The following is a 72089-nucleotide window of genomic DNA, read 5'->3' on the forward strand; positions in this document are numbered from 1 at the left end:
AAGTATTTAGTGCTAAATGTGACTGTTAACTACTAATATGTATCATTTGGGCATTCCCTGAACTATGTAAGGTATTTTTGGCTGCTCATTAACCATCCCCATCTGCATGTTTCATAAGTGCTTGAAACTTCAAAATCTGAAACTAGAAATTGTATCTATTTCCGTTTTCTAGTATGTCTCTATATCCTTTTCCAAAACTGTAGTGAGTCAAACGCACATACCTGGATGTGCAGAATAATAGTCATGTAAAATATTCTTTTATCCATTGAGCACGACATCCGCTCAGCAGAAAGCAGTATTATTTCTATCTTCAAGATAACTCTCAAATCTATTTGCCTTTCAGAACAATAAGATTGCTTGCCCTGAGTCATTTATCATGTAAGTCCAGTCACTCAACACCCCCCAAAAGTTGTATCACACATTTTCTAGTCATCATAAGAAATAGCTCCCAATCCTGAACCCAAGGTCTATGAAATCTATCATCCTAGCATGCTGGTTCAGAAACCTCGAGATGGAGAAAATGAAAGAGTAAATAGTAATGCTGTGGATTCTGACACTGAGAGTGCTGCATGGTTTCTTTTCATTTGTTCATGCTGTCTTTGTCATCGCTATTGTTTTAGTTTTTGCTCATGTCTATGAGTTGTTTTATGCACAGCAATAGTTTTCCTGATCTTCAGTTCCCCTGGTAACAATTTTAAGCAATATTTGGAGGTAGATAACAGAATTGTGAAATCCCAAATACATAATTCAGGTTGGTACGACTTTGGACCTCTGCAGGAAAGCGAAAATGATAATTTTCCATCAAGAAATCATGTTAGTATCTAGTTCTCAGAATTCTCTAGCAAGTCTTAAGTGGTTAGAAATGCACCACACTCAGTTATGTTCTTTCCCTTAAGTCTGGGCATGTTTATAATAAATACACATTATCTATGCATAATAGTGCAAATGTACAGAAACACTATATTTATAGGGGAAACCTGCAAGCTGGGAACTTATCATGAGTTGGCTGATGCTACAATCTTGAGACAGAAATTCCTTCACTAGACAACCTCAGTTTGGAATTTTAAGCTCTTTATCTGACTAAATGAGGCTCACTCACACTGCGAAAGGCAATACAACTTAAATATCACACACAGAAAGAAAATGGAAAGAAATAAATGAAAATATTTTCTTTAGTGTGATAATGGCTGTATCAGTTTTTTAAAAAACTCTCAAACTATGTCACTGACCTAGCATATATCAAGCCACTGAATTCAATCCCTAGCATTACAGAAGTAAACAAATAAACTATAAAAATTATTGTAGACATTAATCACACCTGCATAGCATTATCCAAGCACCTGTATTAGTATTTGATTATCCACTGGACACTATTTACTAGCTAAAGCAATATATAAAAAAATAATTCTCGCAACCATATGACAAGTTCTTCTGATTTTTCCCCTCTGGGCATAATTAATATGACCCATGTAAAAGCCAAGATAAAAATCTGTCAAAGGGGCCCCCAACTGGATCAGGCCCTCTGAATAGGTGAGACAGTTGATTGGCTTGTTCTGTTTGGGAGGCATCCAGGCAGTGGAACCGGGTTCTGTGCTTAGTGCATAAGTTGGCTGTTTGAAACCTGGGGCTTATGCAGGGAAGCTTGGCTCAGCCTGGGAGGAGAGGACTGGACCTGCCTGGACTGAGTCTACCAGGTTGATCTTAATCCTTGGGGGAGGCTTTGCCCTGGAGGAGGTGGGAATGGGGGGTGGGCTGGGGGAAGGGGATGAGGCCAGGAGTGGGGAGAACAAGGGAATCCGTGGCCAATATGTAGAACTAAATTATATTGTAAAATTAAATTAAATTAAATTAAAAAAAGAACAAACAAAAAATCTGTCAAAAGGGGAAGCATTTTAGAGAAGAACTTCTTGAATTGAAGAGTATATAATTATTTTTAAGTTTTCATTCATATGCTGTTGAGGATGGAAACACTAGCATTTCACAGTCCCAGAAATGTGCTTTGTTATGCCAGTTCAATTATGAGAAGTTGGTATCACAAAGAACTCCTCAGATGATCTGTGAGGTAGTATTGTGTTTCCCAAAATATTGTGCACCCAAATAAACTTCTCTGGGGTCAGAGACAGAACAGCCACAATATTAAACGTGAGGATAGGCAGTGGTAGCACACGCCTTTAATCCTAGCATTCCAGAGGCAGAAATCCATGTGTTCAAGGATACAGCCAAGCATGGTGTGACTCACACCCTTAATCCCAGAAAGCCAGCCTTTAATTCCAAGGAGTGATAGTAAAAAGCAGAAAGGTATATAAGGTGTGAGGACCAGAAACTAGAAGCATTTGGCTGGTTAAGCATTTGGCCTGGTTAAGCATTCAAGCTTTTGAGCAGCAGTTCAGCTGAGACCCATTCTGGATGAGGACTCAGAGGCCTCCAGTCTGAGGAAGCAAGACCAGCTGAGGATCCAGCGAGGTGAGGTAGCTGTGGCTTGTTCTGGCTCTCTGATCTTCCAGTGTTCACCCCAATAACTGGCCTCAGGTTTGATTTTATTAATAAGAACTTTTAAGATTCATGCTACAGATCTGGGAATAATACCTGGAGATGTAAGCCATGATCATACATATGGAACTGAGTCACACTATTAGGTAAGTTCACCAAAGAGGTGAATGTAGATATAGAAAAGAAGAGACACTAGAACAGATCCCCTGTATTCTCTAGGATTCGGGAACTCAGAGATGATGAGAAACACCAAAGCTACTTAAGTATCACCCACCCAGTTAGAGGGGGGAAACATTCTAGAAGCAAAGGGAACATAAATTAAAGAAGAGATCATATCAAATGCAAATAATCTGCTGTAATAGGTGAAGCTATCAGGCTAAATAAAAGGAGCATGGGACCTTTCACATGCATTTTACTGGAAACTGATTGTGTCAGGCTTTGCTCACAATGCAGACTAGTAAGTGAAGTCATAGCTAGAATGTAGAGCCATGGAAGGATTATTTATCTACTTGTGTAAGAAGAATAAAAATAAGTGTGTAGGAAAGCTAATGAGGGACCTTGAAAATTGTAATGGGAAATGATGATAAATAAAATCAGAGAGCTGAAAAACTTCTGTCTTCAAAAAGGCAAAAAAGGATAGGATGGAGTCTCTGTGGAGGAGTCAGCTTTGATAGGAGCGGAAGTATATTGGTAATGGTCATCCAGGTACAGCTCTGTGAAGACAGACACTGACATCAGTGAGTAGCTGTGGAAATGCTGGCTAAGCTGGCTGAGTCTCACAGGATAAACAGGACCACGTGAGTTAGAGACAGTGGATGAGCAGGAGCCCACCAGGTAAGAAGACAAAACCTTTAACTCCCAGCACCATGACATTCAGCTCTCTTGTCCAACTCTGCTAAGTCCAACTATAAATGCTTCTCTACAGCAAGAGACAACTAAGAGAGAACTCAGAAAGGCAGAGAGCGGACGCTGAAGTGCTCAGGGACACAAGAACCAGAGAAATAGCCAAATAGCATGAACAGCCCTCCCCAATCCATAAAAGCTGGTTCTGGCAACTGTTTGCCAGTTTTCAGCCTATCAAGGGAGGGCAGTCCAGGTAAGTTTCTTCCTTCCACTGAACATCAAAGATGTCCCATCATGAAGAGCAGGGAATTTTCTCCACAGATGAACTTGAATAATTGTTAACAAGAGCCAAAGGAAGACCTCTCAACCCCTGCTGCCACTTTGTCCCCATTTACAGACACTGGTGGCACTGAGAGAAGGAATTCTGCAATAATACTTTACCCAGAAGTCCCTTGTTCCTAAGGATATGAGACTCAGTTTTTTCCTGATAAAATATTGGGTAACTGCAAAATCCAAGTACCTGACAACAGTAAGAGGTTCTGACTGCAAAATGACCAAAAGCAAATTCAGAATCAATGGTGTGATGAATCTGAGGTGTTTCCAACAAAGCTTACGCATGTTGTGTCATGAGACTTCATCACAGCGTTGGTTCTGAATACATAAAAGACATTGCACTGTGCAAGACACCATATCACATGACACCTTGACCACTGAAATGGTTTAAGATTATTAAATGTCATGAACTGAAGTGCTTTACTCTCTGTAAAAAAAGTTTTCTGCTTTTACAGAAAAATATATAATTATGAAAAACAAAGACATTTTATATTTTCCTTCCATTACTCTTCAGAATTTTGATATCAAATTAGGATATGGCTGGCTTCTATTGTTAGAATATTTGACCTGAAAAAAATGTTTGAGTTGCTACAATGAATTTCATTTTTTAAAACTTAGCTGAGTGGGGTATGATGGCACATGCCCTTGATCTCTGTACTTGGGAGACAGAGGCAGGTGGATCTCTGTGTATTCAAGGCCAGCCTGGTCAACATTGCAAGTTCTAGGACAGTCAAGACTCTATAGTGAGACCCTGCCTCATAAATAAGTAAGTAAATAAATAAATAAATAAATCTATTTTAAAAATTGACTGGATTTTTACTTTGAAACAGGAGATAATGCCCTATATTGCTACTGCCATTTTGTACTATGTGTTTATTGAAAGTGGTGTTTTCAGCATTGACAATGAAATCAAAATATTGATCAACTAGGAAAAATATTGAACATGCTCTATGTCCTTCAGTACCCCAGATTGAGGTGAGATTTAATTCTTTATGTAAAAATAAACAAGCACACCTGCCTCATTAGCTTGTAAAGTTGCTTTTTTTCTTCTAGAAACAGTAAAATTATATGTATACCACAGAATTTTTTAAAGAATTTATTCATGGTTTGCTATCAATAAATGATTGACTTGTATACCTGTTTTATATGTCTACATACCCAGGTCACATAAAATACTTCTTAGATTTTGAGGGGATCAGGAGTAGAAAAGGTTAAGAAGTCCTGATCTAGAGTCTCCATGCCTGGGGTGGAGGGTGGAATACTCTTATTAAGAAGCAGTTGCTGACCCAGGGTAAATGAATCAAAACAAAATAGCATCACAAAGACTTTGAAAGTTAAATTTTATTGAAACTGTGACCCACAAAAATAGTTCAGGGCTAAAAGCTGAAGAAAGGGTTTCTGAGTCCCAAAATAAAAGATTTAAATAAGACTCTGTCTCCTAACATAACAGCAAAATGATGGACTGAGATTGTCTAAACTATGTGCCATGGAGTGGGAAGAGGGAAGTTTGGAAATTATGTAAATATAGTACATTTGCATGAAATTCTCAAAAAAATAATGAAAAACTACCTCTGGAAATAAGAAATTAGGAAAAGAAAATTAGGAAGGCAGAAAATGTCCATAGTAAACAAAAAAAAAGCAGTATCCAGGATTCAGAATACAGGTGATAGTGCCACTGAGAAAGCAGTTACTAGATGTAAACAGGTTTTTCGAAAGACAACTTTGAGATATTTCTATAGCCAACTGCAAATTATCAAAGTATATGAGCACATGATGCTGCATGGCTGTATTCCCAGCACTAGAGAAGATGAAACAGGAGGATTAGAAATGTGAAAGTCAATCAAGAAAGTAAATGACCAAATCAGTACCCTAGAGTTCCATACAATATATATAATTTAACAGGAGGAAATAAATGATAAAGATCAAAAAAATCAATGAACCATGGGGGTTGGGGGTCTCAATGAAACCTAAAGCTAGTTCTCTGGCAAGATCAATAAAACTAATCACAAGACATATGGCTTGAGAAGTAAGGAAAAGAATAAAGTACACATATATATGTGTGTATGTATGTATGTGTGTATATATACATATATACATACATACATATACATATATACACACATATATATATATATATATGTATAATGTGTTAATAATTATACCAAAGGTAGAGAGAAACCTGTAGTAGAATATTATTTTAAGGTGTGTTACTTTTGCTTATGTTGCATTTGTTTAACTCTGTGAAGCTGTGTTACTGTGCCTGTGTAAAACACCTGATGGTCTAATAAAGAACTGGTCAATAGCAAGACAGGAGAAAGAACAGGCAGGGCCACCAGGCAGAGAGTATAAATAGAAGGAGAAATCTGGGAAGAGGGATCTAAGATCTAGCAGACAGATGAGGAGGAGGACATCAGGGGTGAGCCACCCAGCTACACAACCTGAAAACCATGGAGTAAGAGTAAGACTTACAGAAGTAAGAGAACAGGAAAAGCCCATAGACAAAAGACAGACAGAATAAGTTAAAGAGCTGGCAAGAAAGAAGCCAAGCTAAGGCCAGATATTCATAAGTATAAACCTCTGTGTGTGATTTATTTGGGAGCTGGGTTGTCCCCCCTGCCCCAGAAAAGAGCAAAAACAACAATAGAAACCATTATAGACCATGTGGTCATAGAAGGGATTAAATTACATGACAGGAATACAAAAAGCCTTATCTATATTTAGGAAACAGAACACTTCTTTTAAAACTTTCCCTGAAACAAAAGTCTAAGCCTAGGTAACATCACTGGTGAAGTCTATAAAACACAATGGTAAAACTATTGTCATTATGAAACAATATCCTTTAGGAAAATAAAATTCATCATATGAGGCTCCATTACACAAATACCAAACCAGACAAAAACATGAGAAAAAAATTACTATTGGTTTTCTATCTCATAAAACTCAGTTGTCAAAATTATTAGTAATTCATTGATCAATAGGTGTTAAGTTAGAGTTAGATAACTATGAGCATCCTTAGCTATCAAGTAAGTGAAAATTGAAACCACTTTGACATCCCATATCATGTTGGTTTTGACCAAGAAAACAAATGACACAAAATGCAGGCAAGGATGTGGAGAGACTGGAACAAGCTACTCATTACTGGTAGGAATGCAAACTAGGATAGCTGTTTTGGAAATCTTATGGAGGTTCCTCAAAACATTGAATTCTCTCCCCCCTCACACACACACACAACTGATCTGTTTTACTCAGGAGACAGAGGCTAGTGGATCTCTGTAGGTTTGAGGCCAACTTGGTCAACATAGTATATCCCAGGAAAACCAGAGCTATATAGAGAGACCCTGTCTCAATAATAATAATAATAATAATAATAATAATAATAATAATAATAATACAAGTACAATATTACCCAGCTATGCCACACCTCACAGATACTCAAAGGATTCTACAGCCTGCCACAGCTAGATAATTTACACATCCCTGGGTTGTTTTTTTTTTTTTGCTGCATTATTCATAATAGCAAGAAAATGGAACTAGCCTAGATGTCTCAACAAAAGAATGGATAATTAATGTGTAGTGTATGCCCATAAAGGAATTTTACTCAGCTGTAAAGAAAATAAATTTGTGGAGTCTTCTGAAAAAGGAAAACAGATGAATCTAGAAACTGTTATGTTAAGTGGCAAACTCAGAAGACAAAAATTACATCTTCTCATGTATGGATCCCAACTTTTAATGTTTGTGTAAATGTACATAAAGAGCTATCTGTCAGCAGCTAACAGTTAAAGCCCTGTGAGTCCCTCCTTGATCCATAATTCACTATGATAGGCCAGTCTTTTATAGGATCATTATAGGCAGCTGATACAAGTTCAGGACTGCGGTGGCTGTGCCATACCCAAGAGACAGCGATTCACAGCTCCAACACCTGATTTCCAGCTCTTAGATTCTTTCCGCTTCCTTCTCCACAATATCCCTGAGCCATAAAGGAGGTAGCACAAATGTCCTTGTTAGGAGCAGTGATTGTCTTCTGCTGTGTATCCACTGAGACACACACTAGGATAGTTCCAAGTCCATGTTATTAAATATAGATGATCCTGGTTAAATGCAATGATTCTAAATAAATAAAAAAAACCATAAATATGGGGAAGGGACATGTGGAGGATTTTATAGGAGTGAGAGGGAGATAAAAAATAGTTGGAGATTGAATATAGTCATAAAAACGTACTTTCTACATTACGAAATTATAAAAAGAGCAAATTCAATCAATTTATTTCAATTCAATAGAGGGGTGTGATAGTGAGTTAGGCTATGAAACTAGGTATAAGACCATGTGAGCAAGAGTTCTTCTGGGAAATGTAAAGAACAGAGGTGACGTGAAAGTAGAAGGGAGGGGACTGGGGGTGGGACAAGGGGAAAGGGAAATTTGAGAGAAACGGAGAGACATGAAACAAAAACAAATTTCATTTGAGATTGCCATAATGAAATTTAATTCTTTGCATTACAATAAAATTTGTACTAAAATAAAAATTTTCAAAAGTTGCAGTCAAATAAGAAAAATGCAATGGTGTATTATACAGCAGAGGGAGTAGACATTTACTTCCCCTAAAATATCTGGGAGAAAGGACTTTGACTATGTAAACCATAAGTGGTGAATCTTTGAGGAGCTAGAAATGTTTGCCCTGATTTGACCAGTTCACAATATACTTGAATCAAAAACACACATAGTACCCCATATCATGAATAATTTTATGACTCTTATTTTCAAAATTAGCACTTTGAATTTATAAGCATATAAAGGAAGAGTATATCTTGACCAAATAAGGATGTTTAAGGATATGAAGTGTTGGTTTAATGTGTGAAAATCATAGAGGACAGAGAGATAGCTCAGTGGTTAAGAGTGTTTGTTGCTCTTCCAAAGGACCTGAGCTGTTTCAATGCTCACATCAAGTTGCATCCAGCTACCTCCAACTCCAGTTCCAATATATCTGACATTATTCTCACACAGAGACAAACCCAAAATCATATAAAATAAAAATAAAACGTTAACATTTGAAAACTAGCCAAAAAGCCTCACCATGCTAGCACATCAAAAATGATACATGTATCAATCATCTCAGTAGATGAGAAAACCTGGCAGTGAGAAAACTGCCAAGGAGCTAGAAATGGAAATTGACTTTCTAAATCAGAAAAAAAAAAATCATCCATGGAAAACCCACAGCAAGTCTCATATTTAATAGTAGAATTCAGAACTATTTCCCATACAGTTGGGAATATGGATAGTATGTTCGCTCATGCATTTTTACTAAAAAAAAAAAATCTACCTAGTGCATTCTTTAAAAAGTATTCATTTTTAGATTAAAACATAATTACATCATTTTCCCCTTCCCTTTCTCCCCTCCAAAACCTCTCATATATCTATCTCTCCTTGCTTTCTTTGGTCCCTTTTTTATAATTAACTGTTTACATACATATAAATATATATTTCTAAATGCATAAATACAACCTATTTGTCTCTATATTACTTGTATTTATGGTTTCCCTGATGGCCATTTAGTACTGGATAACCAATCGGTGTGCTCTTCTCTGTGGAAGACTATATCTACTTCTCTCAGTATTCCTCGGTTGCCTGTAGTTCTTTGCCTAGGGCTGAGGCCTCCTGGGCATTCCTTCATTCACGATTACCATGTTTATTGATGTCTTCCTTTTTCATCTCATGGTTAGGTAGCCATGTTCATGGGTGTACATTCTAGCATTCCTAGGAGATACAGTCTCATAGAAAACTGCCTGTTCCACTAGCTAGTACAGTCTTTCCACCCCCTCTTGTGAAATGGCCCAGGAGACTCAGGTGCAGCATTGTATTGTGGAAGTGTCATGTGGGGCTAGGCTCTGTAACTCTGCATTGTGATTGGTTGTCCTTTTCTGTAGTGGTGTCAGTCTTTTGCAAAGAAAAAATTCCTTGATGAGGAGTAAGGACTATACTTTTCTATGAGTCTGAAGACAAATATTGAGAAGGTCTTTAAGGACTGTGATGGTTTAGTAAAGTAGTGGTTGTATGCTCTCCTCCAAGACCTATGACTTCACTAGCCCTAGATAGTTAAGGGCAATTTAGGCAATTAATCTTAAGGGCAATTAGAGAGCTGTTGGTTACTGCCGAAGTATGTATATCACTTCTGCAGCCCCCTGTTGTGCTCATCATTGTTTTAGTTCATAGGTGACGTAGCTGGGCAGGATTGTTGGTTGCTTCCCTCATTTGGAAATATCATGGCTATGAAAGCTAGTCTTTAAGAGAGAAGTTTTGAGATCATTTCCAGCCCAGGGTTCTGTCTCTGGGTTTTGTGTCTGAATTGTGTGGTATCCTCACAATAGGAACGTACCTTTCACCTCTAGGGGGCAACCAAGGGCAATAGCAATAACATAGCCTGTATGTTCGGGCAGTCTCTTGGACAACCCTATCCAACAATTGAAAAGAAGGAGGTTTCTCATACCTGGTGTTGGGGTCTTTTGGCTCTTGGAGGGAGCATCGTCAGCCCAGACAGAAAAATTTCATTTATACATCAATTTACATGTATTATAGAAATTTGTAGTTTGTATAGTAAATAGTACGGTTCTTTATGATTTTTTTCAGACATACTGTTATTTTACCTTCCTTATGCCTTCTTTTGTATATATTTCTCTCCCACCCATTAATTAAAATCCCTTTTTTTCAATCTGATCTATAAATTACTTTTACCCTTCTATTTTCCTCTGTATTTTTCCACACTCCCTCCCCCTACAATATCCATTTATACTTTCATGGTTTCTATAGTTACTCTAAGTTATGTACTCATAGCTGAAGATTTCCATCTAGATGCCTCAGCTGAGAGAAAGGATGAGACATTTGGCTCTCTGGGTTTGAGTTACCTCATTCACTATGATCTTTTCTCATTCTATTTAACTGCACATTTCATAATTTCATTTTTCTTCACAGCTGAATAGTATTCCATAGTGTATATGAATCATATTTTCATTATCCATTCATCAGTTGAAGGACATTTAGGTTGTTTTCATTTTTATTTATTGTGAGTCAAGTACCAATGAATATGGCTGGCAAAGTATATGTAGAGTAGGATGTTGAGTCCTTCGAGCATATGCCAAAAAGTGATATGCCTGAGTAAAATTTATTTTTATCTTTCTGAAAATTATCCACACTGATTTCCACAACAGCTGTATCAGGAAAGCAATGCTTGTCTCAGAAGGAGTCAATGGAAAGAGAATAAAAGATAGGATGAATCATAACCAGAGAAAAGAACATCATGTAAGTTTAAATGTGCATATAAAACTCAAGGAATCGAAAGCTGGTGACAGCTTCAAGGAAGAAACTGTCATTTCTCCTGCTTATCACGAAAAGGAACAGAGGGGGAAAGAGCTTCAGAACAAACTACTGTTGTCCATAGATTTACTATATAAAGTGTATTTTAAGTAATAATGATAACCATAAATTCACTTCATTTCAAAATAGTTATTTTCCATGCTATAGATTTGAGTGAAAATAACACAAGGGACTTTGAACTGCGATGGCTTTTATTCATTGTCCAACCTGCATGCTCAGTCTCTTGGGATCCTTTTCCTTTAATCTGCTCATGAAAGTTCTTCCAGGTAGCGTCTCATTTTCTAAAGACTGCACTTCTAGAATCTCCTAGCGTATAGTTGCAAGCTTAAGTTAGGACCTGGCTATAGCTCAGGAGGAGGGGTTTTTTAACTCTATTTTAATGGTACCTTCTATTTTGAAAGTGGAGATCGGCTCCTCCTTGCTCCTAGACACATCGGCAGGAACAGGATCTGCTCCTTCAGAGTTTCTATCACCTGTCAAAGAAGACTCTAATTCTTTCTCTGAGACATTTGCTACTGGGTACAACTGATGTTCTTTTAGTAGAGCCTTATCTTCAGGGGTTTGTTCAGAAGATGGAAGTGGAGCTTCAGCTGGTGTCTCTTCCGTGGGCAACTCTTGAATAGGAACCGCGTCAGTTTTGGAAGGCTGTTTAACAACAGGAGACTCTTCTGCAGGGGTCTCAGGTGGTGGGAGCTGAACTTCAACCGAAGCCTTTTCAAGGCTCTCCTTAACTGATGTCAACTGGGCTTCCTTAGTAGTTTCTTCTATAGGATCCCCTTCAGATGAAGGAAACCCAATTTCAGCTGCAGGGCCCTCTTCAACGGGGACCACTTTGGTAAAGACCTCCTCAACTGGTAGAGATTGAACTTCAACAGGATCCCCTTCTAGAGGAGTCTCTTCAGTTTGTGGAATTCGAACCTGTGCAGGGTCCCCATCTACAGGAGCCAATGATAGAGGCTGAACTTCAGAAGCCTCTTCTGCAGGAACCACTTCAGCTGCTGAAAGCTGAACATCAGCGGGGGCTTCTTCTATTGGAGCACCCTCAAATGATGAAGGCTGGACTTCACCAGTGGCCTCTCTTGCAGGGACCCCTTCTGCAACATCCTCCTCAGCTGGCAGTGGCTGCATTTCAACAGGTAAATATTCTAGAGGGGTCTCTTCAGCTTGTGGAATCACAACTTCTTCTTCTAGAGGAAGACCTTCAAGAGGAGCCCTCTCAAGGGAAGGAGGCTGAACTTCTGTAGGAGCCATTTCTGCAGGAGCCCCATCAGCTGGTGGAAGTGGAACTTCTGTGGGACCCTCCTCAGTTGGTGGAGGTGGAACTTCTTCTGCAGGGGCCTCCTCAGTTGGTGGGGGTGGAACTTCTTCTGCAGGGGCCTCCTCAGTTGGTGGGGGTGGAACTTCTTCTGCAGGGGCCTCCTCAGTTGGTGGGGGTGGAACTTCTTCTGCAGGTGCCTCCTCAGTTAGTAGAGGTGGAACTTCTTCTGCAGGGGCCTCCTCAGTTGGTGGAGGTGGAACTTCTTCTGCAGGGGCCTCCTCAGTTGGTGGGGGTGGAACTTCTTCTGCAGGGGCCTCCTCAGTTGGTGGGGGTGGAGCTTCTTCTGCAGGGGCTTCCTCAGATGGTGGAGGTGGAACTTCTTCTGCAGGGGCCTCCTCAGTTGGTGGAGGTGGAATTTCTTCAGGGGCCTCCTCAGTTGGTAGAGGTAGAACTTCTTCTGCAGGGGCTTCCTCAGTTGGTGGAGGTGAAACTTCCTCTGCAGGGGCCTCCTCAGTTGGTGGAGGTGGAACTTCTTCTGCAGGGGCCTCCTCAGTTAGTGAAGGTGGAACTTCTTCTGCAGGTGCCTCCTCAGTTGGTGGAGGTGGAACTTCCTCTGCAGGTGCCTCCTCAGTTGGTGGAGGTGGAACTTCTTCTACAGGGGCCTCCTCAGTTAGTAGAGGTGGAACTTCTTCTGCAGGGGCCTCCTCAGTTGGTGGGGGTGGAACTTCCTCTGCAGGGGCCTCCTCAGTTGATGGAGGTGGAACTTCTTCTACAAGGGCCTCCTTAGTTGGTGGAGGTGGAACTTCTTCTGCAGGGGCCTCCTCAGTTGGTGGAGGTGGAACTTCTTCTGCAGGGGCTTCCTCAATTGGTGGAGGTGGAACTTCTTCTGCAGGTGCCTCCTCAGTTGGTGGGGGTGGAACTTCTTCTGCAGGGGCCTCCTCAGTTAGTGGAGGTGAAATTTCTGCAGGGATGTCTTCTACAAGGGCCTCCTCAGTTGGTGGGGGTGGAGCTTCTTCTACAGGGGCCTCCTCAGTTGGTGGGGGTGGAGCTTCTTCTGCAGGGGCCTCCTCAGTTGGTGGGGGTGGAGCTTCTTCTGCAGGGGCCTCCTCAGTTGGTGGAGGTGTTACTTCTGCAGGGGCCTCCTCAGTTGGTGGAGGTGGAACTTCTTCTTCAGGGGCCTCCTCAGTTGGTGGGGGTGGAACTTCTTCTGCAGGGGCCTCCTCAGATGGTGGAGGTGGAATTTCTGCAGGGGCCTCCTCAGATGGTGGAGGTGGAATTTCTGCAGGGATGTCTTCTACAAGGGTGTCTTCAGTTGGTGGAGGTGGAACTTCTGCAGAAGTCTCTTCCCCAGGGGCTTCCTCAGCTGGTGGAGGCGTAACTTCTGCAGGAGCCTTCTCTGCAGGGACTTCCTCGGTAGATGGAGGCTGACCTCCTTCAAAGACCTCTTCTGCAGGAAATTTCTCATCTAGTACAAGAACAATTTCTGCAGGCACCGCTTCTATTGCTTGCTCATCTAATGGTGGCTGAACTTCCACAGGTATTTCTTTAGAAGCCTCTTCAGATGGTAGAGATTGAACTCCATCAGTGGACTCTTCAGCAACAGCAGGCTCTACCTTGCCTGAGCTTTCAAGGAAAGCCTCAGTTGCTAAATTTTGAACTTTTGCAAGCACTTCTTGTGAGAGTGCAACCAGAATTTCAGTAGGAAGTTCTGAAGGAGCCACTTCAGCTCCTTGGGATTTCTGTTGATCATCAGACTTGCCTGAAAGAGCTTCTTGCACTGACAGATGGCTGATGTCAACAGGAGCTTCTACAGAAGGAAGCTCATCAGCTGGTAGAGCCTGGATCTTGCCAGAAAACTCCCCTTCAGTGAAAGGCATTATGGCATCTGGGATTTTTTCAGTTGACAGTACCTCTATTTCAAGACAACCATTTACTTCCAACAAGGAACCCTCTTGGGCAACAGGTACTGTTTCCTCCTTTGACTTAATCAGGGAACTGTCTGGCATAGACATGATAGTAATTTCTAACTCACTAAAGTATGTCTGCTGTTCTTTATCCACTTTATCTATAGAGCAAATGTTCAACAAATTCCAGTCACCAGTACAGCTGGTCTGCTGAGATCTGTCTATTAAGTGAGTTATAGGTCTGTTTGTTGGGATCTCTACTTCTGGAACACTCTGTGGTAATTCAGAAGCTGTTTCTCCAACACTGGCTGGAGGTTCTTCAAGGGTAAGGGTTTTATCAATGAATAGGACTTTTTCTTCCATAGGAACATCTGTCTGTAGAGATTTATCAGTCATTTCCATGCCTCGCTTTCTCTTTGTCCAAGTTTGCTGAAGTTGAGAAGAAAGTCTAAGAGACTCATATTCTTTACTAGAGGGGTTGCCTTTGCTTCCAGAAATACTACCAATACTGAGGGTAGCTTTAGGGGCAGGAGGTTGTACTACAGCCACAGGTTTCTTTTTTTCTGTCACATCTGTCTGCTGGGACTTGTCTACCATCGGTTGGCTGGGTCGTCTTCTCCTTCTAAATTCCTGCCTCCCTAAGGAGATAGGCTGTTCAGGTTCATCACTTTCTTCCATTTCTATGACCAATGATATCCAAATTTCTCAGTCTTCAAATTATTAATCATTAAGAATCGTAAATGTACCCAGTGGTTAAGTCTTTGCCCTCCTTCATTGAGTTTTTCTATTGAGCTCAGGAAAAAAATAATTCATAAGTTATTTCATTCTTCACTACCCTCTTGTTGGATCCCACCTTATTCATTCATCATCTTTCTTGGTTAGTCTCTATGAGGATAATCTCACTTTTAGAAGTTTCCCTCAAGGGTCTGTGACATCACAGCCACTTCTCCTTATAAGGTTCCGGAAGTTATATTCTCAGCAGTCTTAAGCTTGGTGTATTCACATAAGCAATGACTAAAAGTGAGGTGTCTAGCTTTAAAAAAAAGAAAACAGGTTGAAAGAAACATTTCTTTCCCAAATGAACAAGAATTTAACTCCAAGAATACCACTAATTGTTAAAGGTGATGCTTTTTAGCTTGCAACTTCTTTTCCTCTTACTAACAAATCATAATACAGAACTCAGTATGCTGGAGAAGGTTGTCAATTATTAGAGTTAACATATGTGTAGAAATGTCTGCTAAATGGATGTTTATAGGACTTGAAAAAAGCTGCTACTTTTTAGAAGACTCGTGATTTGAAAGTCAATATCCACGGAAGATCCATTTCTTTGTTTTTAACCTTCAGTGACCACAGCCATGTACTACCAAAAGATAATTCATGTTTTCAGTCTCAAACAACTTAAGGTATTTCTAATTTTATTTCTAGTTATTGTAGAAAGTAGTTTTACCCAAAGATTTAAAGATGTGAAGCTACTGAACCTAAATATATGCCAAGGTGAAAAAAATGTTTTTAAAGCAGTCTCTATAGATTGTGCTGAACAACCACATGAAATGAATGCTACAAGTGGAAAAAAAAATCATCTTTCTAGTAATGAATGGGACTGGTTTTATTGAGGGGTTTGATAGGGACAAAAGGAGAATGAGGGAGGCTGAGAGGGGAGGGCATTCAGAATATATTGTATACAATTTATGAAACTATCAAATAACAAATTAACTGATAAAAATTTGTATTGAATTGGAAAAGAGAAAACCCACAGAGGCATATCATAGGTGGCAAGTTCAGATTTTATCACATTCAATATATATATGTGTGTGTGTGTGTGTGTGTGTGTGTGTGTGTGTTATTATATATATAACCTATTACTCATATATAACACAAGAACACTACAAGATATAGATTGATCAAAAGACATGCAAAAATACTATTTAGCTGACAAAAGCAGGCAAGACAAGAATAAAGTTTTAAAATGCACTCACAAGGGTCAAAATAATGAATGTTTGCTAAATAATAGCATTAATCCAAAAATATTTCAAAATTTTCTTTATTGCTTCTAGACAACATGAAAGCAAATTGAACAATGCCTGTTGACACACAGTGGTGCTATGGATGATATATACAAGGGTGCTATCCCTTGTATCTTCCTCCAAATTCATAAATTGAAACCTAAGCCCAGAGGTTCTTCTAGAACCTTCTAAAATAAAACCATCTACAAAGTAGAAACACAGATCAACTGACACACTGATTACCTTAGACTTTCAGGTCTCCAGAACTCTGAAAATACATACTTGACAACTGACTTTAAATTCAAAATAATCAATGAATATTCCCAATACAAAAATATATTTATTTATGATATGATGTCATATCATATGACAAATACCTGTGATGATAGATATGCCAGTTATTCTAATCATTACACATTGAATTCATACATTGAAAGTCAACATATGATTGAATCTTAACCCATGTGTTACAATTACTATGTCAATTAAAAATAAAAATACATTAAATGAGTAAGAACTTTATCTTACCTAATTATGACTGAATTCTTTTAGTATATTCTTTGTTTCTACTAGTAATAGTGAGCTCATAGCCACGACTGATCATGCCTATACAATCAATTAATGATTCTACCTAAGATTCTAAACAGGCTTGTGAGGCACTTCATGGAACATTTTCTCATGCTAATTTTTTTCTTCTTTTTTTTTTTACTGAAAATATATTCTTTTCTCAAACAATATATCCTGATTACAGTTTCCCCTCCCTCTACTCTTCCCAGCTCCTCCACCACCTCCTCTCCTCTACATATCTACTCCCTTTCTGTCTCTCCTTAGAAAACAGCTGGCTTCTAAGAAGAGGTAGCAGCCAAACATGACAAAATAAAATATAATAAGATAAAACAAAAACCATCACATCGTGGTTGGACAAGCAACTCAATAGAAGGAAAAGAGCCTCAAGAACAGGCACAGAAGTCAGAGACATGCTCATCCACACACTCAGTAGTCCCATAAAAATACTAAGCCGAAAGCACATGTATGCAGAGGACATGGTGTAGACCAGGTTAGGCTCTGTACTTGCTGCTTCAGTATCTTTAAGTTCGTATAAGCCTTGCTCAATTGATTCAGGGGGCCTTATTCTCCCGGTGTCCTCCATACCCTCTGACGTGGACACTCTTTCTTCTCTGTGGTCCCCTGAGCTTTGAGGGGAGGGATTTGATGGAGATATCCCATTTAGACCAATGTGTTTCCAAGAACTGTCTCTTGCTGTGGATCTCAGCATCTGTTTCTGTCCACACCAGGAAAAGCTTCTCTGATAATCTCATACTTTTTCTTAAGGCCTACAGATGCTTTCACAGATGGTTCAAGTGGTGATCTCATTACTCTCTGTTTAAGGTTTGGAATTTAACCCTTTTTCTTGGTAATCTCACATGACTTAGAACTTCTCACTTGATTCACATCTATTGATTTTTAAACTATGATTCCCAAATGAAATTGAAATTCTAATTTTATTACCTGTAGATGTGACATTATTTAAGAATAGGGTGTTGACGGGGGGGGGGGGCATGAAGATATACTCCTTTAATCTCAGCACTTAAGAGACAGAGGCAGAGCCGGGCGTTGGTGGCGCACGCCTTTAATCCCAGCACTCGGGAGGCAGAGCCAGGTGGATCTCTGTGAGTTCGAGGCCAGCCTGGGCTACCAAGTGAGCTCCAGGAAAGGCACAAAGCTACACAGAGAAACCCTGTCTCGAAAAACAAAAAACAAAAAACAAACAAAAAAAAAAAAGAGAGAGAGAGAGGCAGGCAGATCTCTGTTGAAAGCCAACCTGGTCTACAAACAGGTTCTAGGGCCAGACAGAGCTATACAGGGAGACCTGGTCTTTTTTTTTTTTTTTTTTTTTTTAAGTCTCTGCATATGTAATCACATTAAAATGCTAGTCTTATGGGAAGAAGAATATTTAGACACAAAGACAGAGAAGATGGGGGTAGAAAGAGGAGTTTGCAACACAAGGTGGGAGGTGTCTAAAGTTACCAGAACACATGAGGGATAATGAAGAATGAACCCCAGGAGAGTGCCTACCTCTGCCACCAACTTTATTCGGGATTTGTAGCCTTCAGGAATGTGAGAAAATGTATGTCTGTTGTTGTAACCCACTTTTGGGAACTTCCTTGTAGAAGCACTAGGAACTATTGTAGCATGGTTTCCCAGCTCCACACTCATGACTTCTGCCTTGCTGGCACTTCAGGCTGAATAACTGGGGCATTTATATTCAGACTCAGAACTGACAAGTATTTTGATATTGTACATGACATATTACCATAATCAAAGAACCAGAGGGGTTTTCTAAAAGGCTTCTGCCAGTTAATTTGCATTTAATTTTACCAAAAATAAATTTTCTGAATAGCACTTAATTTCATTTAGAATTTTAATGAATTTGAAAGCCATAATTTAGAGGTATCAGACATGCTTCAAATTAATATGGACCTAATATATAAACTGTGACCTATAATGCTTTGTTCCTAACTGACTAGATCAGATAAGATAAAGCCTGGAATATGTTCTTAAATCAATGGATGATAAGGGCAGCAGGTATAAAATGTAAATCTCTGTGTGCCTAAAAGTAAATTAAATTAATGTCAGGAGAAACCATAAAATTATGCCAAAATATCACATAAAGATCCTTAATGTCCAAAACACTTTAGGAATCAATATGAAGATAGAGACAATAGAAGACCAAAGACCACTAGTAAAAACAAAATTATAGATGAAAACAGATGACCAAAAAAATACATGAGAAAGATTACCAACAATTATATTTTCAAGAAACTTGAATATTGGAAATAATAGCTACCTCAAGAAATATTTTTCACATGTATATATTCCAAAGATATTTCAGATGTTAGGAAAAAACAAACAAAACAAGATGGCATGGTTTCCTGCCCTCATGGACCTTACTTTTCTATAGGAAAACTTAGTGTACACAACCTTAACCAGACATCTGCAATGAAACCATATGTGCTGGTGGGTCTGCAGGAATCATTGTGTATATGAACTCATTGCAGCTCTGTAGTGGGTAGCCATTCCAGCTTGAATCTGGAAGTTCCAACCCTCATTGAGACTATGGCAACTGTCACACCTAGGAGGCAGGCTGGATGGGCCAGCGCTCTCTCTCTCTGTGCACTCTCTCTGTGTTGGGACGCTGAACAGTGGAGGTTGAAACTTCCAGATCCAAGCTGGAATGGCTACCCACTACTGTAGCTAGAGTTTTCCTGCCTTGCCCACAGTCAGGACAAATCTTTGTCACCCACCAGTCCCACAGCTGCTCAGACCCAACCAAGTAAACACAGAGACTTACATTGCTTACAAACTGTATGGCTGTGGCAGGCTTCTTGCTAACTGTTCTTATAGCTTAAATTAATCCATTTCCATAAATCTATACCTTGCCATGTGGCTGGTGGCTTACCGGCGTCTTCACATGCTGCTGGTCATGGCGGTGGCTGGCAGTGTCTCTCTGCCTCAGCCTTCTGCTTCCCAGAATTCTCCTCTCTCCTTGTCCCACCTACTTCCTGCCTGGCCACTGGCGAATCAGTGTTTTATTTATTGAACAATCAGAGCAATTTGACATACAGACCATCCCACAGCACACTACATCTGGTGTCAGAAGTGGGATGGGCCAGCGCTCTCTCTGTGCGCTTTCTCTGTGCCGGGACGCTGAAAGGTGGAGGTTGAAACTTCCAGATCCAAGCTGGAATGGCTACCCACTACACAGCTCTGACTGTATGCATAAGATCCGCACAAGATCATGTCAGTGAAAGCTCTCAGCAGGAATCGGGCAGGGGCTTATGAAATCCCACCTCTAGCTGAAGAGCTATTGGTACTTGGTGGCTTCTGGGAGGAGAAAATTCAGTATTCTGTGGGGATATGGCCCCCAAAAGACTCCCCATGCTCCAGCCGAGTGTCCTACACCTATAGGTAGCCCTAAGTGAACTCTATAGATGGTTTTAAATAAGAGCACATGAAGCTGGTACGTAAAAGTATGTGGGGAGAGGAGAGAAACTGGAGGGGAAGGAATAGGGGCTAGACTTGATCAAAACCTATGTGTGAAATACTCAAACAAAAATGTGAATTGTTAAAAGTACTTTTAGAGGATGAGGAGAGAAGGATTTGTAGGAAAGAGTATGGAATTGAGAAACAATAAAAAGTGGGGATTGTGTTAAGAAGCAATGTCCACATTCTTGGGAATTATGAAAGGAAGGAGGCCAGGAGTGGTGTGGTGGTACATAAAATGTGCTGGAAGAAGTTAATAAGGGGCACCGTGACTTATAGAATATATCAAGAAATACTGTTTTGTTTTAAACCCTAGAAAATTATTTCTGTCCTCTGTATTCAGATAGTTATGGGAAGAGGGAGATGAGAATTCATTTGTACTGCTGCATTGTAAATGGCCACAAATGTAGCATCTTTTTTTATCATGCAATAGCAAACTTTATTCAGGGCATCAGACAATTTATAGTCTCTGTGTTAGAAGAGTCACTTGAGTAAAGTGTAACATCTTAAACCAATACAGATGTACTATCTCACAGTTTCAATAAGAGCCAAGGCTAAGAGCAGAGGCAATCAACTGAATGTACCAGGCTTTGCTGACTCCCCATGGGAGGCCGGACCTTTTCAGAGCAGGGAATGGTGGGTGGGTTGGAAGTGGGGGGAAGCTGGGGAGTGGGAAGAGAGGTGAAAGGAGGATCTGTGGTTGGTATGTAAAATGAAAAAAAAAATCTTAATAAAAAATATACAAAAAACGAGCTGAGGCAAAGATGAGCAGAATTGTCTGTTATGAATCCCAGCAGGCTAAATTGTATCATTTGGGGGAGAAATTGTGATCTGTGTTCAGAGCCTCTTTCTGGCTCACTGAGCACCAGCAGAATGCTTCAGAATGCCTCTAGCCCTGTTTTTCTTGCTGGCAGACAACTGGATCAGCTTTCAACTGCTATCACGTCCTGGTCAAAATAGTCACCTTACAACATGGAAGGTTACAAGGACAATCTCTTTTCAGTGTGCTAGAGGAGAACCTTGCACTTTGCCATACAGCAAAACCTAAGTAGGAAAGTGAATAGTCCATGTGATTTAGAGACTCCATGCACACACATGTTGTATAACGGCAGGGTGTGGGGTAGGGATCTTGGAGGTCATCATAGAGGTTTATGTGTCATGAAGGTAAGAATAAAATTCCAACAAGCAGGTACAATGCTAACAAGAAAGGAAAACCCATAGCAAAGCCCTTACCAGCATGCTTTTAAAAGCCAGGTAGAATTGGGACTGGAAAATATGACTGCAAGTAAATAATGAATGGACAGCAGTGTGGATAGAAACGAGAAGAGCGGATATATTGGTCCATGTTGTAATTAACAAGAATTGGATTAGAACTAGGGGACAAAGGAAATGCAGGCTTCTGGGGAAGAGAGAGTCGGTTTTCTTCAGGCATCTACAGAGGGATGGGTAGGATCAAAATGCATTAAATAAGTGTATGAAATCCTCAATAAACAAAGATATTTTTAAAGGGATGATTATCTAGCTAGTGGCTTCTAAAGCTGTGTGAATGGAAATACCATTTACTGAAATGGTGAGAGAGTGAGAAACAAGGATCAGCTCGTAAAAACAATATCCAGGTTTAAATTTGAACATTTTTATTTTGAGATGCCTATGGAAAGAAAAATGGAGGTGTTAGGAGATTTACTGGATGAACAACTCCAGATATCATAGGGACGGCATGAGATACACTTGCGACATCATTGGAAATACAGGCAATACTGACAGTCATGAGTTGGATGTTCTGACCTAACAAAGTCCAAAAAGATAACTACGATTGAGCCTGCTAACCAATAGAGTAGTTAATGTAAGACAGGAAAAGAAGCCAGCAAAAAACATAACTGAAGGTGAACATTCATAAATAGAAAACTGGGAAGCTGTGCTGTAGACACTACAGCAGAAAATGGTTGAACATAGTGGTTACTCTTGTTGGATGATGTGAGGGGTCTGATCTCTATCTGTCAGTGTGGTTGTTAACTGAATGGACCTAAGGTATTCTCATCGAAAAGTTTAGCTTGGAGCTATGTGGCATATACTGAAAGAAGGAATCTGCTCACAGGTAGACAACTCTCAAAAAGCTTTAAGCTAAAGATGAAGGGAAAAAATATTTGTCATACCAAAAATTGGATGCTTCCAATTTTAATCATAAGGGAATAGCAAATAGCATACTTTTATTTTTAAATATTGTGTAACCATTAAGAACTATGCTACTAAAAATAGTAGACAGATAATAACCATGAATACATACTAATTTTAAAAGAAAGACACAAATTTTAATAAGCTTATTTTCACAAGATAAATATATTACACATATATATGCATATGTTTGTGTATACATGTTATATACACAAAGTTCTCACTGAAAGAAATAAAATGATACAGTTATAGGCTATATCATAAAGGATACATAAGTTATTTTGTTTTTTATCTTTTCTATGTTTCCATATGTTTCACAGTAAATAGTGTTTTCATTTTCATTGGAAAAGGTAAGGACTATTATGATATAGTAAAGTTCTGAAGCAATTAAAATATATACTGTAAAAAAATAGTAGAACTGATCAGCATTAACAGAACGTTGTCATTGAAGCATAAGTAAAAACCATCTAATCAGTTGAATCTTCAAGCCTTACAATTGTTTTTTCCTACTGTGGTCAGAAAACCCGTCTACAAATTCATAGAATCACAATAATTACATTGCTTCGCATTTTGGATGTTTTCCAGGGTAATGGAGCAGAGAAGTACAAAGGAACTGGAGACTAAATACAACCTAAAGCCATGTAGGATGTAAGACAAGTGCAAAGTGAAATTCAGAAAGAAAATGAGAAAGAGGAAGTAAAGCTCAATGGAGAGAACTGGTAAGTCATGGAAATAACAAATAAGGAGGGCAGTCACAGTACTACGTGACTTGGGATAAAGTCAAGAGTGTACTTGAAATGAAATTGAAGTGTTAATTTGAAGAATTCAAAGACATTTTAAAATTAGATGTTGAGATAATCAAAGACAATTGACTGAGAATAGTGACTCCCCACTCAGTCTGAAAACTATCATTTCAGTACATATGCAGAAAAAGCCAAGAAACTCTGCTACAGAGATAAGAGGAGACAGAGACTGAGACAGACTGAGCTGCAGCAGGGAGAAATTCAGTGGTCCCTTCATGTCTATATTTTCTCTGTCTATGGAGTCAATCAAAAACATTCATAAAGTGGGATAGAGAGTTGGCTCTGTGGTTAAGAGTACTTGTTGCTCATGCAGAGAACCTAGATTTGGTTCCCACCAACTACATGGTGGGTCATAACCATCTGCAACTCCAGTTTTAAGGGGTTCGTTGCCCTTTACTGACCTCTAAGGGCACCAGTCATGTATACATGCAGGCAAAACTCATACATACAAAACAAAGCAAAACAAAAAAACCTAACAAAAATTATTTTTATGTTTCATGAAAAAATGTGACAGACATGTATGGTCTTTTTTTATGTCATTATTTCCTAAACAATTATCTATACAACATTTACATTGTATTAGGTAGTATAAGTAGTTTAGAGATGACTTAAAATTTATGGGATGATGTGCATAAATTATATAAAAATATTGGGCCTCTTTTTCTTTTATTATTATTATTATTGTTATTGTTATATATGTGCATGTGTATGCATATATATATATATATATATATATATATATATATATATATAGTCACCTACTGTTAAAGTTCACATGAGCTACCATCTTGGGGTAAAAGAGAATTAAAAAGAGGGAAGAAAAGATCTGTAATGGTAGATAGAATACATCAGAATAATACATAATTTAACATTTAAAACACACACACACACACACACATATATATATATACACACACAGTATATATACACTACTGAGTCCATTTTATTGTCGTACATAAAAGATTTTAAGGCTGACAATTCTGATGAACAACCAATAAGGGGCTCATCACCAGGAGAGTGTAATTCTTCTTCTCTCATTACTTGCCTGTAGTTCTTTGTCCAGGTGTGAGGTCCTGAAAATTTCCCCCTCTTCCATGCTAATATGTCCATCGATATTGCCACCTTCCAGTCTTGTTCGTGGAATCATTTTTAGAAGAAACTGTTTCACTACAGACTCCTTGGTATTGTGGCTCTGACGGTCTTTTGGCCTCCCCCTTCCACAATGTTCCATGTGCCATAGATTCAGGAGCAGTGATGTAGATGTATAGGTTGGGGCTTGATTCCTTCTTTCCACTGATCTCTGCATTGTACCTCACCAGCTTCCCAGGGCTAGTGGGGACATGGAATGTAGAAAACAATCTACTACCACCATTTCACTAGACCAGCATAATCCCTTGCAACATTTTAAATCTTATTTATCCTTACACCCACAGAGAAGTATAGCTACCACTCACTTCCTCTGAGAGTTAATATTTTAAAAAATAATTTCATAAAACATCATTCAAGGAGAATCAGTATTCATATTAACAATTCGCAAATATTCAGAAATCATTTACCACCTACTTAAAATTTTAAATTACATATTATTCTGATGTATTCTATCTACCATTACAGATCATCTCTTCCCTCTTTTAAATATCTTTTACCCCAAGATTGCAGATCATGTGAACTATAACAATCGATGACTTTACTTTTTTGGACTTTGGTTATATTCAGCAAATTAAGGGCATTTGGTAAAAGGCCTGATGGAGACTCAATAGCAAGGATCCTTGGCTCCTGAACTGAAGAGTTGCTTGGAAAAGGCCTAGTGAGGTATTTTCTCAGCCAAATGTCACAGCTTCTATAAGATCTCACATACCCCGATGCATAAAGTGAATGTGTGTGTGTGTGTGTGTGTGTGTGTGTGTGGTGTGTCTCCGTTTGTCTTTCATGTATTTATCCTTCCTTACCCATTCCATCTTTCTCTTAATTTTATTTTTACTTTCCACATGGATAGTGATATTACTGATTTCAGTTAACTGTCCTATTACTCTGGAAAGATATATATATAAATTTGGCCACTTATTTATGGTAAATTGGCCGAATGGATTATTTCCCTATGAAACCATTGAACAACAGATCCTTTATAAATTTAATGGTCTGAAGATCTTTTAATGTCATAACCTTTGATGTGATTATATGGCATATAGTTTAAATTATAACTTCCAATTGAAAAGAATAAGCAGGCACCAAAATTCTTCTTCCTCTAACTTTAGAAAATGGTGCTGTTTTCTTAGAGTTCAGAATGTTCACAACCTGCTCTAACCAGACAAAGAAGCTGAAAAGGCAGTTTATAACAATTTTTTAAAAAAAAAGCTCACATAAGAAAATGAAATGAAATATTAATTTTATTATACCAGGCCCTTAATAAACAAGACACATTCTAGGGGCCAGAGGAGGACCTAGGAGAATGGTTAGCCTAGTTCCTCTCCAATGATGCAGGAATTCCCCTTCAGAATGGAGAGAACTTGGCAATGAAGACAAAGTAACCACGATGCAAGGAAAACGATGTGAAGAAACAAGACACACAAACTGGGAGTCCCAGCCTCTGATCAGAACTCAACTGCTTACAGAATAATGTCTCTTCCTTGGCCCAACCCCAAAATTAGCAACTCTAGCTGCTTTAATTTATTCAGAAAATGTTCTAACACAAAGGACTGAGACAACTTTTCTAGGGCACAGTCATTTACCATTGAAAGATTCTTTTTTTTTTTTTAAAGAGATTTTCTATTCATTTTACATACCAACCACAGATTCCCCTGTCCTCCCTCCTCCCACCTCCCTAGCCTTCTCCCTCCAACCCATCCCCCCATTCTCACCTCCTCCAAGGCAAGGTCTCTCATGGCGAGTCAGCAGAGCTTGGTACTTTCAGATGAAGCAGGTCCAAGCCCCTCCTTCCTGCACCAAGGCTTCGCAAAGTGTCTCACCATAGGCACTAGGCTCCAAAAAGCCAGCTCATGCACGAGGGACAGGTCCCGATCCCACTGCCTGGGGGCCCCCTAAACAGTTCAAGCTAAACAACTGTCTTGCTTATCCAGAGGGCTTAGTCAGTACCAAGAGGGCTCCTCAGCTATTGGTTCACAGTTCATGTGTTTCCACTAGTTTGGCTAGTTGTCCCTGTACTTTTTCCAGTCATGGTCTTGATATCTCTTGCTCATAAAATCCCTCCTCTCTCTTGTCGATGGGACTCCTGGAGCTCCACCTGGGACCTGGCCATAAATCTCTGCATCTGCTTCCATCAGTCACTGGATGAGGATTCTATGATGACAGTTAGGGTATTGAGCCATCCGATCACCAGAGTAGGTCAGCTTAGGCACCCTCTTGACCATTGCCAGTAGTCTATGGTAGAGTCTTTGTAGATTCTTGGGAACCTCCCTAGTACACTGCTTCTCCCTATTCCCATGGTGCCATCATTTATCATGGTATCTCTTTCCTTGTTCTCCCACTCTGTTCCCACTCCAGCTCGAACTTCCCACTCCCCTAAGCTCTCATTCCCCTGTCCCTTGCCCTCCATTATGCCCCCCCACCCCTAGTTTGCTCATGTAGATCTCATCCATTTCTCTATCACTGGGTGATCCGTGTGTCTTTCCTAGGTTCCTCCTTACTAGCTAGCCTCCCTGGAGTTGTGGTTTGCAGTCTGGTTATCATTTGCTTTACATCTAGTATCCACTTATGAGTGAGTACATACCATGTTTGTCCTTCTGAATCTGGGTTACCTCACTCAGGATGATATTTTCTAGTTCCATCCATTTGCCTGCAAATCTCATGATATCTCTGCTGAGTAGTACTCCATTGTGTATATACACCACATTTTCTTTATCCATTCTTCAGTGGAGGGGCATCTAGGTTGTTTCCAGGTTCTGGTTATTACAAATAATGCTGTTATGAACATGGTTGAGCATGTATCCTTGTGGTGTGATTGAGCATTCCTTGGGTATATGCCCGAGTGGTGTAGCTGGGTCTTGAGGAAGACTGATTCTCAATTTTCTGAGAAACCGCCCTACTGATTTCCAAAGTGGTTGTACAAGTTTGCATTCACACCAACAGTGTAGGAGAGTTCACCTTGCTACTCATCCTTTCCAACATAAACTGTCTTCAGTGTTTTTGATCTTAGCCATTCTGACGGGTGTAAGATGGTATCTCAGGTTGTTTTGATTTGCATTTCCCTGATGACTAAGGATGTTGAGCAGGTGATAATGATAGTATACATAAGTGACCCCAAAAATTCGACCAAGAAATATCTTTTTCTTCACCCAAGGATGTAGGATCCCTACATGGATTTAACATTTGTTCCCAATTCCTATTTCTTGAAAAGCTAACAGCAAAGAGAAATTTTTGTTTGTTTGTTTTTGTTTTTGTTTTTCAAGACAGGCTTTCTCTGTGTAGTTTTGGTACCTGTCCTGGGTCTTGCTCTGTAGACCAGGCTGGCCTCACAGAGATCTGCCTGGCTCTGCTTCCCGAGTGCTGGGAATAAAGGCATGTGCCACCACTGCCCAGCTGCAAAGAGAAATTTTTTAAAAGCCCATTTTTAGATTATAAACTATACATATATAAAATATTATATTTTTCTTCCAGACAATTTATAAGTACAGAGCATTACTTCTCCCAATATGGAAAATATAGAAGTTAAAATCTTATTAATGTGTTTGTAGAATGTGGCTACTTGCAGGACTCCTGTAAGTTCAGTCTTTTCCTGAACTACTAATATATGACCCTGTTTGAGGAAATAATTATTCCATGTATAGCAATATGAATGAATTCCTTGAATGAAAATTGTGTTATTCCATCAATACTTTTTAAAACTTTTTATTTCAAATTATATAGATGGGGCATCATGTAAACATGAAAATGCCTAAGCTCTTCTTGGACTTTTTCTAATTATAACAGAAGCAGGAATGCTCAGACAGAAAAGAAACTATTGAAAATGCAAATTCAGCTATTTGAAAGGCTATTAAAAATTCTTTATTATAAAAAGAAACCTAAAGATTTTAAACATGCCAAGGAAAAATGTTCTTAGAATAATCCTCTAGGGACAAATTATAAACTTGCTGAGAAAGAACTTCAGCGGGATGTAAGCATCCCTGCTACCCATTCTGACTTGAAATCGTGGAAGACTTGCAGATCGTTTGCACAAACATAAGCCCCAGCAGTTTCTATAGAAAGAACATCAGACTTCAGTTTTACTCAGAGAAAATCTGAGTGGAAATCATCCACTTATAACTTCCCTTCTAGCCCTCTTCCCTCTGTGACATTTCACTTGATGATAGACTGACATATTTTAGAAAGAAAAAAAAAGCTTTTGCAATAGGGTTGTAGGGTTTAAGCTATAGCTTAATTTTATCTAAGTAGCAGAGGAACTCAAAAACTTGAGTGAACCTTGACTGTTTTTCTCACAGGGACAGAACATCCCAATTGTCACCCAACACTTGTTTGCTTTATACAGCTCTGTATTACCAAATTTTTTTATCTTCACATCTACTATTTCTGAAAGCATAAAGCCCAACATACATATCACAAGAAACCATTACAACAATTGAGAAAAATATAAGACAATTAACTTATTTTATGGAAATTTCATGTATGAACACTGTATTTAAATCATCTCCACCCATCCTCTCAGCTCCTCCTGTGTCACCCCCCATCACTCTCAAATTCGTATGCTTGAGACCCCCTCTTGTATATAAATATGTATTTTACACACACATATGACCTACTGAGTCCATTTAGTGTTGCTCAAAATCATATGTGTTTAGGGCTGAGCACTTGGTATTGAATAACCTATCAGGGTGTTTGTCGGTGGAGAAGACTGATTCTCCCTTTCTCAGTGGTTCATTGATTACTTGTAACTCTTCACCTAGGGGATGAGGCCTTGCAAGATTTCCTACATCCATGCTGGTATGTCATCTGGTGTTGTCCTTAAGTATGTCTTGTTTAGGCAACCATACTGTTGAGATTTCGTGGGTAAAGCCTCTTGTCATATATAGAAGACACTATCACGGGGTACCTACATGGGCCCTCTGGTCTGACATTCTTTCATGCTGTCTTCTACAATGTTCCCTAGTATGTACGTGTAGAAATTTTGTTGGAAATGTATCATCTGGAGTTGGGCACCCCATGGTTTGTTGTTCTCTGCATATTAACCAGTGGTAGATTCCTGATTGCTGTTCACAGGGAGTCCAAGAGATTCCTAGAACAGTAGGCTCATTTCCTCTAAGGACATAAAGGAAAAGCCCTATAGCTCAAGACACAGCGTACTTAGGACACAGTACTTGGAAGAATCCTGCTAGAAACAAAACAGAACGCCTTCTACCTAAGGACTAGCTTTCCTAGAATCTAAAGCTGTTATTCAAAATGCAGAAGGAGGAAAGCAATATTCCTACCAAAGTGTAATTCCCATGGTAATTCCTACCACAGACCATCGTGGAAAGATATCCACAAGGGTGAAATAGCAGCACTTTTATCTTGGTGGTAACGAACAGATATCTAACCAGACTTATGGCCCACTTATGGCCTGGTATCATAAACCTAGCCAACTACCTGGGGCTGGTGAAGTAATATACTCTAAAGAGCCTACTATTGCAATTTCATTAAATGCTTATAATTTCTGTGTTCTAAATAGTTATCCTTATACCCACAGAGAAGTATAGCTACCACCTCTCATCAAAGGAGTTTCCTTTTGCAGCAGAAGGGGACCATTACTAAAATATTCTTGTCTACTGGATTGAATGCATAAAAAGACTAAAGCTCTAACTCAGCATAATCAAGCAAGTCCTTATACTAGATGTGCCCAGCCCGTGCTAAAAGGCCAAAGCTCTCTAGAGACAATAGAGGCGATTTGCACACACAAATGGAGCACAGCACATGACTCTGGAGATTCGCTCTAAAAGTCTGACTTGTCAGCTCTAGCATTACAAAGCACTAAACCCAAACACTGTTCTCCAATGATAACATTGTTCCTAACTACTTGGCACCAAGAGTCAGGCTGGAAACCACTGACAGCAATAAAAAGCAAACCGAGGAAATGGGATCCCTTTTCTCTCACATTTTGACATGGCATTACACTGTATGTGTTCAGCACACAGCTAAATCCTTTTAGCTAAGCATGAAGCCCTCAGGGCTTGAAAGAAAAGTTTGATGATGCATTTAGAAACTCTGGAACATATTAACTCAGTATAAGTTTTTCTGCTTCAGTTACGCAAACAAGCCACTATACACCACCCTCCTATTTCGCGATCAGTTATAAGAGAGCTGTGTAGAACAATCCTAATGGCACCTTCAGAGTAAATGCCAAATCAATTAACAGAGATCAAATCAAAATTGGCTCAACCTGCAGCAATAAATTCAAGAAGGCATGAACTGAAATTGGGTATATTTGACACACCCTGAATACTGATGTTGCATCAAACAAGAAGAGGAATTTCTAAATTTTGAATAATGCAACTGGATCCAGGTTACACGAGTCACACAGTACATCTGGATCTGTAGAGTGGTTATTCTACACAGACATTTATGCAATTGTGAACAAAGGTCTAATTCTAATGCTGAAATTTCCCATAATAAGATGCAAAATGACTGCATAAGACATCTAGTCTAAAAACAAAGGTCTTTCTGAGAAGAAAAGTATTGATTCAATTTTCTAGTTAGCTTGTAAATATGTGTGGTTTTTTCCTTTCATCAGCTCAGACTTTGATAGTGAAAAGAAGAAAAAAACGAATAGATCCTAGCAATCTTTTAAAGAGTACCATAGGTGATATGAGTAGAAAAGGCAGAAGATTCTGCCAGTAAATGTAAGTTATTTCAAAATATTCTCAAAGTTTGGCTTCATTGTGGAAAACCATTTCGAAATGCACTAATATATCAAAGCCCCTATTCCTCTCTGTGTTCAAGCATATCATTTAAAATTGTCAACCTGCACAATGAGAACACCAGTTGACAGGCAGACATGGATAAAGGGAATTCCCACAAGGCCTCATCTCCAGGTGAAGAGCTACAGACAACTGACCACTGCTGAGAAAGGAAAACCGGAGTTCCTCACTCATGAGCCCCCTAATTATTTACTCAATATCAAGTTGTCGGCCCTAAAATCATAGACATACCAAAAAGATAAAACAGACTCAGGAAATTGTCCTTATATATTGGTATATACATTTACATGTCACAATAATATAGAAAAAAGTAGTAAGCTAGTGCAGGGTTCTAGGTCTATCCCTACCATGGACAAGGCCCTGGGTTTGATCCTCATAACTGAGAAGAAAGAAAGAAGGAAAAGAAAGAAAGAAAAAGCAAACCAAACAATTAAATCAAATATAACTTTCCAGTGTGTAACAATAACATATAGGCAAAAGTAATTCCCAGATCAGTTTGTGCTTCTGTTGAGGAGAAATTTTCTTTTTTTATTAATAAAATTTATTTATTCTATGTGTTTTTCACATCATGTATCTTGATCCCATTCATTTCCCCATCCCTTCACATCCACCCTCCACCCCCTGCATGCCCCTCCAAAAAAATAAACAAAATTCAAGAGAAAAAAAATGAAAATAAAATGAGAAAAAATTTAAAGGGAAGGAATTAAAAATCTCGCCATGGAAGCTGCAGTGTAACCCAACAAGTCATGCCCTATGCCTCTTCGTCCATACATCTCTACTTGCAAGTGTGTTCATTGAAAGAGTCCTTGGTCTGATTCAAGGCTCCTGATCTACATTACACGTTCGATGCTGGGCCCCTAATGGGACTCTTCCTGGAGATCCTGCTCTTGCCCTGTGTTGTGGAGATCTTGCAGATCTGGGTCTGCAGGTCAGGTCCCTTCATGTGCCCCAGCAGATCATAGATGGGGTGGATGTTGGGGCAGGCCAAGTCATAACACTGAGTCTGGGCCTGGGCAGCCATAGAGCTGGTCCACCAGATGGGGAATGGGAACAGCTGTCCCATGCTCCTGATTTCGGGTGTGACTCACCCACACCTCCACTAACAGGGTTGGATCTGCTGTGCTTCCCTGGCAGGGTACAGAGCCTGTTCTCCTGAGTGTTGCAGCTGGTGGGGATCGGAGACAGCTCTCCCACTCTTGAACCAGCTCTCCCACCTGCCACAGGCACTGGTGGGCAGTGGGGAAGGCTTCTTGGCCCCGTCCATACCACCACAAGACAGACGAAAAATGGGCATCTCTCTTAACAGCGTTGACTATCATTTGGCTTTGTTGAGGTTCAGGGCTGGCTTGAGGAGCAATTTTCAATACTGAGCAGATAAAATCTCAAGAACACTGAGCTACCAAATAAAAAAATATTACCAATTTTTCCTGAGTGATTATGAATGACCCTGAAATAAATGATTTACATATATTCAGTTAATTGAATAATACCAATGTCAGAACACCTGGTGGAATTTTAAATAATGGTGGCATACTTATAATAAAAGGACACAAATTTGGGGCACAAATTTCCACAATAGAAAATTCAGATAAAGCCTAAAGAATAAAGATGAACCAAGACCATAGGGATATATGGAGGTGGACATGCTCCTTTTCCCCAGCCAAAAATGGTCTATACACACAATGTTTACCTAAATTCTTCAGAGTGATTTATTCTTTTTTGATCAACTAAGATGTTTGGATGACTTTGGGGGATGCTGAAAAATAGAATTTGATAATGGCCTACTGCATGTCAAGGAGAATGCTAAGCATTTCATCTGAATTATTTACTTAGTAAATATCTATTGAATATAGTAGGAATACTAATAGCCTGCCCCAAGAAGTCTATGTGCTAATATCCAGAACATGTAAACATACTTGTTTACATGGCAAGGGAGAATGGAAGTTGCATACAGAATTAACATTGTTAATCAGCTCAACTTGAAATGAGGAATTATCATGGGTTATCTTGGAAACCAAAATGCAACCATGGAAATCTTATAAGTCAGAAATACTGGCGTAAGTGATTTATAAAGGCTGTACAGGTAGAGTGAGGGGTAGAAAAAGCCACGAGCCAAGGAATAGAGAAGCCAGTAGAAGCTGACAAAGGCATGAAATACCCACGTAATACTGTGCTGCACTTCTTACACAGCTTGACTTGTCCAGAAACTCAGTACTCCAACTCCCTGCCATGCATTTATTTTAGTAAAAGTGTCCATCAAATCCAAGAAGGTTTGGAGAGAAACTAGGAGAAATAAGTCCTGTTGTTCAATTTTATACAGGGGTGAGTACAGTTAACAGTAACAAACTGCTTGTTTTTTTTAAGGCTAGAAAAGAACTTAATTACTTTTATGCTTTCATGCATCTGTCAAAACAAGTTTAATTTAGGGGTTCAGGAGATGGTTCAATGGGTAAGATGCTCATTCTCCAAGCACAAGGACCTGAATTCAAACTCCAATGCCCACTTTAAAAAGCAGACATGGCTGTACATGCCAACAGTTCTAGCATGTGAGGACAAAGATGGGTGAATCCTGAAAGCACCCTGGCTAGCATAGCTGAAAAGTCAGGCTCCCCACTCAGTGACAGTCTCTGTCTTGAGGCAACAAGGTAGAGAGCAAAAGAGAAAAACCAGTGCCCTGCTGTGGTCTCTACTTGGGTTCACAAGCATGCACATCCACACACTAATGCGCAAGCATCACACACAACATGCACCATGCATAGCTGCACGCACACCACACACATAAAAATAGATGCATTTAATTTTTAAAGGTAAAAAAATAAGCTTTAAACTTAACAAAGAAAGTGATAACTCTAAGGTCTTGCTGTGTATCAGCGCATGCAACACTGGTGCAGAATGGGACGCTCTGAACCCAGACTGGATGGGAGCATGGTTTAAAACAGTGGGACAGTGACTGAGAGCAGGAGGGCTAGCCACGTCCTGGTGAGCAATGAGGCAAGGAGGCAGCTGACAGCTGCTGATGACAAGCAGATTGGTTCCTGCAACCCATCAGACTCCATCAATGACAACAGGACTCTCAGTAATGGCTCCTACCAGGAAAGACAACCGATACCATTTCTCAGTGTTGACAGACGTAAAACAAACATTCCTATTTCTGGTGACTTGTCGAACAGAGGCAGTATAATGTATGGACTGACACCCCCTGGACATAGATTCCTCTGTTGAAGAACATTAATGTGCCTCACACTCTATATCATTTGAAGTGTGATTTTTTCCCCTTTCTGGTTTTTGTTATTTTTCATGGAAATAGGCTTTGAATGATGTCTCACACTAAGCATGAATCCACTCAGATGCCCCCATTCCAGGTCTTCCAATTCTCTCACACATAACCAAACCAGATAAATTGTAACTTGTATAGTTACAATCTCAACAAGTAAATTGTGTATCTAGTTGCCAGGAAAGTCCCTTGGATAAGAGATCCCTTTAAAATTCTCTCAGGATCTCCAGGACAGGTTTCAGTTGTATGTAAGGGCTTAGCATGAATGTCTTCTGAGCACACCCCCAACCCCAATGTAATTTAAGGAAGTCACCGCATGCCCAAGTGCATTCAGTCATCATTACTGTCATCCTGGCCCGCAGCTACAGATGCTGCCTCTGTGATTAGGCACATGCACAGGAACACATGAAAACCCGATTATCTTGGTAACGCCACATACCACGGATTACTGATATCCTTTTACACATGTGCTCAGAGCTGAGCACTGCATTCACACTCAAGGACAACACAAGGCCAATCCCCCAAGTCTCATCTCCGAAAGATCAATAAACTCTCATCTGAAAGATACTCAGGAGACAACAACGATGCCAAGTCGGGGCATAAAAATTCTAATATGGAAAAATATTAAACACCTATTAGAAAATTGAAAAGACAAAAGGGAATATTAATAAGCCAGAGAAATAGTCATGCAGCAGCTAACACTCATGGCAGTTAGAGGAACAAAGAAAATGTAATGAGAAAAAATGTAGACGCTTAGAGGAGAGATCCATAGAGCTGGAGATGCAAAGGCCCACAATCCTTGGTGCTGAGGGATGGGGGGGGGGCTGCTTGTGTCTCAGCAACCGTTCAGAACAGAACAGCAAGCTGGTGACAGTCACCGCCATGGGACTTCTAGAAAGAAACTGCTTAGCTGAGGTGAGACAGTTGTTCTGGGGAACTACTGAATAAAGTAGGCACTGGAGAAGGAGTGGTTCTCCGCACCTGCTCCTCTAGCCTTACAGAATTCTAGAGCTCCCTAACCCAGCCCTAACAGGAGCCAGCCTGCCTGCAGCAGGAAGCATCTTGCGGTGCCCGGACTCAGACTCAGCAGCGAGGCAGCTGCTAAGGTACCAGCATGTGGTGTCCTGTTCGCTTGTTTGTCCATTTGTTAACTCATTCATTCGGATGTCTTTTAAATGTCTAGCATATTCTAGGCATTTCTAAGCACTAAACAGAAGAACAAAGTCTCCGTTTTTCATGGAGCTGACATTCTGATAGGGAGACAATAATAAGCAATATGCAGATATTTACTATTTGGGGTGTTAAAATGCTTTGAGGACAGGTACACTGAGGTGAAGGGGTATACAGAAACAGAGACAGAAGGAGTACGGACAAAGGCAGTGTTGTGGCCTGAATGGGAAATCGCCCCCCATTGCTACTGTGTTTGAATACTGGTTATCCAGCAAGCTGTGCTGTTTGGGAAAGTTCTAGAACCTTTACAGATGGAACCTCGCAGAGGCCATGACAGGGGGATGGGTCTTGGTAGATTTTATAGCGAGGTCCCAATCGCTGTCCAGGTTCTACTTCCTGACTACAGATGCAGTGTGGCCTGCTGGCCTCCCGGTCCTGTTCCCATCCTTCTCTGACTGTTGTTGCATCTGTCCCCATCATGATAGACTCCACCTCCAAACTGCAAACCTTTTGTAAACACTTCCTCTGTAAGTCACTTCTCTCAGGGTAACTTGTCACTGAGGCCAGAAAAGTAACCAATGCAGGCAATGGTGGCGAGAAAAGCCATGCCACCTGGATGGGACTCCTAGCTCATGACCTTAGGCAAGCTCCTTAACCCCTCCCTTCTACCTCATTTGCTTTGTCTCACAGAACAATAATTATGGCCATAAAATATCAGCTTCATTAACTGCTGTGAGCATTAAATGTGCAGGTACCTAGAAAGAATTCAGAACACAATAGGATTTTGTTAAAGAGTTTTATACTAAGATAATAAAGGTATAAATAGCCCGGGATAGTAGATATATATAAAGGAAGAGACAAAGATGCTGAAATAGTAACAAGGAAGAAACTCTTCTCCAGGTCAAAACGAATCCTTCAAGTAAAGGAGATTCAGAAGGGAAAACCACGACCTTTGAGAGGGCTGCGGATGAGGTGAGCTCTTCACAGAGGAACCAGGTTTAAGGTGGACTGAAACTACGAAAGCTGGGCTGGAGAGAGGGCTCAGCAGTTAAGAGCACTTATTGATCTTCCAGAGGACCCAGGTTCCATGCTTAGCATTCAAGTAGGGTGGCTGATGGCTCACAACTACCTATAAGTACAGTTCTGGGGGATCTGACACCTTCCCCTAGCCTCAACAGGCACCCATTCACGCATAGCAGGCATTCACACAAAACAGAAGAATAAAAATAAATCCTTTGTAAAAATATGGACAGGGCTAAGAACACCACATAATAGTTATGGGAGAATTTTAGAGACAGGGCAGAGAAGAGGGAAGGAAACATTTATCACTTACTACTTTACTTTTAACAAAAAGAAAACACCATGCTAAAATAACAGTAGTCTCCTGATGGTAAGAACAACAAAACAGTTATTACACACAATAACAGGTATTTCCATAGCACCATCCAGTTCACAAAATGTTTCCCCATCTACTCTTCTGTTGCTCAGAATAAAAACTGTGAAACTGGTGGATAACATGTATCTGCAGTGAAAGGTGAAGAGATGGGTAAACCTTGTGTTACCCATCTTGTGTTACTAACTATCAAATATTTGACAAGTGCTAGGGGAGGGAATAGATACAGAAAGCTGAAATGAAACCTTAGAGAACATGTGAGAGACAGTAAGATGCCTCCATATCATATGTGTGAGACTGTAAGTGGCTTCTAAGATAACGCAATATCTAAACTTAAAAAGAACCTTTAGCGCCAATGAAATGGCTAATCTAGTCAAAGCATTCACCATGCAATGCTGACAACCTGGGTTTGATCCCAGGCACCTGAGGTGGAAGGAGAAAACTGACTCCTGAATGCTGTCCTCTGAACTCTACAGGTGTGCCATGGGACATGTGTACCCACACTTACACACATTATACACAATAATAATAATAATAACAATAAAAGTCTTTGAAACCCTGTAGTAGAACAGAGTTCTTGTTAAAGTCACAAATTACCTGGCAGGTAGTATGGACCTTTGGTGGTTCAATCACAAGGCCACTTCACAGACATCCTGCCGTACTGAAAAACATCTCACAACCATGACTTCTCCACATCCATTAACATTCTGAAGCCATAATGTGACAAAGGCTGAGAGCCCACCCACTGTCCTATCTATGGTGACTCATGGTGTCACTTCCAGAAACTCCTGGGGAATGGCCATGTGTGTTTCCCACAGATTAAGAATTCAGAATGTCACGACTGAATTCATAGCAGCTTTTCTAGGATAATAGAGTCAGACTTGGTTTCCTAGAGCTGAGCCGGGTCTTAAAGACCATCATCCGGACTTTCGGTTTACTGCATTTGTACACTGAGATAGAGTAAAGTGACCTAGTCAAGACCACAGGCTCAAAGTTGGATAGTGGCAGAAGGAGAACTAGATTCTCATATCCTATAATGAATATGGAATCCAGTATTTTTTTTTAGCTGTGTGTGACTCCTAAAGAGCCCTGGGAGAATTGGACAAGAAAGAGAAACAACCCGAAATCAAAACAGTTGCAGGAGAACAAAGAGCAGTGGGCAGGATAGGTGAGACAAAGGCACCACATCAGTCCGTTGGGTCATTGTGAAATGTGGACGTATTTCTCAAATGATGGTGTCCAGAATTTAATGCCCACAGCTTCTATCACCCCTACATTCATATTCATTTGTAGATAAGGCAAATTGTGACTTCATTTCTCAGTGTTGGTATTCCCTCAAACCCAGCTCAAAGCTGGGCACACAGACATTAATAGTTTCATCCTATTTAACTGCTTAAAACATCTGCCAATATACCCAATTAAATATGTGGTTTACAACATTTTCCTTGGCTCATCAAAGCAATATTTATAATTATACCCTAAAGGGGTCTACCGATGTTTTGGTTTATCCTACTCAATATCAACTCCAAAGATTGTTAGTTTATTTAGAAAACACTTGTTTTTATGTCATCAGTTGGGATTTTTGTAAAAAAAAAAAAAAAAGCATCAAAATTAGGATTTAGATTAATATAAAGCAACACATTTGAAGGTTATGGAGCTTTATTTCATGAAAAATTAATTTAAGGAAAGGTTATTCTACACAAAATGCCACATAGCAATTTATCAGACTTCAAAAGCAAGGAGGAAGAAGAAAATACACAGAGAGCTACATGCCAATGGAGCACTTCTAGTTTCTATGGTAACCAACATAAATGAATACCTTTTTTGAAATGAACTAGCAAAGTCAGTGAGATGTAAATTTATAACCACAGAAAACTAAAGGCCCAATCCTGTGGACAGTAAGAAGTTCAGAGCTTTTCCATAAATGGAATTATGTCTAAAGATACATGTTTGTGTGGAACAGCTGTCCATAGGACTTCTTAAATTCATTGTTTTACAATTAATTGTCTACAGCATAAACATTTTTCTATAATTAGAAATGACTTTCTCATTGCTTCCAAATCACTGAATATAATTCTAGTGGAGAGGCCAATGAAATCAAATTCATAATCCTCTATCAATCCTTTCTTCCCGTACGTGGCAAACTAACTCCAGAAACCAGGACATCTGAAGGAAAACTGTTTAAAGAGGCTAAAATACTAATAATAAAGCCAAAAGGATCAAAGTCATGCATATCATCTGCTTCTCTCTTATCCACACCTGTGAAACACTCTCTTTGCTGTAAAGACTGTACTAGATATATTTTCAGCCTCATCGATGCAGAAAAGGGAAGAATTTGTAATTATTTTCAGAAGCAAACCAGAAAACAATGCCTAGGTGCTCTGTTGCTTTTTTGCTAATAAATTCCCGATTTAGACAGACATCAGTTTATTCTCTAAGTGGATGGAGCTGGAGAAAAAAAAGTGTATCTAAGGAATCTAATAACCATGAGTTACAATGATGAAGATGAGCAGCAATGGCAAAATTTTATGTAAAATTGTCGGGAAGAGAGGAAAATTCCACAGCAAGCACCATGAAATACTCTCATTCCAATCTTGTCTCATTAGTATAGGATTTTCTAGAAGTAAGTCGGTGTCCTCGGGCTCACTGAGTTAGAATTTCAACACCCCAGTTCTCCTACTCTCTATGTCCGCTCCATCACTTCAAAAGGAATGATATCTAAAGCTGTTTCTGTGTGTTGTTGCCTGGGAATGAACTGATGATGCAGCTTCTCTAAGTCTTGTTGTGTTGTGGTGTGTGGTGTGTGTGTGTGGGGTGTGTGTGTGTGTGTGTGTGTGTGTGTGTGGTGTGAAGGTGCACATGTGGTCAGATGAGATATATGTGGAGGCCAAAGGACGATCTCGGATTTTCTTCTTCCACAGGGACCATCAACCTTGTTTGTTGAGACAGTCTCCTCCTGTCCTGAGAGTCACCAACGAGGATAGACTGGCTTGCCCATGAGTCCAGTCTCCTGTCTCTACCTTACCAGATCTGGGATTACAAGCACATATTGCCGTATCTTGTTGTTGTTGGTTTTTTTTTGTTTGTTTGTTTGTTTTTTCAAACATGGGATCTGAGGAATGAAGCTTAGGTCCTAATGCTTAGCCTAACAAGCACTTTACCAAGCAAGCTATCATCCCAGCCCCTAAGTTTCATATTGTAACAAGCTATTCCTACATTATCTACAAAGGCAGCTTTTTATACATGATGGTTCACTAAGATATTCTCATTTCTCACTAGCCCGCAGTCTCTGGAAACCAACACTTCACTTTTGCTTCTGTGAATTCAATACCATGTATGCATGCTTCATGTAACATGGTATTCTCCAAGCTCATGTATGTTGTCATAAATGTCAGGACTTCTTTCTTACAGCTGAATATATCCACTGTTTCATATGACAAAAAAAAGGGTTGTTTGTATAGCTTGGTTATTCCAAATAATCCTCTGTGTACATGGGTAATTCATTTTTTTTTTTGAGATACTGGTTTCATTTTCTATAAATATTACCTAGAAGTGGGATTGCTGGATTATATAGTAACCTTTTTGTTACTTAATAGGTGAATGATGATATGCTCTTTTGTTTTGATTTGCATTTACCTGATCATTAATGGTTTTGATCATTCTTTTCATATATCTGCTGTCTATGTTCCTTTGGGTGTGTATTTATTTATTTATTTATTTATTTATTTATTTATTTATTTATTTATTTATTTGGTTTTTCGAGACAGGGTTTCTCTGTGTAGCTTTGTGCCTTTCCTGGAACTCACTTTGGAGACCAGGCTGGCCTCAAACTCACAGAGATCCGCCTGGCTCTGCCCCCCGAATGCTGGGATTAATTTCCTTTCCCATTTATTTTAAACATTCTCTCTCCTCTCTTCTCTCTCTCTCTCTCTCTCTCTCTCTCTCTCTCTCTCTCTCTCTCTCTCTCTCTCTCTCTCTCTCCTCCTCTCCTCTCTCTCTCTCTCCCTCTCTGTAGTGCCTTTGGAGGCCAGAAGAAGATGTTGGATCCTCTGAGGCTGAAGTTGCAGGAGCTGGTTGGAAACTGCCTGATATCGGTTCTGGTAAAAGAACTCAAGTCCTTTTCAATAGCAGCAAGTATTCTTAACCACTGAATCATGTTTCTTTTGCTCATTTTTAAATGGGCTCTGGTTTTATTTTGCTGATAAGTTGCATAAGTTCCTTAACTATTTTAGATACTTGCCTTTCATTGACTACATAACTGGCACATAGTTCCTCTCATTCTATGTGTTTCCTTACCACTTCATTCTTTCATTTCACAGAAGCTTGCTGGTTTCATACATTTCCATTAACCTTCCATGAGACATGTGTGATGGACTATATTGTTTGTGTCTCTCTGCTTCATGCCTTTATGCTTTATTGTGCATGTTGTAAGAAAAATAAAAATATAACAGGATGCTAAGAAAACAACTTTGGGGTCATCCACAGTGGAGGCTAATTTTCCCTCTTTCAGCGGTCATTAGTTGCTTGGAGGTTTTTTTTGCTTTGGTTTGGGTTGGGTTGAGTTATTTTTTTTCCTGAGCCAGAACCTCACTAGGTAGCCCTGGCTGGCCTGGAACTTGCTATGTAGTCCAGGCTGGCCTGGAACTCAGAGATCCACCTTCTTGCCTCTATCTCTCTGTCTATCTGCCTCCTGCCTCCTGCCTCCTGCCTCCTGCCTCCTGCCTCCTGCCTCCTGCCTCCTGCCTCCTGCCTCCTGCCTCCTGCCTCCTGCCTCCTGCCTCCTGCCTCTGCCAATTGCTGTGATTAAAGGAATGGACCAACACATATGACTAGTGGTAGGACCCCATGAGATATCCTTTTTTCAAGTTAGCACATCTATTTATATTATCATTTTTAGGTCCTGTTTAAGTAGGCATGTAGTTGAGGTGTCATGGGTGTAGCTTTCTTGTCATTTCTAGAAGACAATCTCATAACAGATGTTTCGGTCCTTTGGCTTTTAGAATTTTTCCTCTGCCTTTGTCTTGGTGCTCTCTGAGCTTTGGGTGTAGGAATGGTACTGCAGATACATCTAGTTAAGGCTGAGCACCACAGATCCATTGCTTTCAGTTCTATGATCTGTTGTGGTTTTCTGTGACGGTCTCTGCTCACTGCAAAAAGGAGCTTCCTTGATGAGTGGTTATCCAAAACAAAGTGGACAGCCCAGGTATCATAGAAACCCAACCCACACTAAATGGACTCTGCAACTGTATTTATGAATACATATGTAACAAAAATCAAAAAATGACATCAATTCCAAGAGTCAGGGAAGAAATGGGATGCGTAGAGGGAGGGGATATGAGAGAGGTTACAGGGAGGACACGGAAGGAAGGATGTGATTCAGTTATATTTTGATTCAAAATATTTTAATAAAAATATAATATGGGAATTTATTTAAAAAAGAAAGAAAATAAATAACTGTGGCTGAATCAACAAGCAACCGTGTGTGTGTGTGTATGTGTGTGTGTGCGTGTGCACATATATATGTATATGTATCATACCTTAAAGGATATAGCAGAAATATTCACATAATTTACACAATTTCACAGCTTCTATACCCTTTACTCATACTGAGGTTCTAAAATGATTTAAAATTTTGAGGGATGTGAAAGGAATTATTAACAAAATGTCCTTCCACCCCAGGGAGAAGATCTCGGCAAGGAACTTCAGCCTATTTGCTCTGTCCTTTACCACTGGTGTTCACACAAACCTGTGTGATTAGGTCACAAGGTCATTCAGTCTGGCTACTATGCCAGCCACAGAGTGAGGCAAGAATCCCTGAATTGCACCTAGTCATCTCTGATTTTAGGCTTCGTCCACAAAAGGCATTCCACAGAACAAAACCCATCACTGCAAATCCGAATGTTTATAAGAAACTGAAAAAGAAGCGAATGGCTAGCTATGAATTTGATGCACAGTCCCGTTTAAGGAAGATGGTCATCACTGAAATATCCCTGGCACCTCTGAGAAACAGACCTATTCATAAGTATCTGTTAATCACAGAGGAGAGCACGAAGTCCAGATCAAGATGACAATGTCAGCGAAAAGAACTTGACTGCTTCTTTGCTACGGCCTTGCCTCCTGCAGGGCCACTAATAGGGCTTGTAAAGAAAAGAAGGAAGAAATAAAGTGTGCACTAGGAAAACCTCTAACTTTAGAAAGAGTACAGAAGTTCAATTATGAAAACTGAGGGGGTTTTTTTATTGCTATATAGAAACCTATCTGTGAGCTCTAGCAACCAGCTTCTGCATTCCCTGATAGGGATGACATACATCATGGTATCAGTGTACTTTCCAATCAATGGACAAAAGAAAAAATAAGTCCAGAGTTTAGATTTCAAAGTATCACATATGGGATGAGTTATAAAGAGTTAGACTTATTTAATCCCACAGATTGTTCTTGGTCAAAACAAACGCTATACAATAAACTATGAAAGGTAAATCATGAGTGAAGGGTGGCTACTAAATACATAAAGCTAAGTCATAATTTAGCTACTGCCGAAGCATACCATGATAATTAATGAGAAGAATAAATTTTATTTGTAAGTGCATATAAACACAGAAAACAACTGCAGTTTTACTCAAGAGGATAATTAAAGTGAAAACAAGAGGAAGCCTATTATGAGCTTTTATTTACAGCTCTTCATGGTGCCCTTTCAGTTGTTGCTTAATTTTAGCAACTCTATTCCTTTCAGTGCAAACATTTTAATTCCAGCAATGTTTCATAATCTAACCTGTAAAGTCACATGAAGATAATGCATGATTAAACTGTATCTTCACTTTTTTTACACTCATTATACACAATAGAATAGACACCAAAGAAATAAGGAATTATCACATTATGTATTGTGTCCATTTATTTGTGGAACTGGAGCATGAAATAAACTCTTTAGCTCATTAACTCAAGTAGAGAGCCTTGAACAAGTATGTTGTACATTGATTCCTGGTAACCAGTGTTTAGCACGCAGGCAGGCATGACTGTGAACATGATTAAAGGATGTAGAATCACCTTGATAAAATCATAGTATATGCTACTTTTATGTCTGAATCATCACAGTGTCTTTTGTGATAGGGATTAGTTAAATAATAGTTTTACATATATTTTAAAAAATAGATTTTGAAATTTTCTAATACTGTACCCTTTTAAACCCCCCCCCCATGATAATTCAAATGAAATTTTACAAAATATATTATACAACCAGTTAAAGTTCTGGCTCCCTTGGTCCAGACATATTCTGTTCCTCATGAACTCTTGTAACAAGTCATTGATATTTCTATCAAGAATGAACCTGATAAACAGTGGTTAACCCTACTTAGTAATGATAGAAGGAAATCATATCCACAGCATATTAAAATCATCATTTTCTTTAAGGTTAAAATACTAAAGATAAATCAGTTAGAGAAGAGGAAAATGTTATGTTCTCAGACATTACCAACAAGACAATTTCTGCTACAAATGTGCTACTTCATAAATACACTTCCCAGTTTGTGTGTGTGTGTGTGTGTGTGTGTGTGTGTGTGTGTGTGTGTATGCATTTATGTGTGGGGAATGCAAGTGTGTACAGGTATATGTGTGGGCATGTGTAGAGGCCACAGGTTGTCCTTAGGTTTCTTCCTCTATCATTTTTCACCTTGAGTTTTGAGACAGCATCTCTCACAGCACATGGGGCTGGCCAATTCAGTTAGATTGGCTCACCAATCAGCCCCCAGGATTCTCTTGTGCCCATCTCCCCGCTCTGAGATTACAGTTTTTTTATGTGATGAATAGAAACCCAAGCCCTCATGTTCATGTTTGGGCAGCCCTTATTCACAGAGTCATATCTCTAGCCTCAGACATCCCAATTTAAATAGAAAAGCTATCGATTCAATTTTTAAAAAGTATTATCAAAATAGTAATAAAAAGCAAACGCCAAAGTTTCTATGGCAGCTGACCAATAAATTGGTATAGTCACTCAATGGAATACAAAGCAAAGAGGATGGATCCTTTGCAAGTTGACATTAAGATTAGTCACATAAACATATTAAGCCAGAAGGGACTCTAAAGAATATATGATGTATGGTTACACTTTCACAAAATACAAAAATAAAAAGAAAATAAAAACTAAGTTGCAAAATTAGAGATAAGAACTCAGTTGTCTTTGGTGAACATGACAGTGACAGGAAAGAATAGAAGAAAAGAACGTGACAGAGGTTCTGGGATGCTGATTGCAACCTCTCCGTGAGATGCTAGCTCATGGGTAATGTTGCCTTTTAGAAACCTCAGTGGTGTGTATGTGTAAGATACATGCTGCTTTTTATATGTATATGTCAATAAAAACTTAAAATGTAATCTTACAGATTAAACATTATTTAGGTTCTATCCTTCATAATCACAAATCTGTGTGAAGGACTAGAAAACAAATGTCCCATGGTAGAAGACAACAAATAAACAGCAGAGAGAGGACACATCAGCTGAGAGAGATAAGAAGAGAAAGACAGACTTATGGCATCTGAAGGTATCCGTAGCATCAGAGAAACACCAAGGCATCTAAAGTGCAAGCAGTGAGTGGTCATCACTGATGGAATTACATAATGTTCTCTGCCTTTTTCTTTTCGTTCTTTCTTGCAACTGAGGAAAATACTGGCCTCTCTAGAAGATGTGAATCAGGGAGGGGTGTGTGTGGGTGTGTGTGTGTGCAAGAGAGAGGGAGAAAGGGGAAGGGAGGGAATGGAAGGGCAGAGAGGAGAGGGAGAAGAGAAAACAAAGGAGAGGAGGGGAGGGGAGGAGAGGAAAGGAGGAGAGGGAGAGGGAGAGAAAAACAGCTAGAGTCACAGGAAATGAAATATTGAAAAAAGGTAACCTACCATATCTTTTGGGTTTCAGGTACCCTAGACTATTTCTCTTTTCTACTCCAATGTAATTTAGTTGTAGCTGCCTTTTATGACATATTTAAATAGATCTAGTCTGCACTCAATTTGCTGTCTCCGAATATGTCAAAATTGCATCCCCAGGATCTGGTGGCTGTGGAATTTAGATATTTGCCTCAAGCTTGCCACTTCACTCTGTCTGATAGTCCTCTGACACTGACATATTCTGACACCTCAGCCCTGATCCTCCCACCTCAGGTTCTTACAAAGAATCCAAGTTTGGACATGACTCTGACCTGACCTCAAAACTTGCTTTCTCAGCAGTTTTTATTATTATTATTATTATTAATAATAATAATAATAATAATCTCTTCCACTGATGCATATAAATCCTCTTCATGTCTTGATCTCCAGGAATGGTTTTGAAACACAAAATAACACAAAATATTCACTAAGGCTGTCTCTTCCATCTTACCAGGGAACCAGCTTCAACCAAAAAAAAAAAAAAACCTGTGTTGGTAAACTCAGAAAACTTAAGGAGTACTTGTTCTGGATTTCAATGTAAATAATTTCTCCAATCTATTTACACATACAGGATATGGATAAATTATTTACATTGAAATATATAAGATATAGATACTCATAAAATACCAGTGAGGAGTAATCATTATTAATTTTAAGAGTAATAATTAGCATTTAACGAGCATTTTACTTACCTAACGTGGTAATGTTATAATGAAATGGCACAGTCAAACAATGGGATACACAGAATAGTGAGAATGAAATACCTAATTTAAGTCTCTCAAATGACAAAGATCTTTCCTTAGCCAAACTTTAATCAGGCTCCCCTGAGTGCTCTTCGTGAGTCCTAGACACTGACTCTTAGTCTGCCTCAGTCTAGCTCAGATGGAGCAAGAATCCTACTAGGTCAATTTAATGAGAAAGTGCCCACCCTCCCTATCTATTCAAATTCATCATCTCCTCCTCTTGATGTGGAAATTATCGACCTGATTTTATCAAGAATCCCACTAGACCAATTTAACAAGAACCTCCCTGTTCTTCCTAGTAATTTTTTTCTTCACTGTTCCCTTCTCTCTGGACTTGGTTATAAACCCCAGCTGCCAGCTGTATTCCGAATAAGTTCCGTCACTTTCTGCTGCTAGGAGCATGACTTATATTACAATAATCTTGTACCAGGACTTCTTTGCAGTTTTAGCAAGTGTCAGAATAACCATTCTTCAGCACAGCTCTTCTGTAAAGTATAACATTGGTATCCCCGCTCTATCAAGTGAAAACTTTGAGAGTTCAAATAAAGCATTCAGGTACTCACAGTAGGATCCTGGATTTAAAGTAAGACCTGGTGACTTCAGGGAATGATCTTCAACATTACTCTTTAGATGAAAATGCTATTCAGCTTCAAAATATGTTTTATCTGCAGAGTTCAGGGAGGATAATGTTAGGCTCGGCTTTGATAGTTTATGAAGACAGATGTTCGAAAAAAAGAGAAGCAGACTATTTTTCAGACAACTTCCATAGAATTAGAACTCAGTGCCATGAAAATTTAGCAAGTGAGAGTTAAATAGGACAAATACTGCTTTAACAATACTTGGTGATAGTAAAAACCTTTGCATTCCGTAGGTTTTGGTTGACAAAATGCAGTCTCTGTTGCTGAGAATATTAATGAAAGCAAACATGATAGTTTTTACCTTTAGGTAAGTGAAATACACATCAGGGACCATTTTATTACATTTCCAGGAAGCCTTTCATTAGATGGAATTTAGTTCCTTCAGTCTCCATGCAAGGCAGTTTGGGAGGTTAAAACAATTTCATGGGTGTTTCTAAAAGTCGCACTTGGGGTTGGAGCAATGGGTTTCAGAGGTCATCTACCCATAATAACAAAAAGAATTTTATTCCCACTCAATCAACTAACAACAGTATGGTAAGGAAACACTTGCAGTATCAACTGTGAAGAAAATAGGGCTCAAGAGGTCTAAGACGAGAAGAAAAGGAAAGTCTGGAAATCAAGAAAGTCACTGATCTTGACCTGCAAGTTCAGGCTTCTGAGGACCCGCCCAGGAGCCTGGGTCTAGGTCATTTCTCAAGTTTTATGAGACTATCTCTTAGCCTGCAGAAGGTGTCATATCTCCATACTAAAGACATCTACATAAATTTCCTACTATATGAGTATGGTTGGTAAAAAGCTGTATCTTCTCCCATTCTACCAGTTGGTCATGGAGTCCCACATTTTCACTGGGAAGATGGCCTGCTAGCTGAAGCTACCCTCACCAGGCTTCCTTTCAGATACTTGTGTTCTTTCCAATAGACTAGACTGTGAGTAGAAGAAAGGTGCATGTATTCTGAGACTAGTCTACAAAACAGATAAAGATGTTCTTTTGCTTTGCCCTCCTCCCAGATATTCCCTTGTAATGTGGTCAAGATGCATGCAAGCCAGTTCCATTCAAGAACCAGACACAGATCAGTGGCTTTCAAAGTGCTATTTGTATACCAGAAATATCAACATCTTCTGGAAAAAGTCAGAAATACAAACTCTCCAGACCCAGGCCTGACCAGATCGGCAATACCTTGAAGGTGGCTCTAATGTATTATAATGATAGCCAACACAGCGATAGGAGAACAATAAATTGAAAAGAACCGAGGTCTTTAAATTATCTTGGGGAGCAAATTTCTTACACACCCTAAATTTCCACCTAGTTCCAGGTTATGACACAAAAAGTATTGGGGGTTCACTCTTTTTTTTTTAGCAGCTAAGTCTGCATGCTAATTAATACAGAGCTCAAATCAAAGTCATTGGCCCAACTCCAGTCAACAAATGAAAGGCTCTGGGTGTTTTGGCACTTCAGATTCTATCTAGTCCCAAACAGGGCTCTGTGTCAATTCTAATTATTACCACAGCTTACTGAGACAGACATGGGGAATTTTTCACAGCCTTGAAAATGATTCTGGGCACTGCTTCCAAGATAACTCCAAATTAACTGATTCTTGGTCCGAAAAATGAGAGAGACAGGAACAAAAGTACCCTTGATGAAAAGCCACAGGAAATTCCAGCCCCGTGACTAAGATAGTCTCAGGTGGAGAAGAAGAACCTAAATATACCCCTTATCTTAATACATGCAGATCCACAGACAGTAAAATCCTTGGATTCCACCAAAACAGTTACACCATCACCTTAGCTACACAACTCATCACTCAAAGACCAAAAACCTTCAGTTAAATTCTCATGAAGCAAGCCGGGCGGTGGTGGCGCACGTCTTTAATCCCAGCACACAGGAGGCAGAGCCAGGCAGATCTCTGTGAGTTCGAGGCCAGCCTGGACTACCAAGTGAGTTTCAGGAAAGGTACAAAGCTACACAGAGAAATCCTGTCTCAAAAAACCACAAAATAAAAAAAAAAAATCTCACGAAGCAGTAATGGTTCAGCTCCAACTCTCTCAGATAAATTTGATCTGTATTTATTTATTCCTCTACCAAACAGATATTTATAGATAGCTACTTTATACTAGTGTCTCAGTCCATTTTGCACTGCTACAACTAAACACGTTAGGCTGGGTATTTTATAAGGAAAAAAAAAATCTAACACATGGGTTTGGGAGACTGAAAGTCCAGAATCAGTCCCATCTGGTTACCACTAGTGAGTCTTTTAGCTACCTCATGACACAGTAGATAGCATCACATAATGGGAACATATGAGACAGCGAGTGGTCACATATGAAGAAAGCAAGATCTCAGGTTACTCCTCTATAACAACCCAATCTTGCAGAAACTAATCCACACTGGTGAAACCTAACCCACTTTTCAAGATTCATGAACATTAACTGCTCATGAGGGCAGTCATGACTCAAAGACCACTCTAAGATCCATCTACTTTAGGTCTCACCCCCTTTTGAGAGTGTTACACTGGGGCTAGACTATCATCCGGCACTTGAACTTTTGGGATACATATAAACACTAAATTACAGCAGCCAGTTATGTTACTCCTCTGAACACAACAAGGCTTATAAGTCAGGTGATCAGATTTACAAACAAAAACACTCTCAGCTATAATGCAATAAAATAATGACTGGAGTATGTTTGCAAATATTCTCTGGGAAATCATAAGACAAAAATCCTATCAAAAGATGAACAGATTTCTTAATGGTGTTGGTGCCTGGATTATTTCTTGATGGAACATCAGAAAGAAGATAAAGTAATTTCTGGGAAAATAAAAACATGGATAAAATTACAAAACAGGACTGGTGTAGTAGCCCAGTAGATAAAGGTATTTGCAAGCAAGCTTGAGAACCTGGATTTCTATCCAATGACCTATATAAGAGAAGAACAGAACAACTTCCAAAGTTGTCCTCTGACCTCCACTTACATGCCTTGAAGCACACACACACACACACACACACACACACACACACACACACACACACTGGTACAGGGAGAAGAGAGAGAGATTTAAATTCTCAGCTTCATTCAGACAAGAATACATTTTCTTTATTCTTGCCATGCCATCACTGATAGATGAGATGATCCAACTCAACACATTCTCACCATAACCATTGTCTTCCTTACCAACCCACAGTCCCTTTTTCCCTACCTCATCAACTTTAGTCTTGCACTAACAGAATCCATTCTTCATTTGGCAAGGAAATCAGAATGTATGAATTAATTAATTAGAACTGATTCAGAAAATATTCCAGAAACACAGCTGTCCTAAAAAGCAAGATATCATCAAAGTTCTCCAGAAAGAATGAGAGCCCGAGAGAAAGGTTGTGGGGTATTACAGTGTGAAGCAAGCATTATTGACTACACTCCACACTCACGGGTCCAAAGTCAAACTCTCGGCATTTACCAGCTGTGTGCCTCTGCGGAAATGCCTTACCTCTCTGTGTCTAGTTCTTTATCCCTCACGGGGACACCAACAGCACTTTCATTGTAGATTTGTGGTGCAGGGTCATTATGGGAGTTAATATAACAAAGTGCATAAAACATCTCCTCTCATATAGGACCTTCTACCAATCCTGACAACCAATTAATAGGCTTCTGTCAATCCTGACAACCACTGTGCCATGCTGCCTCCTAAGACAAAAAAGATAGTAAAACAATGAAACATTGGAATCCTGACTCTGTCCTTCACTGACTGTGGCCTAAGACAAAGTGCTTGATGATAATGTAGATGACACCTACTCCATAACTTTCTTAGAAAGAGTACAGAAAACAGCAAATATCCACTCTTCAGAATCAGCTAGCTATTACTGGTCATAGAAGCTATCTGAGGGTATAAAGGAACGGAGAGGTAAACATGAAACACGCACAAAAATACAAATGCTGATGGAACTCATGCAGGTTATAATGTCACACTGCTTAATTGACAGTTCTGCTAAGAAAATAAGCTAAGGGTGAAGAGGAATGGATAAATAGGAATTAATAAAGTGAAATGGCATTGTTCCCAAAATCAACCTCTATACCCACTGATTCTAAGAACATTTAAGGTCTTCTCTTGTTCTAAGATGCAAAATCGCCCTGCTTGTTACTATTCAGCATGAAATTTAAGAAGCAACTGTCAATCTTCAATGACAACTTAGAACAAGGGTCTTGATTCCTAATATGAGCTTTTTCAAAGCTTTGCAGTCTTTTAAAAATGTATCTATCATAACAGAAAATTAAGTTAGGTTATATAAATCGCCTCTTAAATTTTATAGATTATGCAATTGAGAGCATACAAATCTACCCAAGTCCTATGACTTAAAAACAACAGACCTAAATTGTCCTGATTTATGATTTACGATTCCCTGGTCTTTCACCCATGTTTTCTCTCTTCTCTTTCCTCTGTCTCATGTTTAGTCTGGTACCAGAAAGATGTTTTTCCTCTTTTATTGATTCATTTCTCTGGAATGCACGCATCTCTTTATCCCTGGGAAGGTGAAACTAGCACACACAGAAAGTAAAATTAAATGCAGGAACACAGAAAGTGGCCATGCTTCATTAAGATCAAATGGAGTGAGCCTATGTGTAGCAGAGCAACGATTTTGCCATAGCTATCTGATTTTCCATCTTACAGAATCTGTATGTTCCCTGCTCATGTCTCATTAAAAGTTGCCATTACTTCCCTGGGGTGATTTAAAAACTCGGCAAGACATGGGCTAAACTTACTGTCCGACACATGCGAACTTAATTGCACTGGAGGTTTGTTAACCTATTTACTTTCTTCAGTACATTTTTGTGCTTATGGTAATGAGGACTTGGAATAGGCCCTGGTCAGTAGAAAAGACAGCATTACCTGCTTTTCAATTAAATTATCCAGCTCAACAATTTCTTATTTACACTAATGTGACCACCAGATGGAAGGGAGGGCCTAGCGTATCTACAGCTGACGCTCTATTTTCTTTTCCAGATCCTAAGCCCTTATAATATCCCTCATTCCAATCTGCTGGAGGAAAATGTCCATTTTCTTATTATAAGAGCATGATATCTTGGTGGAGGTAAAATTAAAACCTTAGTAAAGTATACATCTTTGGAAAAGATTTAAAAATATCAAACCCTAAACTTTTTATTGCACTTGCTTCTCAGAATATGGAAAATGCCTAATAAACAAGTTATATTTCACTGCTACCATATAGACGACTAAACACATTTTTTTCAAAATATACAACTTAGCACCATGTAATATATTTGCCAACAATGATAATACTTATTTATTATTAGATAAATATGGCAAAAATAAATTAAAAAGTTCTCACAGCCCCACTTTACTTGTCCACAGATCTTCATATCATGATGGACCACAGATAAGAACCGGTAATAACTGAGGTCTCAATGGTCGGCCACACAGAACTTCTGTACCCTTTTAAGTACTAGTTCAGAAGGCACTGTAGGGCCTTCTTGGGTCTATTTTGGGCCAATTATGACAACAAAATACTCTGCTATAGATATTCCAAACTCTGTGTACCTCCAACCTAACATTGTCTTCAGGAACTAAAAACTGCCCTGCCAGGGAAGTAAACAATACACCTCCCAGCCTCTGGAAACTATAACGAGGGCCTGGTTAGTCACCATTCCTACAATTCCTGAGAACATTTTGTTCTTTATGAGGTACTTCAGTTAATGTGTTCAATTAAAAAACAGCCAGCTAGCCATAAGCAAATAGTCCACAGAACTCTCTGACCAAAAGGATGCCTTTTACCATAGCTTATCCACAGCCCAGCCAGGAATAATTACCTAGGTAGCATAACCTTCCTCGTCCTCTATAATAATAGAAGTCTTCAGGACATCAGGCAAAACTGCCGCCTAGCCTTAGTCACATTTCAGGTTTAGCATCTGCGCTGTCAAGACGGCTCAGAGGGTGGAGGCACCTGTCACCAAGCCTGACAACCTGAGTTCAGTTGCTAGCCCAGGTGATAGGAGGAGAGAACCGACCCCTGCAAATTGTCCTCAGATCTCCACACATGCCCTGTACATATATACATGCACATGCATGCGCATAAGTAGACACCACACTCAAATAAAAATCATAACCTCATCTTAGACTGTATATACACAGTATTTATATTTATTATAAGTTACTTATGAACAAAGTTTATTGGAACTGCATTAAACGTGCACAATTTCCTTCAAGCCCTACATTTGCTCTCTTTCCAATTGCAGTTGAGAAGATTGTTCCTCTACCCATTTTCTGCCCTTGTAAGTATATTTTATAAGTTCTCTGTGTTTACTATGGGCTGTCTTTATCAGAGAGTAACACTGAAAAGCCCAGGTGGTTTAATTTCGGACACACAGCTGCAGGTTACAGATACATGACCCATGGTGTGAAACCAAAGAGCAATAATCACAAGAAGATTGCTTATAGTGTCAGAAGAGAGAAGTCTGTGCCCTAAAGAGGCAGTGATCAAGGAAGCATGGAGAGGGGTGGCTGCCTAGCCTGCCTGAAACCCAATACTGAATCTTCAGAATCTCGCTTTATCACGGATAGGCAGCTCTGCTCTAAGTCTGACCTGTGCCTGGAACCTCTAGTGATGTGAGTCAATAAACTCATTTGCCCTTAGGCTAGATTATATTACATATAATATAGGGGCTTTTCCATGACATAATTTTTATTAAACAATTTTAGTGGCATTTAAATAATACTTTCCAGGTAAACCACAATGCAAACTTTTAAAAGAAAGTTAATTTTAGTAAAGACACTCCTCCAAAATATGTAAAGTCCATCTGTCTTCACCATAAATGCAGATAATTTGTTAGTATCCCTCGGGAAAGGGAGTAATGTGGTGAATGCCACCGAGAAAAAATGCATTATTTCATATCTTAAATTAGACCAAAAGTGACTCTGTGAAACACATCTGAAAATTTTCAAAATAGCATTAAAGTCTGGAGATAGCAAACCAAAGAATACATTTTTATCATAATGAGACCCATCTGAATTTCTATGAAAAAACAAATCTCAAAGACCATACATTAAATAGTAATAACAGTTTTACTCAAAATGCATAAGACCTCTGCAGTCACTGTTTTGTCTGTAATGCAGGAAGAAGCCTTGCCTTGTTGACATTGTAAAGGGAGGACAGGTGGAGACGTTGCAATCCTCTCTATTCTAAAAAGGGAAATATTTGCATCGAAACTAATAATTTTCTGTCACGCTATGAGAAAGGATCATTCTCATTCCCAGTGTCTCTTCAGAGCTGACACAGAATGAGTAGCGAATGAAAGAAGTGTTTAAAGGAGCTCATTTTCATGCACTACAGGTTCTAACCTTGTCTCCGGGAGCCAAGGTTGGTGTGTCCCATGCCAAATTAAATCTAAGATGCATGCGGCAATGAAAGGGGCAGCATTCCGTGAAAAACTCCACTTTTCAGTTAGAGTAGCTAAGGTTTATTAAATATGCACAAATTACAATGGCAGTGTAACTTTGCAAATTGGGGTTTTCTTGAAATGTTTAAGCACTGTACTGTAAAGAATGAAACAGCTGAAGGCTTTCACAGCTTGTTACCTGCATCTTTCCCTCGGAGCCTGCACTAGTAAGTAAGCCACACATTTACCAAAGATAAGGAATTTTTGTTCATATTCCAGCTAGCAACTTACTGAATATATTTGAGCAAATTGTCTTTGTCCAATGACCCTGACTAATTCTGCTCCTTGGATCAGTGTTACACACCTTGGCACTTTATGACTCACAAGCATTATGTTTCTGAATTACTACAGCCTCCCCATGCAGCCCGGCCCTGAGCACAAAGATTGTGTATATTAGAGTAAGATGCAACTCATTTTTTTAAACCAAGATTAACAAAAGCTTAAGGACACAGAAAACAAATAAAATAAAAGATCTAAAATAAATGTGTTTGAATACAGCAACTAGCTGGGTTTTTTTTTTTTCTTTGAAAGTTAACTCTTTCTTTTGCAGATGACAAATGTAAAGAAGTTCCATAGGGAAAAAATGTAGGAAATGTAGAAAATTAAAAGAAAAAATTTATTTTCATAATCTGTCTATCTAAACATATTACAACTCTAAAGACATAACATTTTTCTCAGAATGTTAAAATTGAGATAAAGGGATAAACTGAGATAATCTTGTCTGTTTTTTTCTCATATAATATATCCCAATTGCAATTCCCGCCCCCCACTTCTCCCAGTTCTAACTCCCCTCTCCCCCAAATCCACTCCTCCTCCATTTCCCTTCAGAAAAGAGCAGGCCTCCCAGGGATATCAACCAAATATGACATAACAAGATACAATAAGACTAAACACAAACCCCCATATCAAGGCTAGATGGGGCAACCCAGTAGGAGGAAAAGGGTCCCAAGAGCAGGAAAAAGAGTCAAGTAGAAAACATTTTTCAAAATGTTATATTTTAAATATGATTTTTAATATCTTTTAAATTAAAACTTTTATCTATTTATTGAGTGGCATGAGAGATATGGCATAGTGTGTAGTGGAGGTCAGAGGACAGCTTCCAGGAATCACTTCTCACCTTACGCCTTGCTGTGGAAGGCTTTCTTTTATTGTGTAGGTACAGAGTGCTCTAAGCTCTCTAGCCTGTTTGTGCCTCCCATCGCACCTTAGGACTGCCGGGAAAACAGATTTCATGCCACCACATCCAGTCTTTTGGTGGGTCCTGAGAATGGAAATTAGGCTTGAGGGGAAGCTGCTTTTACTTATTCAATATTTTATATCACATGTATCATGAACAATTCTTACATTATTAATTATAAAATATTGTTATTAACATATTTATTAGATCTTTTACTTTAACTTTTACATTGAATATATATTTAATAACCAGCTCCCAGAACAGTGCAGAAGACAGCCAGCATTAAAAACATGTACTTGAATGTAGGACAACTCAAAAAGTGTTGTGAATGGAGCATATGATGGAAATACTGCAAACAGCATTTAGTTGCCATCAGGGAGAAATTTATTTATTTCCTTTTGTTTTGTTAATCCAAATGCTGATATCCAGAAAAAATTAGTGTGTCTGTTTATGGCTATTATCAAGTAGAAATGTGTTCACTGGAACACTCAGAATTACATTAACATTTTACATACCCACATTTGAATTAAAAATCCACACAATGAAAATGGAAGAATGGCCAGCACCCATAATCTTGTATTTGTCTGATTTACAATCCTATCAGAAAGGGAGGGACAGTAATTTTAAGAATGTGATGTTTTCTCTTATAACGGCTTCTTAAGCTCATCCTCATATTGTATGGGAGCTGTTCATATTTTGACATAACTGTCACACATGGATAGCCCATAGGTCAGTGTCTTTGAAAATGCCCACCAGACAGGATGCATCTGCAAGATTTGCCCGGAGCCCTTCCTATTTTCTCCTGCTTCCTATCTGTCATAGAGTAAGTGATTTTACTCCATTGTACCCTCCTATCATTATGTACACCACAGGTTTAAAGGCAATGGAGCAAGCTGTTCATGCATTGAAATCTCCCACCCCACCCTTTGCCCTGCTGTCTTAGTATTTGTCACAGCAGCAGAAGCATACATTATGTAGCAGTTACATATCTTCACATGCAACGTGGAGCAAAGCCATCATCCAAACTCCCAACACAGAGTAAAAGAGAGTGAGAGAGAAAGAGAGGAAAGGTAGAAAAGGCCAGAGGTGTGTCAACATGAAAGCATCTTTGTTGAGCACAAGAAAGAGATATCACCAGTGTTAAGGGTAGAGATGAATTGAATGCTACATAAAAATTTTGAGATTTCCTTAAGTAATTCAAAATTGCAGTGGTGCAAGCATGCAAAATGTTAGCAAGCTGAGTTGTCTAGAGCTGGAATTTTTTCTGTCAGTAAACCAAGGAGAAAGAAGGGCCACTGAAGTTGTGTAGTTGAGGAATTACATGAACAATGAACTTGAAGCTGGATACAGTGAGAATGGTAGGAAAGTGCTGTTCCGAGATCAGACTTCAGTGAATTTGTGTAACTGAACATTTAATTTGCTTGGATTTTACTTGGGTATTTAAATTGTGTACCTGTAAAAATAATTCTTCGGTGCAAACTTTTTGTTTGTTTGTTTTTCTGAGACAGGGTTTCCCTGTGTAGTCCTGGCTGTCCTGGAACTCACTTTGTATACCAGGCTGGCCTCAAACTCACAGAGATCCACCTGCCTCTGCCTCCCAAGTGCTGGGACTAAAGGTCTGCGCCACCACCATCTGGCTGAGATATTATCATTATTAACTGCTGCTTGTTTCATAGCCAGAAATGATAGAATTCTTAGGAAACTTACTAAAATGGAAAAAACTGATCATTTTCAGACTAACTGAAATATAATCTTTATGATCCCTTTTTCAAATAAATTGAAAAATAATTCATTGATATCAACATTTCAACACAAATAAATAAAATTTAAAGTTATCAACATTCTTAAATCATATTTTGTCTTCAGATAATTCCTCTTAGTCCATCTACATTTTTCTCCCTTAAATTTTTCAAATGTTTTAATTATGTGTATGTGTGTGGGTGTGTGCACATGAATGCCAGTGCCTCAGGATGCCAGAGGTATCAGATGCCTTTGGAGCTGGTATTTCAGGTAGATTTGAGCTGCCAAATGTGGGTTCTGGGAACCAAACTTAGGTCCTCAGTAAATACAGTACATTCTCTTAACTGATGATCTAGCTCTCCCACACCCCATAATTTTTAATCTTTTTAAAATAGTGTCTCAGTGTGTAACTCTGGCTGTCTTAGAACTCACCATATTGAGCAGGCTGGCCTCAAACTCAAAGATCCTCTTGCCTCTGCTCCTCTGCTTCTCTCTCTCTGCCTTGTGTTGGGATTAAAGCCATGCACCACTATACCCAGCTAAATATTTGTTCATTTTTATTTTATGTATGTGAGTGTTTTGCCTGCATGTGTGTCTGTTGATTGCATGCATGCACGGTACCTATGGAGGTCAAAAGAGGGCACTGGATCTTCTGAAACTGGACTTACAGATGGTTGTGAGCCATCTTGGTGCTGGGAACTAAACCCAGGTCCTTGGCAACAGCAGCTAATGCTCTTAATTGAGAAGCCATCTCTCCAACACCAATTTTCAATCTTTTTAATCCTATTTTTTAGTGAGTGTTGGAATGGATGTCTGGTGAATCATGTCTGGCACAAAAATGCTCATTCATATATGTCATGAGGGAGTTAACATTGACAAAGACATAAAGATTGATTTTCCTACTGTTCTATGATTTCTCTGTATGACTTAGAAATACACTTTAAAAAAATAAATAAAGGCAGCTTGCCCTCAAGTCATTTACAGTTTGGTTGAAAAGACAACTGCCTTAGCAAAAATTTATTAAAAGTGACTGCCAAGGAAACACCTATGTGAACACAAATTATTAAAAACCCAGCCAGAACAAGCTTCAAAATTCTGAAGAAAATAAAGCAGAAGTGGGTCACCTGTGTCATATTGTTCCGCTGCTGCTCCTCTTCCCTGACCCTCGACCTCGCCCTGCTGTGTTTCCTGTCTCTAATATGCCCACCCAATTGCAGGCACTAGAACCTGAGCAGCCTCCCTGATGCGCCTGCATTATTTCTCATTTGGCTAATCTGATCCATAGTCTGACTCACAGCAAGCTTGATTTTCAGTTAGTCATACGAGGCTCCCTGTTCCATTTGGAAAGAACAGGATGAACAGTTCACTTTCAGGGAGATTTCTTTCCTCTCTAGATAAAAGAAAATGGTCCTCTAAAAATCTTCCAGTGGTAGGAAAAGATTGAAGGAGAAAACATCATTACGTCTTCACCAAGGGACAAAATCCAGAAACTCCCAACTTAAATTCTCTCTCCTCTTTAGATAATAAGAGTTGTACTCATGTGTGATAGTGTTGACTGTGTTGTTTGATCAAATATTCTATTCTCACAGACCGTGGTTCCATTGTATGGTGATCACACCCATTCTGTAAACAAAGATCCTTTAAATCCTCATAGAGTTAAGACATGCATAGAGTTAAATAATATAAAGTTATTGTGGACTTGCTTCTAATGGCTGCAATAAAAATGAGAGAACAATAATCAAGGAAACAGAAAATCAAAATATATAAGAAACAAACAAAAAAGGAAAAGAATGTGGCTGTTGAGTACATTAGAAACACTCCAGTATCTGCTCAGACAGAGAGTGGAAAATCTGACCACCAAAAAGAACAAACAAGTCAACTTTTTTTTACATTTAATAAATGGGTACTTGACAGCTGAAGCCATAGCTAGGTAGCTGTAATTAATGGCAGAGACATCTGGTTCAGGAATTATACAGACATCCCAAGTTCTTCCCTAAGGTCTAGCCTGGTGAGTAGCCTGACCTGACCCTCTTTTTCCCAGAACTTGCCAGATCTAGCCTGGGTCTTACAGCCAGTGCCCAGACCTAGTTTGACCACTCAGGATGCACTACTGCAAACTAGGCTTCCATCTGGACCTACCAAACCTGCACCTACCCACTGATCCTTTTGTTTTCCTTAACAGTACCTGAACAGTGGTGTGGTTTGGGAGTTGTTTGCTTATTTTTTTTTTTTTTGTATGATTGTTTGTCTAGATTGGTACTATCAAGATTAAATTAAGAAGATGGACATAAGGTACAAAGAAACCACATGCAGGCCTGAAATTCTAGCATTTCAAGAGCGAAAGGCAGAGACAGGATGATCCCTGTATATTTGAGGCCAGCCTAGAATGCATTATGAACTCTAGAAAAGGAAGAGTCGCATAGCAAAACCTTATCTCAAAACTCTACAAGGGTGAGGAGGGGCAGACTTCTGTTGGTTAAATCCAAGATAGTTGCTAGAAACTGCATCCCAAATTGAAAATGTGCCCTGAGTGTGGCCCTGGCTTCATTCATCAGCATCACTCAACCCTCATTGAGGTCCTGGTGGTGGTCCAGCTTTCCATGGCCACCTTGTTGGTCTTCAAATCCTCATTCACATCTAAGTCTACAAATCAATGCTTCTCTAATATGCCACCTGCACTGAGCACTTCTGAAAGCTCTCCTTTGAAGTAGGAAGCTACTATGGCCTACCTGGAAAGAGAAAATTTGGGACAACCACATATTGACTTCAAATCTTAAGTTTGATTATGGTAAGAGTGTACCCTGAACTTTAGTTATAAAATGAGGAATATTTTTGAGCTCCCCTCATAGAATCCTAATAAAGACTACATTTGATTATATATATAATATATATATATATATGCAATAAGTGAATAGATATTTTATGGTTTTATTCCTGTGTCTCTTCTAATTCCATCTCATCTAATTTTCTTCTGTCTCATCTTCTGCTGAGATCTATGCTCCATAGAATGACTTCATAGTATATAGCATTATCTTCATGTGTTAATTATTACTTTGGTTTGGTTGGTTATTTAGTTGGTTTTTTGAGACAGGGTTTCCCTGTACAATCAGCCTGACCTCACAATTCTCCTATCTCAGTCTCCTAAGTATTTTGATTTCAGATGTGCACCATCACTCCCAGGAATCAGTTTTTAAGTGGAGAAGAAGACTGATGTATTTAAAGCCTAATTACTGAGCTCCCTTGTACCCCAAACAATCGATAGCCTATATTGTATGCATTATCTATATAATACCAATGTTTCTATTTTTCCTTCCTTTCCCAACCTAATTTATCAAAAAGAAATTATCCTCAAAAAATAAAGTTATTGCATCAGTATCTGTTTAGAGGCACCTACTGAGCTCAGCTGTGGATTAATTCCACGTAACCACCACTTACTGCATAGATTAAAAAGTAAAATTATGCACTCTACTATAGAATCTATTTGTCTATTTGTTTACAGATTACAGTCTGTCATTAGGTAACCAAAGGCAGGAACTGAACCAGGAGGCAGGAACTGAAGCAAAGGCCAAGCTTCTTGGCTTGCTACCCCTGGGATGGCCCTTTTCACATCAATCAGCAGTCAAGAAAACAGCCCATGGACATGCCAACAGATCAGTCTGCTGAAGAGCATTTCTTAACTGAGATTCCTCTTCTCAGGTGTGTCTAAGTTTGTGTCATATTTACAAATACTAAATATAGCACATATTAATCTTCAGATGTTCAACTTGCCTTTGCAAACTAGCCAGTCAGAATAGGTCATTCCTCTGCTTCATGACAGTGCAGTGAGGGAGCAGAATGAATGAGTGTTAGAACTGAGAAGTTTGAGTATTAGTATGAGAAGTTTACTATTCTAACAAGATCACAATGAAGGCTTTAATCAAACTTTCCCCAGATCCTTTCAGCCAACATTTACAAACAGACTACCCATTTTTTATTAAGACATTTTCTGTTCATTTTACGTACCAACCACAGATCCCCCTCTCCTCCCTCCTCCGCCCCCCCCCAGCTGTCCCTCACAAGCCACCCCCAATTTCCACCTTCTCCAAGGCAAGAACTTCCATGGGGAGTCAGCAGAGCCTGGTTGATTCAGTTGAGGCAGGTCCAAGGCCCTCCCTCTGAACCAAGAAAGACTGTGTAAGGTGTCCCACCATAGGTACTAGGCTCCAAAAACCCAGTTCATGCACCAGGGATGGATCCTGATCCCACTGCCAGGGCAGCCTTAAACAGGTCAAGCTAACAACTGTCTCACCCATGCAGAGGGTCTAGCCCAGTTTCACAGAAGCTCCACGGTTAGTGGTCCATAGTTCATGGGTTCCCACTAGTTTGGTTTGGTTCTCTGTACGTTTCCCCATCATGATCTTGACACCCCTTGCTCATAGAATCCCTCCTCTCTCTTTGACTGGACTCCTGGAGCTCAGCCTGGTGATTGGCTGTGGGTCTCTGCATCTGCTTCCATCAGTTACCAGATGGAGGCTCTATGATGATAGAATATTCACCAATCTGACTACCAGAGCAGGTCAGTTCACATACCCTCTCTACTATTGCTAGTAGTCTAAGGTGGGGTCATCCTTGTGGATTCCTGGGAATTTCCCTAGTACCCCATTTCTCCCTGTTTCCTTGATGTCTCCCTCTATTATGGCATCTCTTTCCTTGCTCTCCCACTCCGTCTCTGTTCCAGCTCGACCATCCCATTCCCTTATGTTCTCATCCCCCATCCCCTACCATCCATTGCCCCCCCACCCCCAGTTTTCTCATGGATATGTCATCTATTTCCCCTTCCCTGGGCTATCCATGCATCCCTCTTAGGGTTCTCCTTGTTAGCTAGCTTCTCTGGAGCTGTGGGTTGTAAACAGACTACCCTTTAACTATAACCTTTAAAATAGCTAAATTTATGCAAACTTTTTTCACTTCTAAATAATATTTTTGTAGCCTACAAATTTTTAACATGATTAATTTTTTGACTCCAGTACTAAACTATAAATATCAGTCTGTCTACTATTATTATCCATATAACACACTGCTAGGTCACTTTATTCTCCATATAAAACCAAATAAAATAATTAAACTACTCTATAATCTTTAAGTAGTCATGTCTTAAGCTATTTCGATCTATCGTAGACACACACTACTAGCATTCTAACTTCATAAACACTTTCAAAACTATATTGCTTCTCTTCAGTGATCTTTTCCAAGAAAAGGTAAAATATATTCTGAAAAGAAAGGCTATGTAAAGGAATAACCAAAACAAATGTTTTCCTTAGATGTATTTTGGACAAGAAAATGTGATTAGAATGAAAATAAAACATTCAAGATATTATGCATCACATACTTCCCTACTACTATGTAGTTCAGATTGCATAAGTTCATAAACATATTTATAAATTTATACATATTTGATTATGTATCTCAAACCATTTTTACTATTAATTCTTGCTCTCTAAGGAAGAAACTATGACAAATCTCCATTATTGTCTGGCATTTCTGGTGCCAAAAAATCCAATGAATCTATTGCATAGTTAATGTGTTCTGAATGCAAATTTTATATTGAAAGAGAGAGAATTCTGTTCCTTTACATTTATTTAGTGAGCATCACCATGGTAACTGAACACTTTCAGAAACCTAATTTGTGACATACACAAAAAAAATGCAAAGAAAGATTTTATATTTTCTATGTTTTGCAGATTCAAAGAAAAATAGGGGCTGATACTTCTTTGGGAAGAAAGAATCAGAGAAGCAATATGGACAGAAGTAAATTCTTTTGTTATAAATAAAGATTATGGTCTCTCAAGTCTATGATAAAAGAAATCCCTGGAGTCTCTGAGGCCTACTACGATGGCTATTCTTGGTGTCAACTTGATCACATCTGGAAATAATTAAACCCAAGTGTCTGGGTACACTTATGAGGAATTTTTCTTAATTAAATTATTTGCAGTTAGGAAGAACTCCATTTAATCTGGATCTTTTGAAATAGAAAGATCACCTTTATCTGCACCTTTTGAGGTGGGAAGTCCACTTTTATTTAATCTGGACTATCCCTTCTGTTATATATACCTATATAAAGAATATGGGCAAAGGAAGCTCTTTGTTCGATGTCTGCTGGTCCCCATTCTGGCTGGCAAGTTCATTCCTTCACTGAGATTAGAACCTTCCCCTTCAAGATTCTGGCATACACTAAAGACTAGCAGGATTCTTAGACTTTCTGTTGGTATACAGCCATTGCTGGACTAGAGGACCACAGCCTGTAAGCTACTATAGTAAATCCCCTCTAAATATGTAATATATGTGTATATATATATATATATATATATATATATATATATATATAATACATCTACTCTGAAGCAATCTACAGGTAATGTATATGCATACAGAGCCCAATCTCAAACCAAAGCCACTGCCTCTTGGCCGTCTACTCCTCCACACAATCATATTTCAGATTACCCACCTACTGTGGGATGTCCTGTATGCTGTGAATATATGTTGCAATGATTGATTGATAAATAAAATGTTGATTGGCCAGTAGCCAGGCAGGTAGGATAGTGTAGGCGGGACAAGGAGAGAGAACAATGCTGGGTGGAAGAAGGCTAAGACAGAGAGATGCTGCCAGCTGTCACCATGGGGAGCAGGATGTAAAGTACTGGTAAGCCACGAGCCACATGGCAAGGTATAGATTTATAGAAATAGGTTAATTTAAGATATAAGAACTATATAGCAAGAAGCCTGAGCCATTAGGCCAAGCAGTTTAAATAATATAAGCATCTGTGTGTTTACTTGGAAGACGCTAATGGGAGATATTTGCCCTGACGGCAGGTAGGCCAGGACACAGGAAAACTCCAGCTACACCCACATCTACCAATATCATCATTAAAACACTTTGGATGAGAAGTCTTTAAATGTGATTCAGAATACAATTAATTTTTCAAATGCTGGTTTTAAAATATTTACTGTAATAACAAGAGGAATAATAGATTCCAGGATAAAACATATGATTTTATGAATTGTGAAGGTCACCATGGTTAGATGCTAACAGATTAGCCTCTCAGTTTCATAATAACAATAGAAGATCTAAGACTGCAGTATCAGAAATAAAAAGTAATTTCTTCCTCAGAAAAATAGTAACATTTGCATTATGCATCTAAACTTACCTTGCAGTGATAAAATAAACTAGGCCAGTGATGTTAACACATTCAGTGAGCTGTCACAGAAAAAAAATCCAAGTTTAGGATATCAATGTTTCTTCAGCAAGCATACCTAATCTCTGCTCAAGAGGGAGACTCTATGTTTAGCATTGTGCACAATGTTCTAGAATCTGATATTGTTTGTATCTTCTGAGGCTATTTGCTATGGAACTATGTTTGAATAAATATTCCAGATCAGTCAGCAGATGCCTTGATTACAAAGTATAAAATACATTTGGAGGACTGTCTATAAATAATAACTACTTGTTGGTGTTAAACTGTCTTAGCCTCTCTGGAACAATTTTCCTATGGATATAGTACTCCATCAGCCATAATAAGTAACTTGAGTAAGAGGATAAATCAGATGTTCTGCTTAGTTTTGCTAGTGAAGTGTCAGTAGATTATGTGTATTATTTGTGACTAATTTGATTCTTTTGGTAACAGACTCACTGTGCTTTGACTGTCATCCCTTTGTTATGGGACTTTTGTATATCACTGGCAGATATCAAATAGTATAAAAAGTCAAATATATAATATACATATTAGTTTCAATGGTCACAAAGACATGACCAGATTCACCTTCATTCATGAACAATCAAAGTTTACAGTTGAGATGATTTGAGAAAATGTTTACCAACTGTGGACCCCAAAAATGGACATACCTTAGGGAAAAGGCTCACTTTCCTACATGTATTTATTTATTGTTTTAATAGAAACAACAGAGAGGTGATATGGTAACTAAGGATGAAACAGCAAATGCACAAACTGATGCCTGTAACAGTTATAACCTGACTTACGTCTGTAACCTGGTGACTTTGGGTAACTGAATATTCTCCTATATCCAGACATGACTGATCACTTGATCACTACTAGTGGACAGGTGGAAGCAAGATAGAAAGGATACATGAAGGCAAAGGAACCCATCATCCCTCATCTAGCTCACTATTTTTGTTGTTGATATTAAGTTAATGCCTAACATTTCCACAAGACATACAATCCCAAATCCACATGGTGCCTTTGAAAGATTGTGACATTTACATCACAAGGGATTCCAAGAAGTACCTACACTTGCTAGAAGACAAAATTTGAAAGTTTTCTTCAGTATGATCTCCTGGACAGCTCATAACTTTAAGGTTCCCAGTCCCAGTAAAACAACTGAGTTTTGCCATTGTTATTCAGAGAACTGTAATAAATTCAACTTTTATTTTTATCTAACAGTAACAAGGGTAGTATGCACCTACCTTTCCTGGGCCTACATACATTAGTAACTACCTCACTAAAGTGTATAGGACAGAAGAAGGTGAGAATGGTACCGATAGAAATAGTTTTAAGACAGTTTCTGAAGAGATGGTTGAATACTTAAGAGTCTCTGCAGACGGCAGAAGGTCCATAAACTCCATCAAATACCCAGATAATAAGTTCATTATGGATAGAGTGTGTGATGAAATAAACATCACTGTCAGGCTGCAAATGGCCTCAGGGGTGTAACACAATTATTTTCAATGGTATGTCCATAGTCAGATAATCAGACAAAAATATTAGTTTCATAATCTGAATAAAAGAGAGTGTCCACAGCAGGGAATCAAGATCACCTCCTAGGTATAGTCATCCTGCAAGCTGCTGAGGGCTCCCATTCCATATAATATAGTATCCATCGTTACAAGATAAATGAGCTAATTTGGAGCAGGCATTACAAATCTTTTATGCAAAAGTAGTATCTATGTTATAAATACAGAGTTCTTTAATTCACACCTAATCTAGATGGGTGAATGTGTTACCATGACAGTGACAGACATAAGAAAAAATAACTATATAGGCAGAATAAGCTTTATCAGTAGCTTAATTCTAATATTTTTTTTAACCAGACAATGAGCCCTCACCATGGATACCTACATGAGTGACCCAAACAATTAGAGCCACAGCTACAATTCAATCCCATGGTTTCTTAAACTCAAAGAGTATGTGTTTAACTTGCCTGTCATAATTTTCTCTGTGGCTGATCAGCATCTAGAATATTTATCTTGCCTAATAGCTGATAGAAATTTAACAAGTTTTGTCAAGAGGAGCATTGACCAGAGACATGAGAATTGCCTAGAGTCTTGTCCACTGTGTAAAGTAAGCACGCACATTTCTACTTTCAGCTGGTACTGGAGATGAACAGCAAAGCTAAGATTTATAAGTCAGGCTGTTTGAACCATCCTAAGAAACACAGGAAAATCTCTGTGACTAAAGGGTTCTCAGCCTCCAGAGAGATGCTATTGATGGGTGATATTGTTCTGTATGCTGTAAATATGTGTTGCTCTGATTGGTTGATAAATAAAGCTGTTTGGCCAATGGTGAGGCAGAATAAAGTCAGGCAGGACATTCTAACTAGAGAGAGATGAAGGAGAAAGACAGCAGAGAAGACCCTGTTAGCTGCCACCAGGAGAAGCAAGATGTAAAGGTACTGGTAAGCCACAAGCCACGTGGCAAAATATAGATTTATAAAAATGAGTTAATTTAAGATGTAAGAGCCAGCTAGCATGAAGCCTGAGCCATTAGGCCATACAGTTCATAATTAATATAAGCCTCTGTGTGTTTATTTGGGTCTGAGCTGCTGCAGACCAAGCGGGGCACAGGAAAACTTTCAGCTACATGCTATAGTAACTCTTGGTAATAAAAGCAAAAGTCTATTCACCTCAGATAGGACATTGACAATAGACCAAACAAGTCATTCCACCCAAGTCCATCTCAGTGAACCAATGGGTTTATTGACATGACTTATGATAGCATCAGTGGCAGGTTTTTCCCGGTTCAATTTTCAGGTAGCACTACTAAACAGTCTTCCTTTCTCCAGCAATTGTTTACTGCTTATATAACCTTGGGGAGGGAACTTGTGAGTTTTGTACCTCTCTGGGATCCTTTAACCATGTATATTTTATTAGCTTGGGAGCATAACTCTTCCCTCAAGGATGAATGTTTCAATTCACAGGCCATATAAAGCACCATGACTACTTCATACACAGATGACATATTACTCAGATCACACTGTCTGCAATTTTTGATAAATCATTTCATTTGACAAGTGAGATATTTATGCCCCTTCATATCTTATTAGTTGTAACTGAATTATTCTACCACAAAATAGAAATAGCATGATAACTCTATATAGATGAGAGTCTATCCAGATGAGACATTCAGTTTTACAGAGCCTAGTAACAAATTAATAGGATCTTGTCAAAGAGATGTACCTATATCAATACAAGGAAAGTCATACATCTATAACCTCATGGCTGCCTACAAGTGAACATGGCTTCCCTTTTCCAGAGGCTCCAGGGGAGGAAGTCAGGAATCACTTGTGCTTTAAAGGGTTGTCAGGACATTGCTGCTGCCACGGTTGCTGTTATAGCAATGGCGCACACTGCTGCTACTGTTTCTGGGATTACCATTTCATGATTGCTTACTACAGCCAGCACAGTGGAGACCCTGGCAACAAAAGTAGCTACCACAGTTAGTTAATCTTTTATTCTATTGGGCATGATAAATGTAATTCAGTAGTTATATACATCTCAATTGGCTTTGAAAATTATAAATTTATAAACTCAAGTTCCAGTTGCTTTTGGGATACTATCTTACAAGGACTCCAACGTACAGTATGGCTCGTTAAGGAAGGGAATGGCTCAGTTGCCTTTAGCCTACTGAGAGATAGGACCTCTGTTGGTCTTTTCTGTATCAAACACACAGATTGCAAGCCCTGTGTCACTTTGAGATCTTTGGCAGCAATTAACTATGCAGCTCACACATGATTGAGCCTGTATGATAATGAGTATTCAGAGACGGGTAATGCCTGGGGAGTGCTCACCAACCTAAGACAGAGCACCTGTGTGGCCTGGGCAGGCATCTCCATGACAGGTAAGGTGACCTGCTGACATCCCACGCAACCCAAGTCAGAAGCTCATTTTTTAATAAAAGGGGGACCTGTAGAGCCCTGGCCCCCATTTTGGGTAACTGTTGCCTTGCTTGTGGACCTTGACCTTGATATCCTCCCTATGCTAATTCCCTGCCAGGTTTCACCCTCCTGAATGCTTAAGGGAAGTTCCTTGTCTGTGTATCCTGAATAATGGGCTTTAACAGCTTAGATGCAAGATTGTAAAACATCAGTAGCAAACTTCTGCCTTCCGGGGTCCTCCCATTGTGCTGTAATCCTGTATTTAAGACCTCCTCCCCCCTTCAAGAAATGACATTAGGCATTTAAAATTTAAATATAGATCGATAGATAGATAGATAGATAGATATAGATATATAGATATATATGTGTGTGTGTGTGTTGTATATATATATAATTGAATGAATACTGCAAATGTAATCTATGAATACCACAAATGTGATTATATCATGAGTATAATTAATGAATATCATGAGTGTAATTTTAAAAATTAATTAATTAATTAATTTAAAAAATTTTTAAAAAGGGTTATCAGGATTGTACAACCTCAAAAATACAATTGTTTTATGAAAATAGTTGTTTCTAATCAGAATTTCATTTGGTACTTATATAATGAGACTTTCCAAGAATACTTACAACAGTTTCTCCTACATATTCAGATGTAGACGTAACAACAAAGTATAATGAATTGATCCAAAGTGCCCAACCACACAGTTTCATTAGTTTCTCTTTATCCAGTGATCAGTTGACTTTGAGCTTTCTCTCCATTTCAGGACCAGGTAGAATTCTGGACACCTATATTGAATATAATCCTAACAGTTTGAATCCTTTCCCTCCCTTAAATTCCTTAGCATACATGTTTGGGTAGGCATATTCTTTGATCTCTCTCACAAACTAGGGAATCTCAGAATCAATCTTATATGCCTTTCTTCATAAGGGAGCTGAGAGGACAGAGAAAGTAAAGAAATCAAGAGGGAGGTTTTATAAGGAAATCTGAAAGGAGAAGGAGACTAGTCCTGCAAGACTCACTTGCAATTTTAAGTGGTATAGCTCACCACTCAACCAAATGGACTCATGCTCTCTTCTATCTGCCCAATACTCTGTGTCAGGTGATAAACACCTCATGGCCAGTAACATCATCTATTTCAACACAGGAAATCCCTTGAAGTATCAGCCACAGCCATAGCTACATAGCATTTTGGTTGGGCTACCAGGGGTATTCCCTTTGCCTGACTCAAGGCTGACTTACAACAGTCTCAGTCTCCAGTAGGTCATCTTTATCATCATTTTAAGGCCAATTTGTATTGGTAAGACCTTAAATAATTATTAATGTCTTACCTACAATTATCATGAGAATGTGTAACAAGAAAACCTCCCAAAGAAGCTTAAGGATCCCTCATGACACAATTGAAGGAAATGAAAAACCCTGAGGATTTTTATTATCCTCTCTGAATGAGTCTGAGACTAGCATGATAGATAAAGGAAAGCAAACTGTATGATGGCCCTGCCTTCCTCACTTAACAAGAATTGTGTATCCTGTCCCTCACCTTTTAGGCAAACCCACTGAACTAGCCATTTGCCTGTTTTCTTAGCAAAGAGTTGCAAACTGTTGTCCTCTTTGAAACTCCCAGGAATGGGTATTTATAACTGTCATTGGGTAGAGATCAAAACTTTCTACCCTCTCCAACATGAATCTTAAGAACTGTTATAGTGAGTAGATGTGGCTAACCACAGAATGATAAAAGTAGTCCTTCTGCAGAGGCATGCTAGAAACAACCAGGGCACCACCAGTAATACTTCCTCTAGACTAAGTTAGTTCATAGTCTCCAACCTGCAGCAACCTCTTTAGCCTCGCTTCATTCACTGTCCAGTTAGCTAATTCACACAACATGTCTGTCATCATGGAGTTCCTTTCAGCACTATTTATGAACCACAAGGACCTCACTTTTCTTCCAAAAAGCTATGTCTCTCTCAGGCTCCAGTTTTCACCACCAAAACTATCAAGAATTTCTCATGGTCTGACATATTTCAAACATACAAGTTAGGCAGTCATAATTTCATGAACACTGAAAAAAAAAACCACAAAACTCTTACTAAGGAAACAAAGATCAGTTCATCGCATATAGCAATAAGATTAGCTATAGTGACAACATCCACACCGTATCTGTATACTTCAGTCCCCAAGAGTGATGTCAAGAAGGTCTATACAATGAATTAGATGATAGGAGAGAGACCCTATACTTAGGAAGCCCAAATCATTTGTAATGAACAATATGCATATCGCTCTTTCTCCCACACTAAAGCACTATCTCTTTCACACCAGACAGCAAATAAGCCTGTCCTTTGTCTCAAAAGCAGACAACATTTCCATCTCCTGAGGCTGCTCACAACATGCCATTGAAAGAACTGCATGGACAAGACTACCAGGTCCTTTGCCCACAAAATATGCAGAAAAGTGACATATCCATAATATGCCTCCAATCATGCAAACAGTTAATGAAATCACTTTAAAGTATAAGCTCTGTTTAAACTAATTGTCTAATACATTAAGTTTTACTGTATTGACTAAAGGTAAATGGACAATAGGCTGCATATTTTAGGGTAGAGATTTTACTCACTTTTACAGTTTTTAAATTTATTACTGCATGAGTGTCTGTGTATGTGGGGGAAAAGGTGAGCACACACACATGCTTCCATGTGGTAGTCAAAGGACAAATGTTATGGAGTTGATCCCTTAGTCCACCTTTATTTGGAGTTCTAGGGATTGGACTCAGGTCATCAATCTTGCATTGTAGAACAGCAAGGCTTTCATTAACTCTCACTGGTCCATTTTGCTGACTTTTGACATGTGTGTACACCATGAAGCCAAGAGCATGACCCAGTTAGCATCCATGACCATCTCCTTTAAGGGTTTTGTTACAATCTCTTTCTAGTTAGTTCTGCCTTTTGTTAAATATCAGATGATTTTTTTTAACCAAAACAGATAAAATTAGCTGAGTTTCCAATTTCTCCTTGGAGATAGAAATTATATTTTTACTAGAGAAAGCTTGATAAGTGATCCATGGTGGGTGTAAGTATGTGCTTTGGGGCTCAAATCTGACTAAAGGGTTGCACTAAAAGAAAGCAGGAAAGTTTTCCATCATATTTCTCAATGCCATGCAGATAAGACATTGAAACAGTTATTAAGTTTAACTTTAGTCAATGGAAATTTTCATTTTGAGATTTTTTTCCTGTCAAACATGATCTTCTTGCAATATTTAGATAATTGCAGGAATATAATGCCTTGATTTTCTTTCAAGAAGTTTTTTGTCTATTTTTTTCCTCGGAGTTAGTTCTCAAGAAAGAAAA

General features: G+C 39.1%; 1 protein-coding gene and 1 long non-coding RNA gene across 2 annotated transcripts; one reads left to right on the forward strand and one right to left on the reverse strand.

Moving 5' to 3' along the window:
• Positions 1 to 11202: 11202 nt before the first annotated feature.
• Positions 11203 to 15102, reverse strand: Fscb (fibrous sheath CABYR binding protein). Its single transcript, XM_028859112.2, has one exon. It carries the CDS (start codon positions 14867 to 14869, stop codon positions 11378 to 11380), a length of 3492 nt encoding a protein of 1163 aa, XP_028714945.1. The 5' UTR covers positions 14870 to 15102; the 3' UTR covers positions 11203 to 11377.
• A 71-nt stretch (positions 15103 to 15173) lies between these two features.
• Positions 15174 to 43142, forward strand: LOC119088977. Its single transcript, XR_005092738.1, has 3 exons — positions 15174 to 15312; positions 22996 to 23129; positions 42634 to 43142. It is a non-coding gene; the product is annotated as an uncharacterized LOC119088977 (long non-coding RNA).
• Positions 43143 to 72089: the final 28947 nt, after the last annotated feature.

Source organism: Peromyscus leucopus, chromosome 14, assembly GCF_004664715.2.
Source record: "Peromyscus leucopus breed LL Stock chromosome 14, UCI_PerLeu_2.1, whole genome shotgun sequence".
NCBI lineage: Eukaryota > Metazoa > Chordata > Mammalia > Rodentia > Cricetidae > Peromyscus > Peromyscus leucopus.

What these genes read in the sequence shown, in the direction of transcription:
- Fscb (XM_028859112.2), bottom strand. Translation starts at nt 14,869, where the DNA reads ATGGAAGAAAGTGATGAACCTGAACAGCCTATCTCCTTAGGGAGGCAG.